General features: G+C 44.7%; 1 long non-coding RNA gene across 1 annotated transcript; it reads left to right on the top strand.

Annotated features, from left to right (window-relative positions):
• The first annotated feature begins 289 nt into the window (after positions 1–289).
• Positions 290–40,565, top strand: LOC135173970 (uncharacterized). The gene is made up of 3 exons (XR_010301619.1): positions 290–352; positions 37,562–37,661; positions 40,444–40,565. It is a non-coding gene; the product is annotated as an uncharacterized LOC135173970 (long non-coding RNA).
• Positions 40,566–70,618: the final 30,053 nt, after the last annotated feature.

Below are 70,618 nucleotides of genomic sequence, written 5' to 3' on the forward strand. Positions count from 1 at the left end.
GCAGGTAGTTACAATATCTCACAAATATATACAGCTGCATACAGAAATCACACAGAATGTTAGGGGCTGGAAGAGACCTTGAAAGATCATCAAGTCCAACTCCCCCTCCAGAGCAAGATCACCTGTACCAGATGACACTGGAACACCATATCTGCCCCTTTTCCCATTCCATTCCATCCCACCCCTTTTCCCCTCAAATCACAGAGCATTTGGGCTCCCCTGGAGTCTCCTCCCACCCCAGGTGTGGCCACTTTGAACTGCCTGCCCACTCCCCTTTTTAGTTCCCCCAGGAGGAGCAGAAGCCCCAAGCTGTGCCCATCTGGGCAGAGGGATCCTCCTCGTCTCATCACTGGTGAGTCCCTGGGCTGTGCACCATGTGAATGGGGGTGGGGGGAGACAAAGGCCGGGGGGCCTGGTGGCCCCCCGGTTAGGTAGGAGAGGGTTGGTGGCTACTCTAACTAATCCTCTGTGCATGCTGCCTGGGTCTCCTTAGTGAGGCTGAGCTCCTCTGTATGGTGTTTTAGCTGGTTGTGGGTCTTGCCCCAGGCTGTTAATGATCTGCATCCTATCTAAGATGTGTGTGGGAACAGAAGAGCACTGAGTGTGTGAGAGCCTATTGAGAAAGGGGTTACTGTGTGCCCTGAGATCTGCCAACCACCTACATCAGCTCCATGACCAGCAGGTGAACACCATCAGGCTCTTTTGGGAACGGGCTCATGCCTAAGAGACTTTCCTCCTGCCAGTGAAAGTCTCTGGCAGTCCAAGTTTCTCCCATGCTTGTTCTGTGTGTCATAGTTTGGAGATGGCTGTGTGATAAGAAGTGAGGAAGTGTTTGCCCAACTGTCCTTTCCTAGGCTGTCCAGGCTTCTGTTGGCTCAGTCCATGTGGGTGGGAGGTGACTAGGGAAAGGGCTGGCTGCAGCTGGAGTGCCCTATCGTGCCTGTGGCATGGCTTGCTCTGCTGTGCTCTTTCCATCACAGAATCAGCCAGGTTGGAAGAGACCTCCAACATCAGCCAGGCCAACCTAGCACCCAGCCCTAGCCACTCAACTAGACCATGGCACTAAGTGCCTCAGCCAGGCTTTGCTTGAACACCCCCAGGGATGGTGCCTCCACCACCTCCCTGGGCAGCCCATTCCAATGCCAATCACTCTCTCTGCCAACAACTTCCTCCTAACATCCAGCCTAGACCTCCCCCAGCACAACTTGAGACTGTGTCCCCTTGTTCTGTTGCTGGTTGTCTGGCAGAAGAGACCAACCCCCACCTGGCTACAACCTCCCTTCAGGTAGTTGCAGACAGCAATGAGGTCCCCCCTGAGCCTCCTCTTCTCCAGGCTGCACACCCCCAGCTCCCTCAGCCTCTCCTCATAGGCTTTGTGTTCCAGGCCCCTCACCAGCTTTGTTGCCCTTCTCTGGACACCTTCCAGCACCTCAACATCTCTCCTGGATTGAGGGGCCCAGAGCTGGACACAGTACATCCCTTGGGAGTGGCAGTGCACTTGCATGGTGTAAGGAGGTAGCACACACTTGGGCATGGACCCTCAGCAGCTACAAAATCCCAGTACATAGGCAAAGTTTGCTGCAGCTTTTCTGTTAAAAGCAATACAGAAGCACAACAGCTCTCCCAGAAACCTCAGTCCCCAGGAGGGGCTCCCAACCACCTTTCCACCTTCTCTCCACTCTTCTACCTTATCCCAGAGCATGCCTTATGGTCAAGATGAGGTTGGAGGATTGGCAAGGGGGGTTAGAAAGCAGAAGGATTAGTTACACAGAAGCAGCCCAGGGAGAAAGCACAGGCTCTGACAGAGACCCCCTCACACACAGACACTGTCTTACCTATGTTTTGTTCTTGTTTCTATACAGCTCAGCAAGCCTCTGAGTGAAGCAGACATCACCACTGTTTTCTTTTCAGAGCCTGCAATCTATTTTTTCTCATTAAAATGTTCCATCTAGCCTCAAACTGGCACAGTGAGACATCTGACTTGAATACTATTACCTCATTCCTCAACAGCACGCCAGAAGGACTGTTTCCAGCACTTTCACTGTCAATATACCAGAGCTTTGGGAGTCAGATTGACCCAAGTTATCTGCAGAACAGCAGGGCTTATCTATACTCAGAGCACTGGCTATGAAAATTCCCTTTTAGTGTGCTTGTCCATGTCCCACAGGTGCTATTTGCCTGCCTCTTGCTCAAGGGGCTGACAAGCCAGGCTTCAGTCAGCCACTAAGATGTCTAAAGGTGGGAAATTGTGGCTCTTGCCCAAACAAACCAATAAACTAAGTCACTGCATGCTAGGCCCATGAGACAATGTTGGTTTTCCTTTTGATGTGAGCTAGGTGGTCACAAATCAGTGCAGTGGCAGCTTGGTGTTAATCTGTGCCTGCTGGATGTGCACAAGGGGAGAGCAGTGGATATTGTCTACCTCAGCTTTAGCAAGGCTGAAGGCTTTTTATATAACATCCTTATAGGTAAGCTTAGGAAGTGTGAGTTGGGTGAGAAGGATTGGGAACTGGCTGAAGCTCAGAGGGTTATGATCAGTGGTGTAGAGTCTAGTTGGAGACCTGTGGTTGTTGGTGTTCTCTAGAGGTGAGTACTTGTTCAGTGTAGTCCTGAGTGACCTGGATGAAGGGAGGGAGTATACTCCCAGCAAGTTTCCTGATGATATAGAATTACAAGTGGCTGACACACCAGAAAGCTGTGATGTTATTCAGCAAGACTTGGGCAGGCTACAGAGGAATTTCATGAAGTTCAGCAAGGGCATGTGTAGGGTCTGGCACCTGGGAGGAGATAACTCCATACACCAATCCACATTAGGGGTTGACTTGCTAGAGAACAACTTTATGGAGAAGGACCTGGAAGTCCTGGTGGATAATGAGACAACCATTTTCAGTATTTCCATTTCTGAAAGCAAATCAGAAAGCAGAGGATATTTTTTGTCTGTTACAAACACTGGCTTGTGTTTTGAGTTTATTCCTGTTGTGCTCTGCACAAACCCTGTGAGGAGAGGGAGCTGGGGGTGTGCAGCCTGGAGAAGAGGAGGCTCAGGGGGGACCTCACTGCTGTCTACAGCTACCTGAAGGGAGGTTGTAGCCAGGTGGGGGGGTGGCCTCTTCTGCCAGGCAACCAGCAATAGAACAAGGGGACACAGTCTCAAGTTGTGCTGGGGGAGGTCTAGGCTGGATGTTAGGAGGAAGTTGTTGGCAGAGAGAGTGATTGGCATTGGAATGGGCTGCCCAGGGAGGTGGTGGAGTCACCATCCCTGGAGGTGTTCAAGCAAAGCCTGGATGAGGCACTTAGTGCCATGGTGTAGTTGAGTGGCTAGGGCTGGGTGCTAGGTTGGAGTGGATGATCTTGGAGGTCTCTTCCAACCTGTTTGATTCTATGAATGACAGCATCTGGTTGGTAGCTGTTGCTACAAGGTGAGAACCTCTTTTTTTCACCACCCTGCAGATTCTACCCCTTTGCAGGTGTTTTCAGTATAATGGGTTAGCTTTTCACCTGGCTTCTAACTGCCTTAATTTTAGCTTCAATTCGAGCTCTTGTTTCTTGCAAAGCTTCCTTTGGACTGTCTTGTGGAATTGGAAGACTGCAAGTCAGCTGGCACTGGCCTGGCTTTCTCTTATACTTGGTGGGCACACTCCCATTTCAAATAATCTATAGAGGTCTCTATGATGAACTCACAGTGCTGATCCAACCTGTTGCAACATTACAACCTACATTTCACAACAAGTAGTACTGTGTCTGCTCTCACTCTGAAAAACAAACCATACATAAGATAATGGCTTTCCTCGGTGCAGTATCATTACAAAGACAAAACCTTTGTTGTTATGAAGACCTTTTAGTTTCTCTAAGTGACCTCATAGGTACTTTGGGCTTTTCACTGTCATTTTCTGAACTGATGACAGAGGTGTGTGTTTTAACCACCCAAAACTCCTTGGCCTCTTTGTGGTGCATCACATCCTCCCTGTGTTTCCTTCCTGCCCTGTGTTGCACACAGAGCTCCCCTTTCAGTCAAAAGGCAGGCAGAGGCAAGAGAAATGACTTTGTTGGGCTTCTGTTTGACACATCTGGGAAACAGGCTACAAAACTGTGTACCTCATGAAGAAAGAAACATAGTTCTTTCTCGCCTACTTCACCAAAGAGGAAGCAGCCATCATCTCTTTAGGTTCCTCTTCTTTCTCATCCAGTAGAAACCAGTCTGATCTAGGGTAGGGTGTCCCTGCCCATGGCAAGGGGGTTGGAAATAGATGATCTTTATGGTCCCTTTCCAACCCTGACTGATTCTATGAGAAACCAGTGCACTAGTAAAAACCCTTCACTTCCCCTCATCTGGGGATTAAACTTCCTCCTCACTTGGAGAACATTAACAACCAGAAGCAGGAAGGGATGTACAGATGTGTAAGATTTTGGTTCTCCCTTAGATATCTTGTAGGCTTATATCTTTTCACATGGGATCCAGAAACAAACTTGCTGTTGGGACCCAGTTCCACCTAACCAGGAGAAAGGGTTCAGACTTCCCACTCATAGTAATTTTATTCTATTTTCTTCTAACCCAATATTATTTGCCATAGCACAGACAAAAGTTGATGGAATGGATAGCTAAGCCAACAGCTCTTCAGTCAGGAGGAAGTTCTTGACTGAGAGAGTGATTGGCTTTGGAATGGGCTGCCCAGGGAGGTGGTGGAAGCACTGTCCCTTGAGGTGTTCAAGAAAAGCCTGGATGAGGCACTTGGTGCCATGGTCTAGTTGACTGGCTAGGGTTAGTGGATAGGTTGGACTGGCTGATCTTGGAGGTCTCTTCCAACCGGGTTGATTCTATGATAAGTGGCAGTGAGCTACTCACAGTAATAATCACTGAATGTTGGATTGGGGAAACTGAGTGATGGCTGGATTGAAATCAGTCGTGCAGAGAAGGACCCAAGTGTGTTGCTAGATAAAGAGCTGGAGATGAGCTGGTGAGATGTGTTTGCCATCAGAAAGCCAGGCGTATCCTGGGCTGCATCTGAAGAAGTGTGACCAGCACATGGAAGTGATTCTGTCCTTCTCTGCTCTGGTGAGTTCCCACCTGGAGTGTTGTGTTCAGCTTTGGAGTTCTCAACACAAGAAAGACATGGAGCTGCTGGAGCAGGCTCAGAGGAGGGCCACAAAATTAGTCAGAGGACGAGAGAGGGGTTTTTTTTCTTATAAAGAAAGACTGAAATAGTTGAGGTTGTTCAGCCTGGAGGAGAAAAGGCTTCAGTAAAAACTCTTGCAGCTTTACAATGGGCTCATGGGAAAGATATCTGGGCCCCATCCTCTTTAACATCTTCATAGATGATCTGGATGAGGGCATTGAGTCAGTCATCAGCAAGTGTGCAGATGACACCAAGCTGGGGGCAGATGTGGCTGGGTTGGAGGGCAGAAGGGCTCTGCAGTGGGAGCTTGACTGCCTGGACAGATGGGCAGAGTCCAAGGGGATGGGGTTCAATAGCTCCAAGTGCTGGTGCTGCACTTTGGCCACAACAACCCCATGCAGAGATACAGGCTGGGGTCGGAGTGGCTGGAGAGCAGCCAGACAGAGAGGGATCTGGGGGTGCTGATTGATACCCACCTGAACATGAGCCAGCAGTGTGCCCAGGTGGCCAAGAGAGCCAGTGGCATCCTGGCCTGCATCAGGAATGGTGTGGTCAGCAGGAGCAGGGAGGTCATTCTGCCCCTGGACTCTGCACTGCTTAGACCACACCTTGAGTGCTGTGTTCAGTTCTGGGCCCCCCAGTTTAGGAGGGACATTGAGATGCTTGAGTGTGTCCAGAGAAGGGTGACGAGGCTGGGGAGAGGCCTTGAGCACAGCCCTACGAGGAGAGGCTGAGGGAGCTGGGATTGGTTAGCCTGGAGAAGAGGAGGCTCAGGGGAGATCTTATTGCTCATCCAGGCTTTTCTTGAAGACCCTGCTGTTAACCAGCACCTCCAGATCCCTTTCTGCAGGGCTGCTTTCTAGCTAGGTGATCAAGGTCAGATTTGCAGGACTTTGAGCGACCATATCATGTGAAAGATTGCTCTGCCCATGGCAGAGGCACTGGAAGTAGATGATCTTTAGAGGTTTATTCTGATCCAGACCCTTCTATGAATCTGGATCATCTCAACAAGCATGTAGCAACTGGTTTTATTAATTGCTGCACATTCTTGGGATCCAAAGCCTTAAATCCTTTCCCAAGGGCCAGCTTCTTTCCTGGCACCATGTTGGGTAGGCTTTTTCCTCTTTTTTTTATCTTTGCCTCTAGTTCTAGAGGCAGAAACGAGAAGCTAAGATATGAGCCTTGCTTTCTGATCTGCTCTTTGTTCTACCAAACCTGAAGGGAGGTTGTAGCCAGGTGGGGGGTGGCCTCTTCTGCCAGACAACCAGCAATAGAACACAGTCTCAAGTTGTGCAGGGGTAGGTATAGGCTGGATGTTAGGAAGAAGTTCTTCACAGAGAGAGTGATTGGCATTGGAATGGGCTGCCCAGAGAGGTGGTGGAGTCACCATCCCTGGGGGTGTTGAAGAGGAGACTGGATGAGGCACTCAGTGCCATGGTCTAATTGAGTGGCTAGGGCTGGGTGCTAGGTTGGCCTGGCTGATCTTGGAGGTCTCTTCCAACCTGCTTGATTCTATGAAAGCCATGAGCTTGTCTGCATTGCTGCTCTCCTAGTCCTCCTGGTCACTGACACTGCACAGTAAGGCCCATGAATGTTGGGTAAAAAGATGTGTCTCAAGGGTAGGAAGGACACAAATATAACTTTGTAGCTTCCCAAGTCATTGTTTTGTCTTAAGTGTCCTCTAAATGTAGCAATACCAGGGTAGGGTGCTGGCTACCTATGCCTAAGGGATGAACCTCTGGCAGTGCTGGTGGAGCAGCAGCTCCTGCCCTGCCCAAGGTGGGCTCTGGTGCCTATGAGCAGCTCAGCTGTTTGTCACTGTAGCCTCATCTGGCTGTGAGGTGGAAACCCCTCATTTTGGCCTTTGGAGACACCAGGCTAAAAGAGGGCATTTTCTCTCTGGCTCATCCTCCTCAGTCCGGGAAAAGGCATTCAGTCAGCCAGTTTGGGTCATGGAGTAAAGTTCTGGTAAAGTTTTTAATGAGTGAAAGAAAAAAAACACTTGACAAATTGCTGCTGCAAACATTTGGGCTGGCTCCCTTCCTGCTGAAGGCAGGAAGAAGCAAATCTTCCTCCCCCCTCCTTTCTATCATTAAGCTGCTGCCTGCAGACTTTAAGCTTTGGAGGGGAACTTTAAGCTTTGGAGGGGAATTTTAAGCTTTGGAGGGGAACTTTAAGTTTTGGAGGGGAAGGTGAAAAGTTTTGGAGGGGAAGGTGAAAAGTTTTGGAGGGGAAGGTGAAAAGTTTTGGAGGGGAAGGTGAAAAGTTTTGGAGGGGAAGGTGAAAAGTTTTGGAGGGGAAGGTGAAAAGTTTTGGAGGGGAAGGTGAAAAGTTTTGGAGGGGAAGGTGAAAAGTTTTGGAGGGGAAGGTGAAAAGTTTTGGAGGGGAAGGTGAAAAGTTTTGGAGGGGAAGGTGAAAAGTTTTGGAGGGGAAGGTGAAAAGTTTTGGAGGGGAAGGTGAAAAGTTTTGGAGGGGAAGGTGAAAAGTTTTGGAGGGGAAGGTGAAAAGTTTTGGAGGGGAAGGTGAAAAGTTTTGGAGGGGAAGGTGAAAAGTTTTGGAGGGGAAGGTGAAAAGTTTTGGAGGGGAAGGTGAAAAGTTTTGGAGGGGAAGGTGAAAAGTTTTGGAGGGGAAGGTGAAAAGTTTTGGAGGGGAAGGTGAAAAGTTTTGGAGGGGAAGGTGAAAAGTTTTGGAGGGGAAGTTGAAAAGTTTTGGAGGGGAAGGTGAAAAGTTTTGGAGGGGAAGGTGAAAAGTTTTGGAGGGGAAGTTGAAAAGTTTTGGAGGGGAAGTTGAAAAGTTTTGGAGGGGAAGTTGAAAAGTTTTGGAGGGGATGGTGAAAAGTTTTGGAGGGGAAGGTGAAAAGTTTTGGAGGGGAAGGTGAAAAGTTTTGGAGGGGAAGGTGAAAAGTTTTGGAGGGGAAGGTGAAAAGTTTTGGAGGGGAAGGTGAAAAGTTTTGGAGGGGAAGGTGAAAAGTTTTGGAGGGGAAGGTGAAAAGTTTTGGAGGGGAAGGTGAAAAGTTTTGGAGGGGAAGGTGAAAAGTTTTGGAGGGGAAGGTGAAAAGTTTTGGAGGGGAAGGTGAAAAGTTTTGGAGGGGAAGGTGAAAAGTTTTGGAGGGGAAGTTGAAAAGTTTTGGAGGGGAAGTTGAAAAGTTTTGGAGGGGAAGTTGAAAAGTTTTGGAGGGGAAGTTGAAAAGTTTTGGAGGGGAAGTTGAAAAGTTTTGGAGGGGAAGTTGAAAAGTTTTGGAGGGGAAGTTGAAAAGTTTTGGAGGGGAAGTTGAAAAGTTTTGGAGGGGAAGGTGAAAAGTTTTGGAGGGGAAGGTGAAAAGTTTTGGAGGGGAAGGTGAAAAGTTTTGGAGGGGAAGTTGAAAAGTTTTGGAGGGGAAGTTGAAAAGTTTTGGAGGGGAAGTTGAAAAGTTTTGGAGGGGAAGTTGAAAAGTTTTGGAGGGGAAGTTGAAAAGTTTTGGAGGGGAAGTTGAAAAGTTTTGGAGGGGAAGTTGAAAAGTTTTGGAGGGGAAGGTGAAAAGTTTTGGAGGGGAAGGTGAAAAGTTTTGGAGGGGAAGGTGAAAAGTTTTGGAGGGGAAGGTGAAAAGTTTTGGAGGGGAAGGTGAAAAGTTTTGGAGGGGAAGGTGAAAAGTTTTGGAGGGGAAGGTGAAAAGTTTTGGAGGGGAAGGTGAAAAGTTTTGGAGGGGAAGGTGAAAAGTTTTGGAGGGGAAGGTGAAAAGTTTCGGAGGGGAAGGTGAAAAGTTTCGGAGGGGAAGGTGAAAAGTTTCGGAGGGGAAGGTGAAAAGTTTCGGAGGGGAAGGTGAAAAGTTTCGGAGGGGAAGGTGAAAAGTTTCGGAGGGGAAGGTGAAAAGTTTCGGAGGGGAAGGTGAAAAGTTTCGGAGGGGAAGGTGAAAAGTTTCGGAGGGGAAGGTGAAAAGTTTCGGAGGGGAAGGTGAAAAGTTTCGGAGGGGAAGGTGAAAAGTTTCGGAGGGGAAGGTGAAAAGTTTCGGAGGGGAAGGTGAAAAGTTTCGGAGGGGAAGGTGAAAAGTTTCGGAGGGGAAGGTGAAAAGTTTCGGAGGGGAAGGTGAAAAGTTTCGGAGGGGAAGGTGAAAAGTTTCGGAGGGGAAGGTGAAAAGTTTCGGAGGGGAAGGTGAAAAGTTTCGGAGGGGAAGGTGAAAAGTTTCGGAGGGGAAGGTGAAAAGTTTCGGAGGGGAAGGTGAAAAGTTTCGGAGGGGAAGGTGAAAAGTTTCGGAGGGGAAGGTGAAAAGTTTCGGAGGGGAAGGTGAAAAGTTTCGGAGGGGAAGGTGAAAAGTTTCGGAGGGGAAGGTGAAAAGTTTCGGAGGGGAAGGTGAAAAGTTTCGGAGGGGAAGGTGAAAAGTTTCGGAGGGGAAGGTGAAAAGTTTCGGAGGGGAAGGTGAAAAGTTTCGGAGGGGAAGGTGAAAAGTTTCGGAGGGGAAGGTGAAAAGTTTCGGAGGGGAAGGTGAAAAGTTTCGGAGGGGAAGGTGAAAAGTTTCGGAGGGGAAGGTGAAAAGTTTCGGAGGGGAAGGTGAAAAGTTTCGGAGGGGAAGGTGAAAAGTTTCGGAGGGGAAGGTGAAAAGTTTCGGAGGGGAAGGTGAAAAGTTTCGGAGGGGAAGGTGAAAAGTTTCGGAGGGGAAGGTGAAAAGTTTCGGAGGGGAAGGTGAAAAGTTTCGGAGGGGAAGGTGAAAAGTTTCGGAGGGGAAGGTGAAAAGTTTCGGAGGGGAAGGTGAAAAGTTTCGGAGGGGAAGGTGAAAAGTTTCGGAGGGGAAGGTGAAAAGTTTCGGAGGGGAAGGTGAAAAGTTTCGGAGGGGAAGGTGAAAAGTTTCGGAGGGGAAGGTGAAAAGTTTCGGAGGGGAAGGTGAAAAGTTTCGGAGGGGAAGGTGAAAAGTTTCGGAGGGGAAGGTGAAAAGTTTCGGAGGGGAAGGTGAAAAGTTTCGGAGGGGAAGGTGAAAAGTTTCGGAGGGGAAGGTGAAAAGTTTCGGAGGGGAAGGTGAAAAGTTTCGGAGGGGAAGGTGAAAAGTTTCGGAGGGGAAGGTGAAAAGTTTCGGAGGGGAAGGTGAAAAGTTTCGGAGGGGAAGGTGAAAAGTTTCGGAGGGGAAGGTGAAAAGTTTCGGAGGGGAAGGTGAAAAGTTTCGGAGGGGAACGTGAAAAGTTTCGGAGGGGAACGTGAAAAGTTTCGGAGGGGAACGTGAAAAGTTTCGGAGGGGAACGTGAAAAGTTTCGGAGGGGAACGTGAAAAGTTTCGGAGGGGAACGTGAAAAGTTTCGGAGGGGAACGTGAAAAGTTTCGGAGGGGAACGTGAAAAGTTTCGGAGGGGAACGTGAAAAGTTTCGGAGGGGAACGTGAAAAGTTTCGGAGGGGAACGTGAAAAGTTTCGGAGGGGAACGTGAAAAGTTTCGGAGGGGAACGTGAAAAGTTTCGGAGGGGAACGTGAAAAGTTTCGGAGGGGAACGTGAAAAGTTTCGGAGGGGAACTTTAAGTTTTGGAGGGGAACTTTAAGTTTTGGAGGGGAACTTTAAGTTTTGGAGGGGAACTTTAAGTTTTGGAGGGGAACTTTAAGTTTTGGAGGGGAACTTTAAGTTTTGGAGGGGAACTTTAAGTTTTGGAGGGGAACTTTAAGTTTTGGAGGGGAACTTTAAGTTTTGGAGGGGAACTTTAAGTTTTGGAGGGGAACTTTAAGTTTTGGAGGGGAACTTTAAGTTTTGGAGGGGAACTTTAAGTTTTGGAGGGGAACTTTAAGTTTTGGAGGGGAACTTTAAGTTTTGGAGGGGAACTTTAAGTTTTGGAGGGGAACTTTAAGTTTTGGAGGGGAACTTTAAGTTTTGGAGGGGAACTTTAAGTTTTGGAGGGGAACTTTAAGTTTTGGAGGGGAACTTTAAGTTTTGGAGGGGAACTTTAAGTTTTGGAGGGGAACTTTAAGTTTTGGAGGGGAACTTTAAGTTTTGGAGGGGAACTTTAAGTTTTGGAGGGGAACTTTAAGTTTTGGAGGGGAACTTTAAGTTTTGGAGGGGAACTTTAAGTTTTGGAGGGGAACTTTAAGTTTTGGAGGGGAACTTTAAGTTTTGGAGGGGAACTTTAAGTTTTGGAGGGGAACTTTAAGTTTTGGAGGGGAACTTTAAGTTTTGGAGGGGAACTTTAAGTTTTGGAGGGGAACTTTAAGTTTTGGAGGGGAACTTTAAGTTTTGGAGGGGAACTTTAAGTTTTGGAGGGGAACTTTAAGTTTTGGAGGGGAACTTTAAGTTTTGGAGGGGAACTTTAAGTTTTGGAGGGGAACTTTAAGTTTTGGAGGGGAACTTTAAGTTTTGGAGGGGAACTTTAAGTTTTGGAGGGGAACTTTAAGTTTTGGAGGGGAACTTTAAGTTTTGGAGGGGAACTTAAGTTTTGGAGGGGAACTTTAAGTTTTGGAGGGGAACTTTAAGTTTTGGAGGGGAACTTTAAGTTTTGGAGGGGAACTTTAAGTTTTGGAGGGGAACTTTAAGTTTTGGAGGGGAACTTTAAGTTTTGGAGGGGAACTTTAAGTTTTGGAGGGGAACTTTAAGTTTTGGTGGGGAACTTTAAGTTTTGGAGGGGAACTTTAAGTTTTGGAGGGGAACTTTAAGTTTTGGAGGGGAACTTTAAGTTTTGGAGGGGAACTTTAAGTTTTGGAGGGGAACTTTAAGTTTTGGAGGGGAACTTTAAGTTTTGGAGGGGAACTTTAAGTTTTGGAGGGGAACTTTAAGTTTTGGAGGGGAACTTTAAGTTTTGGAGGGGAACTTTAAGTTTTGGAGGGGAACTTTAAGTTTTGGAGGGGAACTTTAAGTTTTGGAGGGGAACTTTAAGTTTTGGAGGGGAACTTTAAGTTTCGGAGGGGAACTTTAAAAGTTTCGGAGGGGAACTTTAAAAGTTTCGGAGGGGAACTTTAAAAGTTTCGGAGGGGAACTTTAAAAGTTTCGGAGGGGAACTTTAAAAGTTTCGGAGGGGAACTTTAAAAGTTTTGGAGGGAACTTTAAGTTTTGGAGGGGAACTTGAAAAGTTTCGGAGGGGAACTTGAAAAGTTTCGGAGGGGAACTTGAAAAGTTTCGGAGGGGAACTTTAAAAGTTTCGGAGGGGAACTTTAAAAGTTTCGGAGGGGAACTTTAAAAGTTTCGGAGGGGAACTTTAAAAGTTTCGGAGGGGAACTTTAAAAGTTTCGGAGGGGAACTTTAAAAGTTTCGGAGGGGAACTTTAAAAGTTTCGGAGGGGAACTTTAAAAGTTTCGGAGGGGAACTTTAAAAGTTTCGGAGGGGAACTTTAAAAGTTTCGGAGGGGAACTTTAAAAGTTTCGGAGGGGAACTTTAAAAGTTTCGGAGGGGAACTTTAAAAGTTTCGGAGGGGAACTTTAAAAGTTTCGGAGGGGAACTTTAAAAGTTTCGGAGGGGAACTTTAAAAGTTTCGGAGGGGAACTTTAAAAGTTTCGGAGGGGAACTTGAAAAGTTTCGGAGGGGAACTTGAAAAGTTTCGGAGGGGAACTTGAAAAGTTTCGGAGGGGAACTTGAAAAGTTTCGGAGGGGAACTTGAAAAGTTTCGGAGGGGAACTTGAAAAGTTTCGGAGGGGAACTTGAAAAGTTTCGGAGGGGAACTTTAAAAGTTTCGGAGGGGAACTTTAAAAGTTTCGGAGGGGAACTTTAAAAGTTTCGGAGGGGAACTTTAAAAGTTTCGGAGGGGAACTTTAAAAGTTTCGGAGGGGAACTTTAAAAGTTTCGGAGGGGAACTTTAAAAGTTTCGGAGGGGAACTTTAAAAGTTTCGGAGGGGAACTTTAAAAGTTTCGGAGGGGAACTTTAAAAGTTTCGGAGGGGAACTTTAAAAGTTTCGGAGGGGAACTTTAAAGTTTTGGAGGGGAACTTTAAGTTTTGGAGGGGAACTTTAAGTTTTGGAGGGGAACTTTAAGTTTTGGAGGGGAACTTCAAGTTTTGGAGGGGAACTTTAAGTTTTGGAGGGGAACTTTAAGTTTTGGAGGGGAACTTTAAGTTTTGGAGGGGAACTTCAAGTTTTGGAGGGGAACTTTAAGTTTTGGAGGGGAACTTCAAGTTTTGGAGGGGAACTTTAAGTTTTGGAGGGGAACTTTAAGATTTGGAGGGGAACTTTAAGTTTTGGAGGGGAACTTAAAGTTTTGGAGGGGAACTTTAAAGTTTTGGAGGGGAACTTTAAGTTTTGGAGGGGAACTTTAAGTTTTGGAGGGGAACTTCAAGTTTTGGAGGGGAACTTTAAGTTTTGGAGGGGAACTTTAAGTTTTGGAGGGGAACTTTAAGTTTTGGAGGGGAACTTTAAGTTTTGGAGGGGAACTTTAAGTTTTGGAGGGGAACTTTAAGTTTTGGAGGGGAACTTGATGTTTTGGAGGGGAACTTTAAGTTTTGGAGGGGAACTTCAAAGTTTTGGAGGGGAACTTTATGTTTTGGAGGGGAACTTTATGTTTTGGAGGGGAACTTCAAAGTTTTGGAGGGGAACTTTAAGTTTTGGAGGGGAACTTTATGTTTTGGAGGGGAACTTTATGTTTTGGAGGGGAACTTTATGTTTTGGAGGGGAACTTTAAGTTTTGGAGGGGAACTTTAAGTTTTGGAGGGGAACTTTAAGTTTTGGAGGGGAACTTTATGATTTGGAGGGGAACTTTATGATTTGGAGGGGAACTTCATGTTTTGGAGGGGAACTTTAAGTTTTGGAGGGGAACTTTAAGTTTTGGAGGGGAACTTCAAGTTTTGGAGGGGAAATTAAAGTTTTGGAGGGGAACTTGAAGTTTTGGAGGGGAACTTTAAAGTTTTGGAGGGAACTTTAAGTTTTGGAGGGGAACTTCAAGTTTTGGAGGGGAACTTTAAGTTTTGGAGGGGAACTTTAAGTTTTGGAGGGGAACTTTAAGTTTTGGAGGGGAACTTCAAGTTTTGGAGGGGAACTTCAAGTTTTGGAGGGGAACTTCAAGTTTTGGAGGGGAACTTCAAGTTTTGGAGGGGAACTTCAAGTTTTGGAGGGGAACTTTAAGTTTTGGAGGGGAACTTTAAGTTTTGGAGGGGAACTTTAAGTTTTGGAGGGGAACTTCAAAGTTTTGGAGGGGAACTTTAAGTTTTGGAGGGGAACTTTAAGTTTTGGAGGGGAACTTCAAAAGTTTTGGAGGGGAACTTTAAGTTTTGGAGGGGAACTTTAAGTTTTGGAGGGGAACTTTAAGTTTTGGAGGGGAACTTTAAGTTTTGGAGGGGAACTTTATGTTTTGGAGGGGAACTTTAAGTTTTGGAGGGGAACTTTAAGTTTTGGAGGGGAACTTTATGTTTTGGAGGGGAACTTCAAGTTTTGGAGGGGAACTTTAAGATTTGGAGGGGAACTTTAAGATTTGGAGGGGAACTTTAAGATTTGGAGGGGAACTTCAAGTTTTGGAGGGGAACTTCAAGTTTTGGAGGGGAACTTCAAGTTTTGGAGGGGAACTTTAAGTTTTGGAGGGGAACTTGAAGTTTTGGAGGGGAACTTTAAAGTTTTGGAGGGAACTTTAAGTTTTGGAGGGGAACTTTAAGTTTTGGAGGGGAACTTTAAGTTTTGGAGGGGAACTTTAAGTTTTGGAGGGGAACTTTAAAGTTTTGGAGGGGAACTTTAAATTTTGGAGGGGAACTTTAAGTTTTGGAGGGGAACTTTAAGTTTTGGAGGGGAACTTCAAGTTTTGGAGGGGAACTTTAAGTTTTGGAGGGGAACTTTAAGTTTTGGAGGGGAACTTTAAGTTTTGGAGGGGAACTTTAAGTTTTGGAGGGGAACTTTAAGTTTTGGAGGGGAACTTTAAGTTTTGGAGGGGAACTTTAAGTTTTGGAGGGGAACTTTAAAGTTTTGGAGGGAACTTCAAGTTTTGGAGGGGAACTTCAAGTTTTGGAGGGGAACTTCAAGTTTTGGAGGGGAACTTCAAGTTTTGGAGGGAACTTCAAGTTTTGGAGGGAACTTCAAGTTTTGGAGGGGAACTTCAAGTTTTGGAGGGGAACTTTAAGTTTTGGAGGGAACTTCAAGTTTTGGAGGGGAACTTTAAGTTTTGGAGGGGAACTTTAAGTTTTGGAGGGGAACTTCAAAGTTTTGGAGGGAACTTTAAGATTTGGAGGGGAACTTTAAGTTTTGGAGGGGAACTTCAAGTTTTGGAGGGGAACTTCAAGTTTTGGAGGGGAACTTCAAGTTTTGGAGGGGAACTTCAAGTTTTGGAGGGGAACTTTAAGTTTTGGAGGGGAACTTTAAGTTTTGGAGGGGAACTTGAAGTTTTGGAGGGGAACTTTAAGTTTTGGAGGGGAACTTTAAGTTTTGGAGGGGAACTTTAAGTTTTGGAGGGGAACTTTAAGTTTTGGAGGGGAACTTTAAGTTTTGGAGGGGAACTTTAAAGTTTTGGAGGGGAACTTCAAGTTTTGGAGGGGAACTTCAAGTTTTGGAGGGGAACTTCAAGTTTTGGAGGGGAACTTCAAGTTTTGGAGGGGAACTTCAAGTTTTGGAGGGGAACTTCAAGTTTTGGAGGGGAACTTCAAGTTTTGGAGGGGAACTTTAAGTTTTGGAGGGAACTTCAAGTTTTGGAGGGGAACTTTAAGTTTTGGAGGGGAACTTTAAGTTTTGGAGGGGAACTTCAAAATTTTGGAGGGGAACTTTAAGATTTGGAGGGGAACTTCAAGTTTTGGAGGGGAACTTCAAGTTTTGGAGGGGAACTTCAAGTTTTGGAGGGGAACTTCAAGTTTTGGAGGGGAACTTCAAGTTTTGGAGGGGAACTTTAAGTTTTGGAGGGGAACTTTAAGTTTTGGAGGGGAACTTTAAGTTTTGGAGGGGAACTTCAAAGTTTTGGAGGGGAACTTTAAGTTTTGGAGGGGAACTTTAAGTTTTGGAGGGGAACTTTAAGTTTTGGAGGGGAACTTTAAGTTTTGGAGGGGAACTTTAAGTTTTGGAGGGGAACTTTAAGTTTTGGAGGGGAACTTTAAGTTTTGGAGGGGAACTTTAAGTTTTGGAGGGGAACTTTAAGTTTTGGAGGGGAACTTTAAGTTTTGGAGGGGAACTTTAAGTTTTGGAGGGGAACTTTAAGTTTTGGAGGGGAACTTTAAGTTTTGGAGGGGAACTTTAAGTTTTGGAGGGGAACTTTAAGTTTTGGAGGGGAACTTTAAGTTTTGGAGGGGAACTTTAAGTTTTGGAGGGGAACTTCAAGTTTTGGAGGGGAACTTCAAGTTTTGGAGGGGAACTTAAAGTTTTGGAGGGGAACTTTAAGTTTTGGAGGGGAACTTTAAAGTTTTGGAGGGGAACTTTAAGTTTTGGAGGGGAACTTCAAGTTTTGGAGGGGAACTTCAAGTTTTGGAGGGGAACTTCAAGTTTTGGAGGGGAACTTTAAGTTTTGGAGGGGAACTTTAAGTTTTGGAGGGGAACTTTAAGTTTTGGAGGGGAACTTTAAGTTTTGGAGGGGAACTTTAAGTTTTGGAGGGGAACTTTAAGTTTTGGAGGGGAACTTCAAGATTTGGAGGGGAACTTTAAGTTTTGGAGGGGAACTTTAAGTTTTGGAGGGGAACTTTAAGTTTTGGAGGGGAACTTTAAGATTTGGAGGGGAACTTTAAGATTTGGAGGGGAACTTTAAGATTTGGAGGGGAACTTTAAGTTTTGGAGGGGAACTTGAAGTTTTGGAGGGGAACTTTAAGTTTTGGAGGGGAACTTTAAGTTTTGGAGGGGAACTTTAAGTTTTGGAGGGGAACTTTAAGTTTTGGAGGGGAACTTTAAGTTTTGGAGGGGAACTTGAAGTTTTGGAGGGGAACTTTAAGTTTTGGAGGGGAACTTTAAGTTTTGGAGGGGAACTTTAAGTTTTGGAGGGGAACTTTAAGTTTTGGAGGGGAACTTTAAGTTTTGGAGGGGAACTTTAAGTTTTGGAGGGGAACTTTAAGTTTTGGAGGGGAACTTTAAGTTTTGGAGGGGAACTTTAAGTTTTGGAGGGGAACTTTAAGTTTTGGAGGGGAACTTTAAGTTTTGGAGGGGAACTTTAAGTTTTGGAGGGGAACTTTAAGTTTTGGAGGGGAACTTTAAGTTTTGGAGGGGAACTTTAAGTTTTGGAGGGGAACTTTAAGTTTTGGAGGGGAACTTTAAGTTTTGGAGGGGAACTTTAAGTTTTGGAGGGGAACTTTAAGTTTTGGAGGGGAACTTTAAGTTTTGGAGGGGAACTTTAAGTTTTGGAGGGGAACTTTAAGTTTTGGAGGGGAACTTTAAGTTTTGGAGGGGAACTTTAAGTTTTGGAGGGGAACTTTAAGTTTTGGAGGGGAACTTTAAGTTTTGGAGGGGAACTTTAAGTTTTGGAGGGGAACTTTAAGTTTTGGAGGGGAACTTTAAGTTTTGGAGGGGAACTTTAAGTTTTGGAGGGGAACTTGAAGTTTTGGAGGGGAACTTTAAGTTTTGGAGGGGAACTTGAAGTTTTGGAGGGGAACTTGAAGTTTTGGAGGGGAACTTGAAGTTTTGGAGGGGAACTTGATGTTTTGGAGGGGAACTTGAAGTTTTGGAGGGGAACTTGAAGTTTTGGAGGGGAACTTTAAGTTTTGGAGGGGAACTTGAAGTTTTGGAGGGGAACTTGATGTTTTGGAGGGGAACTTGAAGTTTTGGAGGGGAACTTTAAGTTTTGGAGGGGAACTTTAAGTTTTGGAGGGGAACTTTAAGTTTTGGAGGGGAACTTTAAGTTTTGGAGGGGAACTTTAAGTTTTGGAGGGGAACTTTAAGTTTTGGAGGGGAACTTAAAAGTTTTGGAGGGGAACTTCAAAAGTTTTGGAGGGGAACTTCAAAAGTTTTGGAGGGGAACTTCAAAAGTTTTGGAGGGGAACTTCAAAAGTTTTGGAGGGGAACTTCAAAAGTTTTGGAGGGGAACTTCAAAAGTTTTGGAGGGGAACTTTAAGTTTTGGAGGGGAACTTTAAGTTTTGGAGGGGAACTTTAAGTTTTGGAGGGGAACTTCAAACTTTTGGAGGGGAACTTCAAACTTTTGGAGGGGAACTTTAAGTTTTGGAGGGGAACTTTAAGTTTTGGAGGGGAACTTCAAAGTTTTGGAGGGGAACTTTAAGTTTTGGAGGGGAACTTTAAGTTTTGGAGGGGAACTTTAAGTTTTGGAGGGGAACTTTAAGTTTTGGAGGGGAACTTTAAGTTTTGGAGGGGAACTTTATGTTTTGGAGGGGAACTTCAAAGTTTTGGAGGGGAACTTCAAAATTTTGGAGGGGAACATCAAAATTTTGGAGGGGAACTTCAAAATTTTGGAGGGGAACTTTAAAAGTTTTGGAGGGGAACTTTAAGTTTTGGAGGGGAACTTTAAGTTTTGGAGGGGAACTTTAAGTTTTGGAGGGGAACTTTAAGTTTTGGAGGGGAACTTTAAGTTTTGGAGGGGAACTTCAAGTTTTGGAGGGGAACTTTAAGTTTTGGAGGGGAACTTTAAGTTTTGGAGGGGAACTTTAAGATTTGGAGGGGAACTTTAAGTTTTGGAGGGGAACTTTAAGTTTTGGAGGGGAACTTCAAGTTTTGGAGGGGAACTTCAAGTTTTGGAGGGGAACTTTAAGTTTTGGAGGGGAACTTCAAGTTTTGGAGGGGAACTTCAAGTTTTGGAGGGGAACTTAAAGTTTTGGAGGGGAACTTTAAGTTTTGGAGGGGAACTTTAAAGTTTTGGAGGGAACTTTAAGTTTTGGAGGGGAACTTCAAGTTTTGGAGGGGAACTTCAAGTTTTGGAGGGGAACTTCAAGTTTTGGAGGGGAACTTTAAGTTTTGGAGGGGAACTTTAAGTTTTGGAGGGGAACTTTAAGTTTTGGAGGGGAACTTTAAGTTTTGGAGGGGAACTTTAAGTTTTGGAGGGGAACTTTAAGTTTTGGAGGGGAACTTTAAGTTTTGGAGGGGAACTTTAAGATTTGGAGGGGAACTTTAAGTTTTGGAGGGGAACTTCAAGTTTTGGAGGGGAACTTTAAGTTTTGGAGGGGAACTTTAAGTTTTGGAGGGGAACTTTAAGTTTTGGAGGGGAACTTTAAAGTTTTGGAGGGGAACTTTAAGTTTTGGAGGGGAACTTCAAGTTTTGGAGGGGAACTTCAAGTTTTGGAGGGGAACTTCAAGTTTTGGAGGGGAACTTTAAGTTTTGGAGGGGAACTTTAAAGTTTTGGAGGGGAACTTTAAGTTTTGGAGGGGAACTTTAAGTTTTGGAGGGGAACTTTAAGTTTTGGAGGGGAACTTCAAGTTTTGGAGGGGAACTTTAAGTTTTGGAGGGGAACTTTAAGTTTTGGAGGGGAACTTTAAGTTTTGGAGGGGAACTTTAAGTTTTGGAGGGGAACTTTAAGTTTTGGAGGGGAACTTTAAGTTTTGGAGGGGAACTTTAAGTTTTGGAGGGGAACTTTAAGTTTTGGAGGGGAACTTTAAGTTTTGGAGGGGAACTTTAAGTTTTGGAGGGGAACTTTAAGTTTTGGAGGGGAACTTTAAGTTTTGGAGGGGAACTTTAAGTTTTGGAGGGGAACTTTAAGTTTTGGAGGGGAACTTTAAGTTTTGGAGGGGAACTTTAAGTTTTGGAGGGGAACTTTAAGTTTTGGAGGGGAACTTTAAGTTTTGGAGGGGAACTTTAAGTTTTGGAGGGGAACTTTAAGTTTTGGAGGGGAACTTTAAGTTTTGGAGGGGAACTTTAAGTTTTGGAGGGGAACTTTAAGTTTTGGAGGGGAACTTTAAGTTTTGGAGGGGAACTTTAAGTTTTGGAGGGGAACTTTAAGTTTTGGAGGGGAACTTTAAGTTTTGGAGGGGAACTTTAAGTTTTGGAGGGGAACTTTAAGTTTTGGAGGGGAACTTTAAGTTTTGGAGGGGAACTTTAAGTTTTGGAGGGGAACTTTAAGTTTTGGAGGGGAACTTCAAGTTTTGGAGGGGAACTTCAAGTTTTGGAGGGGAACTTTAAAGTTTTGGAGGGGAACTTTAAGTTTTGGAGGGGAACTTTAAGTTTTGGAGGGGAACTTCAAGTTTTGGAGGGGAACTTTAAGTTTTGGAGGGGAACTTCAAGTTTTGGAGGGGAACTTTAAGTTTTGGAGGGGAACTTTAAGTTTTGGAGGGGAACTTCAAAGTTTTGGAGGGGAACTTCAAGTTTTGGAGGGGAACTTTAAGTTTTGGAGGGGAACTTTAAGTTTTGGAGGGGAACTTTAAGTTTTGGAGGGGAACTTTAAGTTTTGGAGGGGAACTTTAAGTTTTGGAGGGGAACTTTAAGTTTTGGAGGGGAACTTTAAGTTTTGGAGGGGAACTTTAAGTTTTGGAGGGGAACTTTAAGTTTTGGAGGGGAACTTTAAGTTTTGGAGGGGAACTTTAAGTTTTGGAGGGGAACTTTAAGTTTTGGAGGGGAACTTTAAGTTTTGGAGGGGAACTTTAAGTTTTGGAGGGGAACTTTAAGTTTTGGAGGGGAACTTTAAGTTTTGGAGGGGAACTTTAAGTTTTGGAGGGGAACTTTAAGTTTTGGAGGGGAACTTTAAGTTTTGGAGGGGAACTTTAAGTTTTGGAGGGGAACTTTAAGTTTTGGAGGGGAACTTTAAGTTTTGGAGGGGAACTTTAAGTTTTGGAGGGGAACTTTAAGTTTTGGAGGGGAACTTTAAGTTTTGGAGGGGAACTTTAAGTTTTGGAGGGGAACTTTAAGTTTTGGAGGGGAACTTTAAGTTTTGGAGGGGAACTTTAAGTTTTGGAGGGGAACTTTAAGATTTGGAGGGGAACTTTAAGTTTTGGAGGGGAACTTTAAGATTTGGAGGGGAACTTTAAGTTTTGGAGGGGAACTTTAAGTTTTGGAGGGGAACTTTAAGATTTGGAGGGGAACTTTAAGTTTTGGAGGGGAACTTTAAGTTTTGGAGGGGAACTTCAAGTTTTGGAGGGGAACTTCAAGTTTTGGAGGGGAACTTTAAGTTTTGGAGGGGAACTTTAAGTTTTGGAGGGGAACTTTAAGTTTTGGAGGGGAACTTTAAGTTTTGGAGGGGAACTTTAAGTTTTGGAGGGGAACTTCAAGATTTGGAGGGGAACTTCAAGTTTTGGAGGGGAACTTTAAGTTTTGGAGGGGAACTTTAAGTTTTGGAGGGGAACTTTAAGTTTTGGAGGGGAACTTTAAGATTTGGAGGGGAACTTCAAGTTTTGGAGGGGAACTTCAAGTTTTGGAGGGGAACTTCAAGTTTTGGAGGGGAACTTCAAGTTTTGGAGGGGAACTTTAAGTTTTGGAGGGGAACTTTAAGTTTTGGAGGGGAACTTTAAGTTTTGGAGGGGAACTTTAAGATTTGGAGGGGAACTTTAAGTTTTGGAGGGGAACTTTAAGTTTTGGAGGGGAACTTCAAGTTTTGGAGGGGAACTTTAAGTTTTGGAGGGGAACTTCAAAGTTTTGGAGGGGAACTTCAAAAGTTTTGGAGGGGAACTTCAAAAGTTTTGGAGGGGAACTTCAAAATTTTGGAGGGGAACTCTAAGTTTTGGAGGGGAACTTTAAGTTTTGGAGGGGAACTTTAAGTTTTGGAGGGGAACTTTAAGTTTTGGAGGGGAACTTTAAGTTTTGGAGGGGAACTTTAAGTTTTGGAGGGGAACTTCAAGTTTTGGAGGGGAACTTCAAGTTTTGGAGGGGAACTTTAAGTTTTGGAGGGGAACTTTAAGTTTTGGAGGGGAACTTAAAGTTTTGGAGGGGAACTTTAAGTTTTGGAGGGGAACTTTAAAGTTTTGGAGGGGAACTTTAAAGTTTTGGAGGGGAACTTTAAGTTTTGGAGGGGAACTTTTAAAGTTTTGGAGGGGAACTTTAAAAGTTTTGGAGGGGAACTTTAAGTTTTGGAGGGGAACTTTAAGTTTTGGAGGGGAACTTTAAAGTTTTGGAGGGAACTTTAAGTTTTGGAGGGGAACTTCAAGTTTTGGAGGGGAACTTTAAGTTTTGGAGGGGAACTTTAAGTTTTGGAGGGGAACTTTAAGTTTTGGAGGGGAACTTTAAGTTTTGGAGGGGAACTTTAAGTTTTGGAGGGGAACTTTAAGTTTTGGAGGGGAACTTTAAAGTTTTGGAGGGGAACTTCAAGTTTTGGAGGGGAACTTTAAGTTTTGGAGGGGAACTTCAAGTTTTGGAGGGGAACTTTAAGTTTTGGAGGGGAACTTCAAGTTTTGGAGGGGAACTTAAAGTTTTGGAGGGGAACTTTAAGTTTTGGAGGGGAACTTCAAGTTTTGGAGGGGAACTTTAAAGTTTTGGAGGGGAACTTTAAGTTTTGGAGGGGAACTTTAAGTTTTGGAGGGGAACTTTAAGTTTTGGAGGGGAACTTCAAGTTTTGGAGGGGAACTTTAAGTTTTGGAGGGGAACTTTAAGTTTTGGAGGGGAACTTAAAGTTTTGGAGGGGAACTTTAAGTTTTGGAGGGGAACTTTAAGTTTTGGAGGGGAACTTTAAGTTTTGGAGGGGAACTTTAAGTTTTGGAGGGGAACTTTAAGTTTTGGAGGGGAACTTTAAGTTTTGGAGGGGAACTTTAAGTTTTGGAGGGGAACTTTAAGTTTTGGAGGGGAACTTTAAGTTTTGGAGGGGAACTTTAAGTTTTGGAGGGGAACTTTAAGTTTTGGAGGGGAACTTTAAGTTTTGGAGGGGAACTTTAAGTTTTGGAGGGGAACTTTAAGTTTTGGAGGGGAACTTTAAGTTTTGGAGGGGAACTTTAAGTTTTGGAGGGGAACTTTAAGTTTTGGAGGGGAACTTTAAGTTTTGGAGGGGAACTTTAAGTTTTGGAGGGGAACTTTAAGTTTTGGAGGGGAACTTTAAGTTTTGGAGGGGAACTTTAAGTTTTGGAGGGGAACTTTAAGTTTTGGAGGGGAACTTTAAGTTTTGGAGGGGAACTTTAAGTTTTGGAGGAGGGGAACTTTAAGTTTTGGAGGGGAACTTTAAGTTTTGGAGGGGAACTTTAAGTTTTGGAGGGGAACTTTAAGTTTTGGAGGGGAACTTTAAGTTTTGGAGGGGAACTTTAAGTTTTGGAGGGGAACTTTAAGTTTTGGAGGGGAACTTTAAGTTTTGGAGGGGAACTTTAAGTTTTGGAGGGGAACTTTAAGTTTTGGAGGGGAACTTTAAGTTTTGGAGGGGAACTTTAAGTTTTGGAGGGGAACTTTAAGTTTTGGAGGGGAACTTTAAGTTTTGGAGGGGAACTTTAAGTTTTGGAGGGGAACTTTAAGTTTTGGAGGGGAACTTTAAGTTTTGGAGGGGAACTTTAAGTTTTGGAGGGGAACTTTAAGTTTTGGAGGGGAACTTTAAGTTTTGGAGGGGAACTTTAAGTTTTGGAGGGGAACTTTAAGTTTTGGAGGGGAACTTTAAGTTTTGGAGGGGAACTTTAAGTTTTGGAGGGGAACTTTAAGTTTTGGAGGGGAACTTTAAGTTTTGGAGGGGAACTTTAAGTTTTGGAGGGGAACTTTAAGTTTTGGAGGGGAACTTTAAGTTTTGGAGGGGAACTTTAAGTTTTGGAGGGGAACTTTAAGTTTTGGAGGGGAACTTTAAGTTTTGGAGGGGAACTTTAAGTTTTGGAGGGGAACTTTAAGTTTTGGAGGGGAACTTTAAGTTTTGGAGGGGAACTTTAAGTTTTGGAGGGGAACTTTAAGTTTTGGAGGGGAACTTTAAGTTTTGGAGGGGAACTTTAAGTTTTGGAGGGGAACTTTAAAAGTTTTGGAGGGAACTTTAAGTTTTGGAGGGGAACTTTAAGTTTTGGAGGGGAACTTTAAGTTTTGGAGGGGAACTTTAAGTTTTGGAGGGGAACTTTAAGTTTTGGAGGGGAACTTTAAGTTTTGGAGGGGAACTTTAAGTTTTGGAGGGGAACTTTAAGTTTTGGAGGGGAACTTTAAGTTTTGGAGGGGAACTTTAAGTTTTGGAGGGGAACTTTAAGTTTTGGAGGGGAACTTTAAGTTTTGGAGGGGAACTTTAAGTTTTGGAGGGGAACTTTAAGTTTTGGAGGGGAACTTTAAGTTTTGGAGGGGAACTTTAAGTTTTGGAGGGGAACTTTAAGTTTTGGAGGGGAACTTTAAGTTTTGGAGGGGAACTTTAAGTTTTGGAGGGGAACTTTAAGTTTTGGAGGGGAACTTTAAGTTTTGGAGGGGAACTTTAAGTTTTGGAGGGGAACTTTAAGTTTTGGAGGGGAACTTTAAGTTTTGGAGGGGAACTTTAAGTTTTGGAGGGGAACTTTAAGTTTTGGAGGGGAACTTTAAGTTTTGGAGGGGAACTTTAAGTTTTGGAGGGGAACTTTAAGTTTTGGAGGGGAACTTTAAGTTTTGGAGGGGAACTTTAAGTTTTGGAGGGGAACTTTAAGTTTTGGAGGGGAACTTTAAGTTTTGGAGGGGAACTTTAAGTTTTGGAGGGGAACTTTAAGTTTTGGAGGGGAACTTTAAGTTTTGGAGGGGAACTTTAAGTTTTGGAGGGGAACTTTAAGTTTTGGAGGGGAACTTTAAGTTTTGGAGGGGAACTTTAAGTTTTGGAGGGGAACTTTAAGTTTTGGAGGGGAACTTTAAGTTTTGGAGGGGAACTTTAAGTTTTGGAGGGGAACTTTAAGTTTTGGAGGGGAACTTTAAGTTTTGGAGGGGAACTTTAAGTTTTGGAGGGGAACTTTAAGTTTTGGAGGGGAACTTTAAGTTTTGGAGGGGAACTTTAAGTTTTGGAGGGGAACTTTAAGTTTTGGAGGGGAACTTTAAGTTTTGGAGGGGAACTTTAAGTTTTGGAGGGGAACTTTAAGTTTTGGAGGGGAACTTTAAGTTTTGGAGGGGAACTTTAAGTTTTGGAGGGGAACTTTAAGTTTTGGAGGGGAACTTTAAGTTTTGGAGGGGAACTTTAAGTTTTGGAGGGGAACTTTAAGTTTTGGAGGGGAACTTTAAGTTTTGGAGGGGAACTTTAAGTTTTGGAGGGGAACTTTAAGTTTTGGAGGGGAACTTTAAGTTTTGGAGGGGAACTTTAAGTTTTGGAGGGGAACTTTAAGTTTTGGAGGGGAACTTTAAGTTTTGGAGGGGAACTTTAAGTTTTGGAGGGGAACTTTAAGTTTTGGAGGGGAACTTTAAGTTTTGGAGGGGAACTTTAAGTTTTGGAGGGGAACTTTAAGTTTTGGAGGGGAACTTTAAGTTTTGGAGGGGAACTTTAAGTTTTGGAGGGGAACTTTAAGTTTTGGAGGGGAACTTTAAGTTTTGGAGGGGAACTTTAAGTTTTGGAGGGGAACTTTAAGTTTTGGAGGGGAACTTTAAGTTTTGGAGGGGAACTTTAAGTTTTGGAGGGGAACTTTAAGTTTTGGAGGGGAACTTTAAGTTTTGGAGGGGAACTTTAAGTTTTGGAGGGGAACTTTAAGTTTTGGAGGGGAACTTTAAGTTTTGGAGGGGAACTTTAAGTTTTGGAGGGGAACTTTAAGTTTTGGAGGGGAACTTTAAGTTTTGGAGGGGAACTTTAAGTTTTGGAGGGGAACTTTAAGTTTTGGAGGGGAACTTTAAGTTTTGGAGGGGAACTTTAAGTTTTGGAGGGGAACTTTAAGTTTTGGAGGGGAACTTTAAGTTTTGGAGGGGAACTTTAAGTTTTGGAGGGGAACTTTAAGTTTTGGAGGGGAACTTTAAGTTTTGGAGGGGAACTTTAAGTTTTGGAGGGGAACTTTAAGTTTTGGAGGGGAACTTTAAGTTTTGGAGGGGAACTTTAAGTTTTGGAGGGGAACTTTAAGTTTTGGAGGGGAACTTTAAGTTTTGGAGGGGAACTTTAAGTTTTGGAGGGGAACTTTAAGTTTTGGAGGGGAACTTTAAGTTTTGGAGGGGAACTTTAAGTTTTGGAGGGGAACTTTAAGTTTTGGAGGGGAACTTTAAGTTTTGGAGGGGAACTTTAAGTTTTGGAGGGGAACTTTAAGTTTTGGAGGGGAACTTTAAGTTTTGGAGGGGAACTTTAAGTTTTGGAGGGGAACTTTAAGTTTTGGAGGGGAACTTTAAGTTTTGGAGGGGAACTTTAAGTTTTGGAGGGGAACTTTAAGTTTTGGAGGGGAACTTTAAGTTTTGGAGGGGAACTTTAAGTTTTGGAGGGGAACTTTAAGTTTTGGAGGGGAACTTTAAGTTTTGGAGGGGAACTTTAAGTTTTGGAGGGGAACTTTAAGTTTTGGAGGGGAACTTTAAGTTTTGGAGGGGAACTTTAAGTTTTGGAGGGGAACTTTAAGTTTTGGAGGGGAACTTTAAGTTTTGGAGGGGAACTTTAAGTTTTGGAGGGGAACTTTAAGTTTTGGAGGGGAACTTTAAGTTTTGGAGGGGAACTTTAAGTTTTGGAGGGGAACTTTAAGTTTTGGAGGGGAACTTTAAGTTTTGGAGGGGAACTTTAAGTTTTGGAGGGGAACTTGAAGTTTTGGAGGGGAACTTTAAAAGTTTTGGAGGGGAACTTTAAGTTTTGGAGGGGAACTTGAAGTTTTGGAGGGGAACTTTAAAAGTTTTGGAGGGGAACTTTAAGTTTTGGAGGGGAACTTTAAGTTTTGGAGGGGAACTTTAAGTTTTGGAGGGGAACTTTAAAAGTTTTGGAGGGGAACTTTAAAAGTTTTGGAGGGGAACTTTAAGTTTTGGAGGGGAACTTTAAGTTTTGGAGGGGAACTTTAATGGGCAGCCCCTTCCAATGCCAATCACTCTCTCTGGCCAGAACTGTGAAATGCATTCTGATACAAGACACACTGACATAGATGGCATCTTCCCTTCAACATCCTTGCACTGCTTAAGCAATTCCTAACTTTAAAAATACATACATCAAATTGCTGATCCAGGGACAGGACAAGTCCCACACCACCTACTGATGAGTCACACTTCATCATTTCTAAAGGCTTTGAGCACACCAGCAGCTAACCACAGCTTGCCACCTTAGCTGAGAGCATTTTCAGTCATCTCCCCATGCCAACTTCAGAAGGTTTCAAATGCCACAAAGGGCTGATATTTGATACAGCAGAAGTGGAAGGGCAAAATCCAAGTCTTTGTTCACATCACACATCCTTACTTTATCTGCAGACAAATGGAAGAACTGGAGCTGCTTGAGAAGTAGTTTGCTGCTTAACTTCATGCTCCATGCTATTCTTGACCACTAAGTTCTGCTGAGAGTGGAATCAAGGCAATTCCTGCCAGTAATTTAAAGAAGCACTTTTAAATAAGACAATAGTGAGCAACCCACTGCCTATTAATTCATCAGAGTGAAAATACAGCACACAGTAGCCCACTTGTGGCTTTCTGCACTTCAGGGTTTTCTGATGTGCTCTGACATCTTGGTATGTGAGTGAGGGCTTCTGATACAAGTAAGTGCAATTTCTTAGGTTGATGTTAATCTCTTCTAAGAGAAGGTGGAGAAGAGTAGAAAAAATAACTTCATGAGCCCCAGTGGTCACTCTCCTGACTGAAGGAAATTCCTGGGTGAATACAGTAGTTATATCCTACACACTTTATTAAAGCTCTATTTTTGGTTATGAAAGAAGGCTTTTTCCCCCCCCCCTTCATCAAAACACAACCCTTGCCACTTCACTGTGGCAGATATTCCCTATTTATCTTTTATAACAGATCTTTTCTCAACCACAGCATCCCTTAGTCTCCACCCAAAATGACAACTCATGGTTCTAAATGTTTGAGTGTCAGTTTTTTTGCCCTGTGAAGGGAAATGTCTCTTTCCCCCCAAGCACCTCCATGTTGCCTGGTTAAAAAGCATTTCTAGCTGGAGGTGTTTAAGGCCAGGCTGGATGGGGCTCTGGCCAGCCTGATCTAGGGTAGAGTGTCCCTGCCCATGGCAGGGGGTTTGGAACAAGGTGATCCTTGTGGTCCCTTCCAACCCTGAGTGATTCTATGAACATCTGAGGGTTCTTCTGGCATGCAGGTGTTTTAAATAAACTGAAGTTGTCATTTAGGCCTCCTCAAACTTGTTGGGGGTTATACTGCTAACTCCTTCAGACATTCAGAGCCTTAAAATCTGGGATGCTGACAGCATAGGCTGAATGTTAGGAGGAAGTTGTTCCCAGAGAGAGTGATTGGCATTGGAATGGGCTGCCCAGGGAGGTGGTGGAGGCACCATCCCTGGAGGTGTTCAAGAAAGGGCTGCATGAGGCACTTAGTGCCATGGTCTGGTTGAGTGGTTAGGGCTGGGTGCTAGGTTGGCCTGGATGATCTTGGAGGTCTCTTCCAACCTGATTGATTCTATGAAAGGCATCCTGCTGTTGCTCTGCCTGCCTAGGCACTGCTTGGGAAACCCATCCAGGCAGGACCAGCCATCCCAGCAGCTCTCTAGGAAAGAAGATGTAGTTCATGACTAGTAATTAAGACTGTAAATCTGTCATTTCTTCCTGCATTGCTCTTCCACTCCACTGTCACTGCTTGGCTGCTGTGGCTGCTTGGTCCTGCCCCTACCAAATCCCTCTATTTGCTTCTTGACAGAGTTCCAGCTGCCTTCCCTCTCCTGTGCCAGCTGCCTTCTTGCTTCACAGATCCCCATGTCCCTAAACTAAGCTCTTTATTGCCCAGCTATCTGTCTATCCTTTCTCTGTTCCTCTTCCCTGCCACCCAGTTGACATCAAGTTAGAAGCCAGATGTGGTTTTCTGTTGGCTTTTTCCTCCCAGTAGAGAACACACATAGAAAAGGGCCAAGTGTCATCCTAACCAGCACAGTGGGGTATCTCAGGGGAAAAAAGCAGAGAGAGTAACCCCCCCTCAGACACAGCTCTTTCACTTACTCCTTCACAGCTTTGGGAAAGCAGGCAGTGCTCTGTCTCTGGACAGATTTCCCCCTACACTGAAAGCGATGGAAATTGTTGACTGTTGTGGATGAAAGTGAAGGGAAAAAAAAAGTCATGGGAGTATTTTTGGCTCTGAGACTGTTAAAGGCTCTTGGAAAACTCCCATGTGAACAAAGCTGCCAGAAAAAATTGCTGTGTGGCAGCTTCTGAGGTTCCAATTGTTGTTTCCATCCTGTGCTCCCAGGAGAAACAGAAGTCTTCAATAAAGATGGGAGGTAGTGGGTTAGGGTCTAGAGATCAGCAGCTAGAGATAAGGGAGGCACAAGCTCAAGTGACTCCTCTGTTTTAGTACAACCAGAACTGCTTGGAGAAGGAATGTGCTTCCCACAACAGCTCTGCAGCTGCCTGCCCTCTCCTTTCCCAGATGCAGGAAATCAGTTAGAATCATAGAATCAATCAGGTTGGAAGAGACCTCCTCCAAGATCATCCAGTCCAACCTAGCACCAGCCATAGCACCCAGCCCTAGCCACTCAAACAGACCATGGCACTAAGTGCCTCACCCAGGCTTTGCTTGAACAGCTCCAGAGAAAACAAAGATTTCAAATGATGACTCCCAAAAGGATCAAATAAGGAGATGAATCAAATGATGACTCCCAAAAGGATCAAATAAGGAGATGAATCAAAGGATGAACCCCAAAAGGATCAAATAAGCAGATGAATCAAAGGATGCATCCTAAAAGGATCAAATAAGCAGATGAATCAAAGGGTGAACCCCAAAAGGACCAAATAAGCAGATGAATCAAAGGGTGAACCCCAAAAAGATCAAATAAGCAGATGAATCAAAAGATGCATCCTAAAAGGATCAAATAAGGAGATGAATCAAAGGATGCATCCTAAAAGGATCAAATAAGCAGATGAATCAAAGGGTGAACCCCAAAAGGACCAAACAAGCAGATGAATCAAAGGATGAACCCCAAAAAGATCAAATAAGCAGATGAATCTAATGATGAACCCCAAAAGGATCAAATAAGCAGATGAATCAAAGGATGAACCCCAAAAAGATAAATAAGCAGATGAATCAAAGGGTGAACCCCAAAAGGATCAAATAAGCAGATGAATCTAATGATGAACCCCAAAGGGATCAAATAAGCAGATGAATCAAAGGGTGAACCCCAAAAGGATCAAATAAGCAGATTAATCAAATGATGAACCCCAAAAGGACCAAATAAGCAGATGAATCAAAGGGTGAACCCCAAAAGGTCCAAATAAGCAGATGAATCAAAGGGTGAACCCCAAAAGGTCCAAATAAGCAGATGAATCAAAAGATGCATCCTAAAAGGATCAAATAAGCAGATGAATCAAATGATGTATGCCAAAAGGATCAAATAAGCAGAACTCAAATGGAGAACTATTGCAAACTTTGTCTTCTTGGTTTGTTTTTAAGGCTACCATTATTCTAGAGTCTTGCCTGATGGATTCTTGATTGCTTGAGGTTACCAGTAGTGTTATTTCAGCAAAGGACACCCAGCACAGGGCAGGCTTTTTTGTACAGCCACATGTTGCTGGCTAGGTGGAATATCAGAGAAGGAGAGAACAACTCAAGCTCCTGCACAAGGCATACACAAGGGAGTGAAACAATGGAAGAAAATGCCACTGGTAGCTGGTAAGACAAGCTTCCTGGCAGCAAGAGCTGTTATTTTGTTGTTCTTCTGTCTGACATTAGCAGTGAGATGAACTGGGTGATCTAGGAGTGTTTTGTTATCTCTTACTTCTAGGAACCCAGGAGCCACAAGGCCACTTGGCCCAAATCTATGAACAGCTTCTCAAAACAAGCAGTTGAAACACGAATGTGCATCCAAAGGGAGCTTGGGCAAAGATGGCTTGGATTTTTTTTTTCCCTCTCTTTTTGCTTACTGGTCAAAATACAAACATTTGAACAAATGAATAATAACTAGGCATTAATTTAGACCTTTCATATGTGACAGTGTTAATGTTTTATACACTAACCCCCCCCTTTTAAGTCACTCAAAAACTCCACACGTTTCTCTGTAGCTTTTGGAAGAAAGATGCCATTTAGAAAAGCCAACCATAGCTACCACCACCACCACCAAAAACAAACAAACAGCAAAAAACCCCACAAAAAACCATGCTGGAGTTTTGAAAGTGAAAAAAGAATGATCTGAGTTTCTGTCAGTTCTTTGTCATTTTCCCCAGAGGTCATTACTTTTTCAGCTGCAGCTTAAACTAATGAAGAGGTTTGGCTGCATATTTGAAAAGAGCCAAGCAGATTCTTAGACATGAGCCAGATGTGTAAATGTGCCTAAATGGAGCATTATCTGTGCAGGGGTCTGCACTTTGGCCACAACAACCCCAAGCAGCGCTACAGGCTGGGGACAGAGTGGCTGGAGAGCAGCCAGGAGGAAAGGGACCTGGGGGTGATGATAGAGAGTAGGCTGAAGATGAGGCAGCAGTGTGCCCAGGTGGCCAAGAGAGCCAATGGCATCCTGGCCTGCATCAGGAACAGTGTGGCCAGTAGGACAAGGGAGGTTATTCTGCCCCTGGACTGAGCACTGCTCAGGCCACACCTTGAGTGCTGTGTCCAGTTCTGGGCTCCTCAATTCAAGAGAGATGTTGAGGTGCTGGAAGGTGTCCAGAGAAGGGCAACAAAGCTGGTGAGGGGCCTGGAACACAAAGCCTATGAGGAGAGGCTGAGGGAGCTGGGGGTGTTTAGCCTGGAGAAGAGGAGGCTCAGGGGGGACCTCATTGCTGTCTACAACTACCTGAAGGGAGGTTGTGGCCAGGTGGGGTTGGTCTCTTCTGCCAGGCAACCAGCAATAGAACAAGGGGACACAGTCTCAAGTTGTGCTGGGGTAAGTCTAGGCTGGATGTTAGGAGGAAGTTGTTGTCAGAGAGAGTGATTGGCATTGGAATGGGCTGCCCAGGGAGGTGGTGGAGTCACCGTCCCTGGAGGTGTTCAAGCAAAGCCTGGCTGAGGCACTTAGTGCCTTGGTCTAGTTGAGTGGCTAGGGCTGGGTGATAGATTAGACTGGATGATCTTGGAGGTCTCTTCCAACTTGGTTGATTCTATGATTCCTCTTGTAGCTGTAGTGTGTGTTGCATTTGTCTCTATTTTCTTTGGCTCAAGAAAGGGATAATGCTGGGCAGTTGTTTTCCTTTCTTATGATAGTTGCTGTGAAATCTTTGGAGCTTAGCCTGTTTTGTCATAGTACTTCTCATTTTGATGACAGATTTGAGTCTCTTGAGCATTTGCCTTTAGTCTTGGGTGGCTGGTTTTGCATTTTTCTTTTTGCATTTAATACTTTTCTATCTGACTGTTTGGTTTCTGTGGTGCTTTTATACCTAGCAAACGTAGTAGTTTTGCACATGTGTGCAGAATGACTTAGCTTTACCCTTGTAGGTGTTTGTCTAAGTTTCATATTTGGTATGTGTGCCAGTTTGAAGCAGGGTAGAATGTTTTGGTGAGAAGAACTGGATCATAGGCTGTGAAAGGAAAACAATGGTGATGTCTGCTCCCCTCAGTCTTGCTGGAGAAGAAAGGAAAACATCAGATAACACTCTTACCATTTTTTGTCTCACTCTGCCTTGGGCTGCTGACTGAACTGCATCTCCCTAACCTCACCTTCCATTGGGACTAACCCACTTTCTCTTCATAACCTCTTGGCTGAACCTCTATTCTTCTTTAGGACTGGGGTAAGGTTGAGAGGAGCAGGGGGAAGGTGCAGGGGTGGTTGAGAGCCCCTCCTGGGGACTCAGGTTTCTGGGAGTGGAGTCACCATCCCTGGAGCTGTTCAAGGCAGGACTGGACGTGGCACTTGGTGCCATGGTCTGGCCTTGAGCTCTGTGGTAAAGGGTTGGACTTGATGATCTGTGAGGTCTCTTCCAATCCTAATAATACTGTGATACTGTGTTTCTGCATTACCTTTTACCTTGTCCATTTCTGTCTATAACTGTATCTACTGTAAATATCTGCTTGTCTATTGTGCTAGCTGTAAATAAATAGCTTCATTTATATTCTCAGAGCTGACTGAGCCTAGTCTGGGTAACTTCTAAAGTGAGGGGGGGAGGGGTACACCCAAACCATCCCAGTATGTCTAGGAAATTCAAAGCATGCCAATTATCCAGGCTCTCCTATTGCATCGCTCAGCCATGCTCCTGCTGAGTACTGTCTGAGCCTCATTGCACGGGGAGTATGCTGCCAGGGGAGTGCTGTATGGAAAAGACACAGTGTGGCCAGTAGGACAAGGGAGGTTATTCTGCCCCTGGACTCAGCACTGGGCAGGCCACACCTTGAGTGCTGTGTCCAGTTCTGGGCCCCTCAATTCAAGAAAGATGTTGAGGTGCTGGAACCTGTCCAGAGAAGGGTGACAAAGCTGGTGAGGGGCCTGGAACACAAAGCCTATGAGGAGAGGCTGAGGGAGCTGGGGGTGTGCAGCCTGGAGAAGAGGAGGCTCAGGGGGGACCTCATTGCTGTCTACAACTACCTGAAGGGAGGTTGTAGCCAGCTGGGGGTTGGTCTCTTCTCCCAGGCAACCAGCAGTAGAACAAGGGGACACAGTCTCAAGTTGCGCCAGGGTAGGTATAGGCTGGATGTTAGGAAGAAGTTCTTCACAGAGAGAGTGATTGGCATTGGAATGGGCTGCCCAGGGAGGTGGTGGAGGCACCATCCTTGGGGGTCTTCAAGCAAAGCCTGGCTGAGGCACTTAGTGCCATGGTCTGGTTGAGTGGCTAGGGCTGGGTGCTAGGTTGGCCTGGATGATCTTGGAGGTCTCTTCCAACCTGCTTTATTCTATTCTATTCTACTATGACACCTATCATTTGGCAGAGGAAAGCACATGCTACATCACATGGGCTGGGGTAATTGCAGTGTCTCTGGAGCTGTAGGCGTTCAGGATGGCCAGAAGCAGAATTTGTGTGCAGCGCTGCAGAGTGAAGCACTCTGTGCCATCTACAAATTTAGAATTGCTTTTTTTCCTTCTTGTTTTTTTTTTTCAAATTGAAACCCAAGAGCAGAATATTGTTTCCTGCATTTGGGGCCCAATCCCCCAAACTTATCTGTGAACCATTCCACAGGCTTGGAAAACTGCTGTGTTTTCTGCCCTTTCTGCTTTGCTTTGTATCGTTTAAGATTCATGTAGTAAATACCAAAATACAGCTTGCACAGACTGTGCCTGTGTAGTTAAAGTAATTACAGGCTGAGGCTGACTGCTTTTGTGGCCTCTGGGCTAGTTTAGGGCTTCCACACATGCAGTCACCTGGTTCACACATGCACAGGCAATTTTGTTAAATCAGCCATGCAATTTCACTTGGGATTTTAACACTCAGCTGGAAAAGCCTTGGAGATTTTTGCTGTGGCTCTAAAAGGATCAGCAGGACAGTTTAGTGCATTTAACACTTGTCCTTATGTACACTGGCAAACTTTGTCTTTAGGCTTCTACCCAGAAAGTGCTGGGTTCCAACAGGATCTTACCTTACTAGTGGTGTGCCCCAAGGATCAGTGCTGGGCACAGTCCTGTTCAACATCTTTATTGATGATCTGGACGAGGGGATTGAGTCCAGCATCAGTAAGTTTGCAGATGGCACCAATCTAGGAGCAGCTGTGGATCTATTGGAAGGTAGGAGAGCCCTGCAGAGGGACCTGGCCAGGCTGGATGGGTGGGCAGAGGCCAATGGGATGAGATTGAACAAGGCCAAGGGCAGGGTTCTGCACTTTGGCCACAACAACCCCAAGCAGTGCTACAGGCTGGGGTCAGAGTGGCTGGAGAGCAGCCAGGAGGAAAGGGACCTGGGGGTGATGATAGAGAGTAGGCTGAAGATGAGGCAGCAGTGTGCCCAGGTGGCCAAGAGAGCCAATGGCATCCTGGCCTGCATCAGGAGCAGTGTGGCCAGTAGGACAAGGGAGGTTATTCTGCCCCTGGACTCAGCACTGGGCAGGCCACACGTTGAGTGCTGTGTCCAGTTCTGGGCTCCTCAATTCAAGAGAGATGTTGAGGTGCTGGGAGGTGTCCAGAGAAGGGCAACAAAGCTGGTGAGGGGCCTGGAACACAAAGCCTATGAGGAGAGGCTGAGGGAGCTGGGGGTGTTTAGCCTGGAGAAGAGGAGGCTCAGGGGGGACCTCATTGCTGTCTACAACTACCTGAAGGGAGGTTGTGGCCAGGTGGGGGTTGGCCTCTTCTCCCAGACAATCAGCAACAGAACAAGGGGACACAGTCTCAAGTTGTGGCAGGGGAGGTCTAGGCTGGATGTTAGGAGGAAGTTGTTGTCAGAGAGAGTGATTGGCATTGGAATGGGCTGCCCAGGGAGGTGGTGGAGTCACTGTCCCTGGAGGTATTGAAGCAAAGCCTGGCTGAGGCACTCAGTGCCATGGTCTAGTTGAGTGGCTAGGGCTGGGTGCTAGGTTGGACTGGATGATCTTGGAGGTCTCTTCCAACCTGCTTGATTCTGTGATTCTATGATTCTATACACTTGGCATGTCCTGGAGCAATGACTGGGATCAGTCAGTCGGCTCTGTCTGCACACCTCTCTCCATCATCTGGCTCACACATAACTCTGTAGCTTTTGGCAGTGTGAACTGTTCCTGTTTTGGAGTTACATGATTATATCACCAATCTGAATGCCACAAGTACATGGTTCGCTGCCTCTCCTCTTTGGAATAACCTCATGCTTCCTACCAAAATTAGGCAGTTGATGTTGGGCTCAAAAAATCTCTATTTTTTAAAAGAACTTAAACATTGTGGAGAGCTCTGCATATATTCTTTCTACCACTGATTAATCCCTTCCATTTGGTGCAATTTGGCAGGAGAAGCTATCCAAGAAAAGAATCAAATGCTTGTCAGGCAAGGAGGCTGATAGAGGGGAGGCTCCTACCTGAGAGGAAATCACCTCCTCAAACCTCATCTGAATTCTGGAATAGGATAACAGAAGGGGAGAGATAAAATGGTGAGAATTAGAAATGGCTGCATTCCTTCTGGCACCTGTCTGCAACTACCTGAGGGGAGGTTGTGGCCAGGAGGAGGTTGCTCTCTTCTCTCAGGTGGCCAGCACCAGAACAAGAGGACACAGCCTCAGGCTGTGCCAGGGGAGATTTAGGCTGGAGGTGAGGAGAAAGTTCTTCACTGAGAGAGTCATTGGACACTGGAATGGGCTGCCCGGGGAGGTGGTGGAGTCGCCGTCCCTGGAGCTGTTCAAGGCAGGATTGGACGTGGCACTTGGTGCCATGGTCTGGCCTTGAGCTCTGTGGTAAAGGGTTGGACTTGATGATCTGTGAGGTCTCTTCCAACCTTGGTGATACTGTGTGATACTGTGATCTGGAAAGGGGATGCAGAATTGGAGTATGTCCCAAAGACTTTCAAAATAAGTATATTTTGTGGTAGCCAAGGTCATAGAGAAAAGCAAATCTGAAGCTTCACAGCCATTTCTGAGAGCTTAGTTTCCAGAAAGATGAGTTGCTTCTGTGCTGCCAAAAGGTTTCTTGTTTTGAAGACATAGAATCATAGAATCAACCAGGTTGGAAGAGAGGTCCAAGATCATCCCGTCCAACCTATCCCCCAGCCCTATCCATCCATTCATCATTTCTCTTGTCCTGTATTGGCTTTACATGGCAAGGTTTTGGTAGCAGAGGAGCTACAGGGGTGACAATCTGCCAGAAACTTACTCAGTCTGATGGAGCCATCCAGCTCCAAGATGGACTTGTTGCTAGCCAAGGCAGAGCTCCTCAGCTACAGCTATAGCATCTCTGTGGTATCATATTTAAGAAAGGGGGAGAAAGTGCTGGGCAACAGCAGCTGGAAGAGAGGAGTGAGAATGTGTGAGGGAAATGACTCTGCAGACATCAGGGCCAGTGAAGAGGGTGATGAGGTGATCCAGGTGCTGAAGCAATGATTCCTCTGCAGGCTGTGTTGAAGACCATGCTGAGCCAGGCTGTTGTACTGCAGCCAATGGAGGTTTGTGGTGGAACAGATATCCACAGTATCACAGTATCACCAGGGTTGGAAGAGACCTCACAGATCATCAAGTCCAACCCTTTACCACAGAGCTCAAGGCCAGACCATGGCACCAAGTGCCACGTCCAATCCTGCCTTGAACAGCTCCAGGGACGGCGACTCCACCACCTCCCCGGGCAGCCCATTCCAGTGTCCAATGACTCTCTCAGTGAAGAACTTTCTCCTCACCTCCAGCCTAAATTTCCCCTGGCGCAGCCTGAGAGTCCTTGGAGGGCCCCATGCTGGAGGATGTTGATGTCTGTAAAAGGCTGACCCTCTGTGAAGCCCCTGCCAGAGCAGGCTCCTAGCAGGACCTGAGGACTCATGGAGAAAGGAGTCTATGTTGGAATGTTTGCTGGCAGGAAGTATGACCCTGCAGAGGACTGATGCTGGAGCAATTCATGAGGGATTGCAGTGTGTCAGAAGGACTCAGGTTTGAGAAGTTGGTGGAGGACTGTCTCCCATGAGAGGACCCCACACTGGAGCAGAGGAAAAGTGTGATGAGTCCTCCCCCTGAGAAGCAAAGAGTGGTGGAGACAATGTGTGATGAACTGACCACAATCCCCATTCCTCAGCCCTTTGTGCCACTGTGGGAGTGGAGGTAGAGAAAATAAAGATTGAAGTTGAGACAGAGAAGAATGGCAGAAAGGTGGTTTAAATTTTCATTTTTATTTCTCCTTATCCTCCTCTGATCTGATTGCTAATAAATGAAGCTCATTTCCCCAAGTGAAGTTTGATTTGCCTGTGGTGGTAGTTGGTGAATGATCTCTCTCTGCCCTTATCCCAATCTGTGAGACTTGTAGATTTTTTTCTTCCCTTTCCAGCTGAAGAGGGGAGTGATAGAGAGCAGCTTTCGTGGGCATGTGGCATCCAGGCAGAGCCAAGCCAGGACATTCCATCAGACATGGAGGTGTTTCCCAGCAGGTACACCTTCCCTTACCTTTGAACTCCCTTATCTTTCTTGCCAAAGCCATTTGGAGCAGATGCAGGAGTGAAGGCTGTATCCTCATGGCTTGGATGAACACACTGTCTCCTGGATAAAGCACTGGTTGGACAGGAGGGCCCAGAGAGTGGGAGCCAGTGCAGTTAAACCCAGCTGGCAGCTGGGGACCAGTGGTGTTCCTCAGGGATCTGTGTTGGGACCACTTCTTTTTAATATCTTTATTGATGACCTTGATTCAGGCATAGAGAGTGTCAGCAGTGAGTCTGCAGGTGACACCAACTTAGGTGGCAGTGCTGATTTGAGTGAGGGTAGAGAGGCTCTTCAGAGGGACTTGGATAGGCTAAATCAATGAGCCAACATTAATGGGATGAGTCAGGCCAAGTGCCAGGTCCTGCACTTGGGTCACAACCACCACAAGCAACACTACAGGCTTGGGGCAGTGTGGCTGGAGAGCTGCCTGGCAGAAAGGGATCTGGGGGCTGTAACGGACAGGCAGCTGAATATGAGCCAGCACTGTGGCATCCTGGCTTGGATTAAAAATGCTGTGGCTAGCAGGAGTAGGGAGGTGATTTCCCCCTTGTACTTGGCTTTGCTGAGGCCACAGCTCAAGCCCTGTGTTCAGTTTTGGGCACAGTACTTAGACCACACCTTGAGTACTGTGTTCAGTTCTGGGCCCCCCAGTTTAGGAGGGACATTGAGATGCTTGAGTGTGTCCAGAGAAGGGCAACGAGGCTGGGGAGAGGCCTTGAGCACAGCCCTACGAGGAGAGGCTGAGGGAGCTGGGATTGGTTAGCCTGGAGAAGAGGAGGCTCAGGGGTGACCTCATTGCTGTCTACAACTACCTGAGGGGAGGTTGTGGCCAGGAGGAGGTTGGTCTCTTCTCTCAGGTGGCCAGCACCAGAACAAGAGGACACAGCCTCAAGCTATGCCAGAGGAAATTTAGGCTGGAGGTGAGGAGAAAGTTCTTCCCTGAGAGAGTCATTGGACACTGGAATGGGCTGCCCGGGGAGGTGGTGGAGTCGCCGTCCCTGGAGCTGTTCAAGGCAGGATTGGACGTGGCACTTGGTGCCATGGTCTGGCCTTGAGCTCTGTGGTAAAGGGTTGGACTTGATGATCTGTGAGGTCTCTTCCAACCTTGGTGATACTGTGATACTGTAATGCAAGAGGGATGTGGAGGTGCTGGAATGAGGGCAGAGAAGGACTAGATGAGGCACTTAGTGCCATGCTCTAGTTGAGTGGCTAGGGCTGGGTGCTAGGTTGGACTGGATGATCTTGGAGGTCTCTTCCAACCTGCTTGATTCTAAATTCTAAATAAATTTCAGAGGAAGAAAGACATTTCAGATTTTCAAATGGCCTCTTCAGGGACATGCTTGCAATTTTACTTAACTCATGGATATGTTTATTAAGACAGAACAACATTCCTTAGGTATACTACTTCTCTGGCCATAAAGATTAAAAACAGACTAAAGGAGATAATTGTTTTATTTTCCTTTTCAAGTGAAAGATTTGCAGAGTGAGGTTGGAAAATTGTGTGTAGGCTGATGTTTTATGTTGTAGCTGGTTATTACTTAGTGAGTCACACTAAAGTTTCCAGAGCTTGCCACACCTTAAGGTTAAACTGCTTCAAACCAGGCAGCAAATTATCTGCAGAGGTGCTTAGATTTTTCTTTTAATGTAAAAAAGATGTTTTTAAACACTGTGTAAAACTTTGCTGAGGATACTCAAGTCCTGTTTCCTCTGAAAGCCTTCTCTTCTCACCTTCTGCTGCCTCTGAGAGGGAGTATGACTAGGAAAAGTACTTAATTGAGATAGTTGCCAGTATTTCCTAGGAAGAACTGAAATGTCTCTATTCACATGAAAGAAAATAGCTAGCCCATTGCATGGCTGCAGCTTAAAGCTCTTTTAGGGTCTTTTGAAAGACATGTCACAAATCTTCAGTGTGTCCATCATAGTCCAGAGAAGTGAAACAGGAGAAATGGATCAATGAGGAGAGAATCATAGAATCAACCAGGTTGGAAGAGACCTACAAGATCATCCAGTCCAACCTAGCACCCAGCCCTAGCCACTCAACCAGACCATGGCACTAAGTGCCTCATCCATTCTTTTCTTGAACACCTCCAGGGATGGTGACTCCACCACCTCCCTGGGCAGCCCATTCCAATGCCAATCACTCTCTCTGCCAACAACTTCCTCCTAACATCCTAGCTGTAGACTCTGTAATCCAGGGTCTAAACATTGACCTCCCAGGCACAAGTCAAGCCACTTGAGTGAAAATGAGCTACCCAGCACCAGCTGCCAAGTCAGGAGGGCTGCCTAGCTGGCCAGGCACGAGTTTCTATTTTAGGGAGAGCAGAATAGCTCTCCAGATCCCTCTGTGTATATTGCCTAGTCTTCACCATCTGTAACAGAAGTTCAGGCACCTGGGTGACATGAAGACACTCACATTTAGAAAGTATATTTAGGTGTGTACAGTCTGGACCTGAATATCAAATGTTTGTGGCTTAGGGATTCAGCTGGCTAAAGATAGATGCCCTGTGGTGTCTGAGACATCCAAGTGGGGCTGAGAGGTAAGACACAAAGCCTAGGGGGAAGCCATGGACCAAGAGATGGAGCCCAGGCAAGGCTCTGCAGGGAACCTCAAGTGCCTCTAAATACCTGTGTGTGGGCAGCAGGCTTTAGTGATAATTCACATTTAGGGATGCCTTCTAATCGTGTTCCTTCTTTTTGGTCCTGCGGTGGCTTCTTTTCTTTTTTCATCTCCAGTTTTCCATGTGAAGTGTACCTGTTGGTGCAGTCAGGAATTCAGTGTGACCAACTACAAAGAGGAAGCTAAAAAATCTTATTTTTTTTTTAACCTGCTGTACATTTATTAGAGGCTCCACGAATTGATGATTCACGCTCCTCAAAATAGAAGAACCTCTCCTTGGCCTTCTTGCTTGTCTATCCCAGGTAAATCCAGAGAGAAAAGGACAGCAGAGGTATGATAAGTCTATAAAGAGAAGTTGCTCTGTAATATAGACTGAACCATAATTATTTACTCAGTTTGTTGTTTTAAAGCAGTTTTCTGAGGCAGCTGCATCATGGCTGGCCATGGGACCGGTTTCGGTAAGCAGGCTGACCATGGCAGGAGAAACCTCTCCAGCCACCTGACGTAAGCCAACACATTAAGCAAATAAACAAATGTGGAACTTTCCCCCCCACAAAGGCCTTTCCTCTGGGGCCCCTGCAGCTGGGGATGGAGAAGATGTTTAATGGCAATGCGACAACTACTCCGATGGCTTCTGCTCTGCTGTGCGCTCCAGCTGCGCCCTAGATGATTATCCACACTGTGGGAGCAGTGGAACAGACAGGGTCTGATAATCTGTGGTCACTTCAGACATGCCAGGAGGGTTAGACAAAGACAGGGTGAGGGGGGGGGTGGTGGTGGGATGATGAGCTCTTAACACATAAGAACACCTGTAAATATCTTGCTTTGCTCGGGAAAGATGGAGCTTTTCTTTCCATGCTTTAAAAACTGCCTTAGGTGAAGCCACATCTATGGTGAGCTGCTGCAGAAAGAAGCAGAAAGCAAAGTTTAATAAACTGCTACAGGGCTTAGAGTATATTCTGATACTGATGGTGGAAAGAGTGATACAGTTTGGTGAGAGACTGAGATACTATCATAGAATCATAATCATAGAATCATAGAATCAACCAGGTTGGAAGAGACCTCCAAGATCATCCACTCCAACCTAGCACCCAGCCCTAGCCACTCAACCAGACCATGGCACTAAGTGTCTCAGCCAGGCTTTGCTTGAACACCTCCAGGGACGGTGCCTCCACCACCTCCCTGGGCAGCCCATTCCAATGCCAATCACTCTCTCTGCCAACAACTTCCTCCTCACATCCAGCCTAGACCTTCCCTGGCACAACTTGAGACTGTGTCCCCTTGTTCTATTACTGATTGCCTGGGAGAAGAAGTATTAGCTTGATCCATCGACATCACACAGAGGTTTACTGCTGTGAACAAGGGTTGAAAACAGAAAAATATCCAGATGAATGTTATTTTGCAGCTCAGAATGAAATATCCTTTGCAGTCTGTGTGCCAGTTCTAAAGTTAATGATTGGTTACCAGGAAGCAGCAGCTAAGTTTTCAAGCTTGTAAAATAAACCCCAGCACACCACGGGCCAGCTAATTGAAACGACGAAGGTAAAACCTTGCGTATCTCTACAATCAGAGAGGTTAGACAACGAGTGGGTCTAAAAACAGCTTGTTCCACGATGCATGCCAGATTCTGTTGCAGTTTGGAGAAGCAATTATGTAAATATAGATTTGCAAACAGTTTCACAAAGTGACAAAAACAGTGTTAATGACCAAAACCGTTAGCGATCTGTCTAGGCAACCGCGGAGTGATGGAATCATGGTCATGTTAAAAACTAAAGCCTGGTGTAACCCTTGGAGGTATTTTTTTTTCCTCAGGAACATTATCTTTCCTTGTATCTATGACTTAGCCCTCAAGAGCATCTGGATTTATTTAATGTTCTTAAATCCAGGCCCAGGAAAATGACGCACATGCAGGCAGTCAAAGGGATGTGTTTATTTGCCTTGACAGAAGGGAAATGTTGCCTTCACATTGCCTTCGTAGTATGTTCATACTTTGTAGAGTATTGCCTTCATAGAGCATACAACCATAGAGTCAACCAGGTTGGAAGAGACCTCCAAGATCATCCACTCCAACCTAGCACCCAGCCCTAGCCACTCAACCAGACCATGGCACTAAGTGCCTCAGCCAGGCTTTGCTTGAACACCTCCAGGCACAGTGCTTCCACCACCTCCCTGGGCAGCCCATTCCAATGCCAATCACTCTCTCTGCCAACAACTTCCTCCTAACATCCAGCCTAGACCTTCCCTGGCACAACTTGAGACTGTGTCCCCTTGTTGTATTGCTGGTTGCCTGGGAGAAGAGACCACCCCCCACCTGGCTACAGCCTCCCTTCAGGTAGTTGTAGACAGCAATGAGGTCCCCCCTGAGCCTCCTCTTCTCCAGGCTAAACAACCCCAGCATCATCACAGACCCAAGAAAGAGTTCTTTTACTTTCTTTTTTCTTTTTTTTTTTTTTTTTTGGACAGAACAAAACCTCAGTCTGCTTCTTTTTCACAGTATCCCAGTATCATCAGGGTTGGAAGAGACCTCACAGATCATCAAGTCCAACCCTTTACCACAGAGCTCAAGGCCAGACCATGGCACCAAGTGCCACGTCCAGTCCTGCCTTGAACAGCTCCAGGGACGGCGACTCCACCACCTCCCCGGGCAGCCCATTCCAGTGTCCAATGACTCTCTCAGTGAAGAACTTTCTCCTCACCTCCAGCCTAAATCTCCCCTGGTGCAGCCTGAGGCTGTGTCCTCTTGTTCTGGTGCTGGCCACCTGAGAGAAGAGAGCAACCTCCTCCTGGCCACAACCACCCCTCAGGTAGTTGTAGACAGCAATAAGGTCTCCCCTGAGCCTCCTCTTCTCCAGGCTAACCAATCCCAGCTCCCTCAGCCTCTCCTCGTAGGGCTGTGCTCAAGGCCTCTCACCAATGAAAAAGCAATGGTGAAAGTAACTGTTTCACGGTTTCAACTTCCACAGAGTTTCTCACATTACATTGTACATTGCAATATAATAAAATCCTTCTTTCATCTTCATTTGATTATTTATCTGGCTGCCTGTAAGCTCAGCAGTTCAGTAATACAATTTTAAAAGGCTCATTTCTCAAGAAGGTAATCAATGTCTCCATTTTACTTATTGGCTACTACAGTATTGTAAGCATAATTGATAAATAGTAAGAGACAGAGTACATCCTCCTGGGTCTAAATACTGGTATCCAGTTACCCTACTTTGCCTAGATTATGGCTAGGCATGTCACAGAAGACTGACTAAAAGCATTCTTTGGAAGAGCTGTAGAAGTTCACATCAAGTTTAGAAAAGGTTCTGGATGCAGTTAACCATAAATAATGGTTATTTTGTAATACTCAGAAACATCTTATTTCCATGGATAAATTACTACTTTCTCTTTCTCTGGTGAAAATTTAAATAGCAGCTTCAAACAAAAGCTGCTTCTATTCCTGCCACAAGGTTATACAACACAGTGTTGATACAGTGTTGAAGGAGCTGACTTACTGCTTAAAATATGGATGCTGCATGTGACTTAAATGATATGAATTACATGCTGAAGTCATTATTGAGTTGTTACCCAGGCAAAACATGGTGTTGGTGCCTCAAGAAATATTTCAGGACTCAACACTGTGATTCTTAAGAGATGTTTTGCCAGAGATTTTACTTAAAAATTGCTGCTGAATTAATGTCTCACTCTTTAAATATTTAGCTGGGAGCTTAGGGTTGTTTAGCCATATATTTGCTAACCAAACAGCAAATTTACAAGGGGCAGACCATATCACCTATATCCTCCCTCCCCTATTAAATAAACTTGGAGTCAGAACTTATAACTGCCCTTCTAAAACTCTGGGCAACCCATTATAGTTGCTTTAGAGTGAAGTGTTGATGAAAATATAGGTCTGTGAAGAAAAGTAATCTTCTAACCAATTCTGATTTTGGACTGGATGATCTTGGAGGTCTCTTCCAACCTGGTCGATTCTATGGTCTAGATGACTGGATAGGGCTGGGTGCTAGGTTGGACTGGATGATCCTGGAGGTCTCTTCCAACCTGGTCGATTCTATGGTCTAGATGACTGGCTAGGGCTGGGTGCTAGGTTGGAGTGGATGATCTTGGAGGTCTCTTCCAACCTGGTTGATTCTATGATTCTATGATCTTCAAGAAAGGTGAAAAAAAATAAAGTCCTTTTTTTTAATCAGAAAATATATTCTGTAAAAATATTCAAACCAACCTCACAGAGCATTTAGCAACACTTCTATTTCTGTTGTATTAAGAAGTAGTTTCGCTTCCACAGGAGTGGAAATTCAGGCGCAGCAAGGCACTGAGTCTAGTCCATAATACTGAGCTCCTGCTTTTAATTTGCTGCATTTAGTGGCTGAAGTTTCAATGACAAGATACTTTGAAGATTTCCAAGTCAGCTAGTCAAATGAAAAGCCCAGGGAAACTCCAACAGCCTGGACATTTCTATGATTGATGATCCACAATTAATGAATCAACTAGTAAAGAGTGTAACCCAACCAACTACATATGCTCTAGCATAGTGTTACTCTGGTAGATTCTAGGATGCACATCTGAAACACATATTAACCCCTGCCTCTGTTTAAAGGCTGCAACATCTGTACACACACCACAGACACAGCTTTCTATGGAACATGTGACAGTAACTTTAGAGGATTGGGCTCTTACCTTGTGTCTACATACATCCAGTTCCCATAAGGATCAGGTTAATGGGATTCCCAATCTCTAATTATAAAAATAACAGTAAGAAAACATCTCTCTATTTTGAGACTAGTAATAGGAGGAGGCAACTTTTAAACTGTACTGTTCAGCGTCCAAGAGAGCAGTGGGTCTGGACCAAAAAGAAGTAATTCAGCAGAAAGGCTCTTGCTGATTTCAAGGCTTTAAACCAAGGAATGATATCTAAGATGGTCTGTGCCTCCTGCTCAAATATGAGAAGCACAACACGAAGGGAGGGAGGTTTTAGTCCTCTCTTTCCTAGTGTTTGTGATGACTCAGATACAGCAGACTGCTAGGAAATTGTACTCACACCACAAAGACAACACTCAGTGCAACTCTGTAGTCACCAAAGAGAGAGGCTAAATTCAATTGCAAAGTTTGGCACAGAGTCACAGTCTGTAGCTGTTGGAATATTAATTTGTTTAACCCATTGCTTTTTAATATTAAGCTTCTCTAGGGGCTGGAAAAAATAAGATGTTTCAAAGATTTATTTAATGCAGAATTCTGTGGACTAGCATCTTACATAGCACCCATTGTTTCCTAAAGCCCATGAAGCAAATCACACAAACGCATCTGGCATCATACCGCTACCAAACATCTCCACATCAAGCACACTTAGCAAGCATCAGAGGTAAGAAACTGCCTCTTACAATTGCCTAGCACAGGAATTATCTTTCTTTTAAATCTTGACTTTCAATCTCTTTGGGTCCTGTTACTCAAAAACTGCTGCATGTTATCTGCCTTCAGCGCTTCTGTTGCCCGTCACTTCAGTATCCGCATCTCCTCCAACGGATGCTCTACAAATCTTTGCACATATGAAACCTTTCATTTAGTCGAGTGACCTCAGCTTTTGGGCTGTGTGCAGCCCTGTGGATTTCTTAAAAAAAAAACCCAAAATACAACAGCCCAACAACCAGCTTTTAATAGCTGTTTGATATTCACAACATGCACTTCGGCTGCGTCATGCTGCGTTAAAAGGCATTTCTCGCTCCGTCTGACTTTGTGCTGCCCCAAGGTAGCAAAGTGCTGCGGTCTCAAAGCTCGAAAGGAAGCTCCCAGTGGGGCTTTTTTTATGTGAACTCAGCCAACCAACAACTCCATGACTCCAGCAGATGTTTTTGGCCTTCAGACCAACGGGTGAATGCATCCATATTCCCTCACTCAGTCAGCTCGCTGGCCGAAGCCAGCATGGTTACACCTGGATCCCTGCCAAGGACAATTAGGAACGAAGCGCCGACCCAGTGAGGTTTTCCAGCATGTACCAAGGAGATTGCATTTGAGGGCAAAGGGTCCATGCTATATAAATGCCATAGAGCCTGTACCAGTGTTCTTGGCTCCCTGTTGTGCTTTCTTTGATTGCAGGTTTTAAGTCATGTCGTGTCTTTCCAGATGCATTATTTAGGTCCGCTTGTGTCGTTGTGCAATTTGCGGCAGAGCGAGGGGTCTGCTGGAAAGCAGCCTTTGGTTAAAGTGGCCAAGCCCAGCAGCAAAATATTAGTAATAGAGAAATCTGCTACTCTAAGTGAAATTTGATTTAAACTCAGATGGCAGAAAGCTTTCAAATAATTTTTTTTCCATTAAGCTGGTGACATTCAAAAGAGATTGACTAAAACTGTACCTAGTTTAATTTTGTTCACTTTTCTTTCTTGTCTCTTCTCTTCTTTCTCCCTTTTCTCTTTTTCCCTCTCCCTCAGCCCCTTCCCTTTCATTACACTTCGTGATAAGAGTGAGGATACAAGCTCTGGCTTGATGCAGTGACACCCAAGCACTCTCAGATGGGTGGAAACACTTGGTGGCTACTCACCCCTGTGGCAGTGGTTCAAGTCACTTTATTTCAGCCAGTGTGGGTAGGAGGCTGTGTCTGCTTCTGAGTCTAGACTTGGATACCATGAGTTATACACACATCAGCTGGAGTAAAACCATGCCTTCACCCCTTCCAGAAACTGAAGCTAACACAGCTGATCCATGGTGTAATTCAGTGCCATAGTCTATAATCCCACAGTTCATCATTTCCAACATAGTTTAGCTGCATTTGCTTTTGTTTTACTTGGTTAAAAAGAAAAAGGAGGCTTTCTGCTTCATATCCATTCTGTCTTGCAATCAGTGGAAGCATTTAATCAGGACCATCCTGAATCTAAAGAACTGTAGGTTCCAGAAGTGCATCCTCCATGACACATTCTAAACCAGAGCTTTTTCTCTCCCATCCCAACTAATTCTGGGGTAAATATCCAATTCTACATGTGCATAAATTCCAGGAGTCTGGAAGCAAATATGTACATGAGGCCAGATAATAGGTGGTGGTGCATGGTAGCTAGCCTTGGTTTTAATATTTGCTTTACTATATCCAAACTGATTTAACTCATTGTACAACTTAAATTTTGATGTTCCCTAAAAGGCTTTGGTTTTCCCCTTAGGTGTTGTCACAAAAATTAGGAAGGTGAAATCAATTTGTGAAGTTACAGGAGTGGCAAATGATCATTGCATGATCACAACAGTGTTTTTTTTCACTTGGATGACCATTAATTTGCACAAACTATCATCTTTGTGATCATCCTGCTGGGAGCATTACATACTATATGCTGAAATTTACCCCACTCCTCTGTGTGACCACAAAAGGAATCCCCAGGGCCATACTTAATTTCACAGTCAAATGCACTGCTTGAAACCAATGAGTATCCTATAGTTTGGATCTCCTCTGGGGCCAGTACTCTGCAGCTAATTTAGCTGTTTTGCTCTGTACATGAATCTCAGCAAGAAGACTGGGGGTTGGACAAGGATTAGGGGGAAATATATGTGCAAATTGAAAAAGAAAAGGAAAGACAAAATGAAAAGGAAAGAGAAAAAAGAAAAAGAAAGAAAATGAAAAAAGAAAAAGACAAAGAAAGAAAAAAGAAAAAGAAAAAGAAAGAAAAAAGAAAAAGAAAAAGAAAGAAAAAAGAAAAAGAAGAAAAAGAGAAAAAGAAAGAGCAAAAGAAAGAGGAGAAAAGAAAAAAGAGTGTGATGGTTTGGGAGTTACCCACCCCCTCACTCTTATGAAATCACCCAGACTAGACTCAGCTGAGCTGGAAATTAGAATGGAGCTTTAGATCTACAACTTATTAGTACAATATACAAGCAGCTATTAACAATATATGCAGCCATGTCCAGAAATAGACAAGTTAAAAACATAATATAGAAGCACAACAGCTCTCCCAGAAACCAGAGTCCCCAGGTGGGGCTCTCAATCACCCTTTCACCTCCCTTCCACTCCTCTACCTTATCCCAGACTTTGCATTGTGTTCAAGGTGAGTTTGGAGAATTGGCCAGGGGGGTTAGGAAACAGATGGATTAGTTACACAGCAGATTAGAGAGAGAAGTGCATGCAGCCAGAGAGAGCAACTGGGTTATCTATGTCTATGCTCTTGTTTTTATACATCTCAGCAAGCCTATGAGTGAAGTAGACATCCCCATTTTTTTCCTTCTCACAGCCTATCATCTAATTCCTCTCACTAAAATATCCCAGGTAGGCTCAAACTAGCACAAAGAGAAAAAGAAAAAGAAAGATAAAAAGACAAAGAAAGAGACAAAGAGACAAAGAAAAAGAGAAAAATAAAGAGCAAAAGAAAAAGAGAAAAAGAAAAAGAAAGATAAAAAGAAAAAGATAAAGAAAAAGAAAGATAAAGAGAAAAATATAAAGAGAAAAAGAAAGATAAAGAGAAAAAGATAAAGAGAAAAAGAAAGATAAGGAGAAAAAGAAAAAGAAAGAGAAAAGGGAAGAGAAAGAGAAAAAGGAAGATAAAGAAAAAATAAAGAGAAAAAGAAAGATAAAGAGAAAAATAACAATAAAAAAAAGATAAAGAGAAAAAGAAAGATAAGGAGAAAAAGAAAAAGAAAGAGAAAAGGGAAGATAAAGAGAAAAAGGAAGATAAAGAAAAGATAAAGAGAAAAAGAAAGATAAGGAGAAAAAGAAAAAGAAAGAGAAGAATAAAAAGAAAAAGGAAGACAAAAAGAAAAAGGAAGATAAAAAGAAAAAGGAAGATAAAAAGAAAAAGGAAGACAAAGAAAAGTAAAGAGAAAAAAAGATAAAGAGAAAAATAAAAATAAAAAGAAAATGGTAAAAAGAAAAAGATAAGGAGAAGAAGAAGACAAAGCAGAACTCTGAACATTTTTTGAACAAGATGTAATCAGTTGCTATAATTCTGTACTGTTTGTTTGACTTTGGTTTTTTTTCAGTGTGGTTACTGCTACTTCATCCTTGAAATGTTTCCAAGAGCAATGAGGGATTGATCCACCACTGCGTCTGACTCTTCTGCTCTGCCACTAAAAGAGAGATGTTATCTGCACGCAGCCTGTGAACGAAAATGAAGAGCAGCAGCAACTGATGAGTGTAATTGTTCTGTGAATGGAGGGCTTCTGCAAGAAAAGCTTCTTGCTGCTAGGTAAAACTAGTGCATTATCTGTGTTCAGTATCAATATTTCAGTGTCATCCCTGCTCAACTGTGATGGCATTTTCAATGGCTTTAATATAGAAGGCTGATCAGGAGTTATTCTTGAACTGATATGCCTGCACATCAAGCATCAAGTCCACTGGTGAGCCAAAGCTGATGCCAGCTCAACCCAAGGGACACAGAGGATTTTAAGTGACTGTGCTCCTATGTTGGAGAAATTCTTGTTAGCAGAGCACACAAGAATTGACAAACAATGAGCAACGTGTGCTGGGAATGTCCCTGAATCCATCTTGGGAGTTTAGATAGCAGCCACAGGGTAGCTTCCCCCCACATGCAGCTGCAGGGGGTGGAGTGCAGCTGCAGGTGGGCAGAGTTTAGCCAGCCCCAGAGGCTGACCCTCAGATTGTTATGGTCTGCTGACCTATTGATGCCTTACAAGTAACTCTGGACCCTCTGACTGTAACCAATCTTGGTGGAGCAGCCTCTTGCTAGAAGTGCATATAAGTCACTGTATCATGGAAATAAAGTGGGTTTGACCATCTAACCATGTTGGTGACCAAAGAGTCATCTTCCCATAGCGCTCCACTGAAAGTGTTTTCCAACACTCCTATGCTCTCAGAGGTGGGCAGGTACAAGCTGTGATCCCTGATGTGAGCTGGATTCTCTCCATAGGTAATTTAACTCTAGCCCTGCCTGCAATAAGCAGCACGGGCGAATCCCCCGCCCCACAGAATTAAGGGCAGAGTTCACAGACAGGATCTTTGAGTAAAAACTTGGGAAAAAAACTAACCCTGCCAAAAGTTCCCTGGGAGCCATTTAAGTATAGTTGTATGCAAGGTTAAATTCATTTTCCCTTCAGAAAATGTCTGAACACACTGCAGAGGTAGATCAGTTACTGATAGCTGTCCTTGGTGTGTAGCAAGAAAAGCCTGGATGAGGGACTCAGTGCCATGGTCTAGTTGACTGGATAGGTTGAACTGGATGATCTTGGAGGTCTCTTCCAACCTGTCTGATTCTATGATGATTCTCATTCTGACATATAACCACTCACAAATCCATGTTATGAAGGTGGACGTTGTTAAACTGACAGCTTTGAGATGGGGTCAGTTCCCTGGCACAGGGGGAGAGGGCATCTCTCAAGGGTTTTGCTCTCTAGCAAATACTGGTCAACTCACATATGCTACAAGGGTCACCCAGGCCAGATTTTAGGTGAGCATGCTTACTCCTCAGGACAGCACCAAGAGAGTAAAGTTAGGTGAGTAAATGGCTTGCTTATGGTCATTTTACAGTATCACAGCATCACCAAGGTTGGAAGAGACCTCACAGATCATCAAGTCCAACCCTTTACCACAGAGCTCAAGGCCAGACCATGGCACCAAGTGCCACGTCCAATCCTGCCTTGAACAGCTCCAGGGACGGCGACTCCACCACCTCCCCGGGCAGCCCATTCCAGTGTCCAATGACTCTCTCAGTGAGGCTTTCTCAGCTGTATTGTCTCACATTTCTCTCTGATTGTTTGCAAGCAGGCAATTTTAACAAGCACCCAGTCAAGTGAATCTACTGCAGAGAGTGGTGCTCTCCTCTCCATGCCTCCATATTGTGTCTTGCCACACAAGAACAAACAGTCCAGACATTTTGAAACAGGCTGTGGTCATTCGAGCTAGATTTCTGGCTTGGACATAAACAATTGGGAACAAAGGAAGTTAGAAGTGGAAGAGTATTGGAGTCTCTGAGTAGAGAGGTGAACATTCCAGGGATAGGCCATAAAATGGCAACAATGGATAAGTTAATATCCCAGTATCACAGTATCACCAAGGTTGGAAGAGACCTCACAGATCATCAAGTCCAACCCTTTACCACAGAGCTCAAGGCTAGACCATGGCACCAAGTGCCACGTCCAATCCTGCCTTGAACAGCTCCAGGGACGGCGACTCCACCACCTCCCCGGGCAGCCCATTCCAGTCTGTAAAAAAAATAAGCTAAGCTGACAGAGGTGAGAAAGGCAAAGAAACAGAAGGAAAACAGGACTGCCCAGACTCACAGCTCGCTTGCTGTGCAATCTAACATTCAAGATGACTGCAAATAGACCATTCCATCTTCCTGTTACCATCTCCATCCTTTTCCTCTCCATTTGCCTCCCTTCTCCCCCATATCCACCTCCTTCTTTCCTGCACAATGCATTTTCCCCTTTCCCCCCCCCCCAAACTCATAACACCTGGGTTCTGTTGGAGTCTCCTCCCACCCCAGGTGTCACCACTTTGCCCTCCCTGTCCACTCCCCTTTTCAATCTGGATTCTATTGCAGTCTCCTCCCACCCCAGGTGTCACCACTTTGCCCTCCCTGTCCACTCCCCTTTTCAATCTGGATTCCATTGCAGTCTCCTCCCACCCCAGGTGTCACCACTTACCCCCCACCCACCCACTCCCCTTTATAAGTGGCCCCAGGAAAGGCAAGCCCCAAGCTTGCCCATTGTGGGCAGAAGGATCCTCCTCGGATCGTCACCGGTGAGTGCTCTGTGGTGCATCACTGGGTGAATGGTGGAGGGGATTCAAAGGCCGGGGGGCCTGGTGTGGCCCCCCGGCTAGGTAGGGCTAGGCCTGACAACTGCTCTGATGTTGCTCTGACATTGCTCACGGGTGCTGGGTAGGCTTCCTTAGACTGAGTTTCTCTGTGTTGAGTTGCTTCTTTCAGCTCACCGAGGATGACCTGGAGTACTCAGCTGAACCTATAGAAGATCATGGAGGAACACATCCAAGCAAGTCTTGAATATCTGCAGAGGAGACTCCACAACCCCCCAGGGCAGCCTGTTCCAGTGTTCTGTCACCCTCACAGTCAAAAAATTCTCCTTTGTGTTTATTTGAAACTTCCTATGCCTCAGCTTCCAGCCACTGCCCCTTGTCCTGTCATCAGGCATTGCCAAGAAGAGCCTGGCTCCATAGGATCAACCAGGTTGGAAGAGACCTCCAAGATCATCTACTCCAACCTAGCACCCAGACCTAGCTACTCAACCAGACCATGGCACTAAGAGCCTCAGCCAGGCTTTTGTTGAACATCTCCAGGGATGGTGACTCCACCACCTCCCTGGGCAGCCCATTCCAATGCCAATCACTCTCTCTGCCAACAACTTCCTCCTAACATCCAGCCTAGACCTCCCCTGGCACAACTTGAGACTTCCATAATTGGCTCCATTAGAAACCATGTCAATTTTGCCATGATTTCTTCATGTTTCAGCATCATGGAAGAGCTTCCTTTTGTAACCATGGTAGAAATCAGTGTAATGAGAGGTGAAATGCTGATCTGCCTAAAATCCAGAGCTATTCCACTTTGAAATGATGATTTACTTTTTTTCCTTCAAAACTAATGATTTTGCTATTAGGAAAAAAAACCACATATTTTTATATGGACATTTACATGGTGTTTTGAGTAGTTTTTCACAGAATCACTGAATTTCTTAGATGGGAACAGCCCTTCAAGCTCATTGAGTCCAATCATTAGTTTCACACTGATGAGTCCTCGGCTAACCCAAATCCCTCAGCACAACATCTAATCACTATGATTTTGATGGACAGTATCTGAAATCCAGCAAATAACAAGAAGTTTATGCCCACTGCCAGGTCTTTATGCCTTTACTAGCTTGACTAGAATTTTCAAGACACAGATTTTCTCATCAAAGCAGATTTCTGCTTGTTGTGCATTAGAATCATCATCATAGAATCAACCAGGTTGGAAGAGACCTCCAACCTAGCACCCAGCCCCACCCACTCAACTAGACCATGGCGCTAATTGTCTCAGCCAGGGTTTGCTTGAACACCTCCAGGCATGGCAACTCCACCACCTCCCTGGGCAGCCCATTCCAGTGCCAATCACTCTCTCTGCCAACAACTTCCTCCTAACATCCAGTCTAGACTTCCCCCAGCACAACTTGAGACTGTGTCCCCTTGTTCTGTTGCTGGTTGCCTGGCAGAAGAGACCAACCCCCACCCGGCTACAACCTCCCTTCAGGTAGTTGTAGACAGCAAGGAGGTCCCCCCTGAGCCTCCTCTTCTCCAGGCTGCACACCCCCAGCTCCCTCAGCCTCTCCTCATAGGCTTTGTGTTCCAGGCCCACATTGTTAAGTCTGTGCAAAAAGTGATCAACAACAATTAACAAACCTGATCTTAAAATAGCAAAAGGTAATTATGCAAATCAGCAAAAAAAAAAGCTTATACAAATGTTGGGTAGGTGCAGCTTGGGAAGAAAAGCTTTGACTTTGTTATTTCTTTTTTGTCTCATGCCTTAAAATACAAGCCCTTGCTCCTACGTTGATGGGAAAAGTCAAAACATAGGCTTTTCAGCTAACAAAAAAACCCCAACATGCAAAGCATAATGTTATTGCAAGTGTAAAACTAAATGGAACTTTTCCATGAGCCATATTCAGAGCGGTGTCGATGGCCACAAGGCCAGCTCCAGCTTGCTTCTGGGAGCATTGGAGCCCACATGGGCCATAATCCAAACACCGTAGAAACACAATACAACAGTGTTTTCCCCTCCTGATGCTTTTCATGAAACCACCAGAAGTTATGCATGGGGATCACAATGCATTAGTCTAGCTCAGAAAATTATACTTGGGAAAACAGCTGGGAAAAGTGTTCCGTGCCCTGTGCTTCACGCAACTACTTGACACTTGAAGAGGCATAGTTATCTGTGCTAAGTGTCAGGAGTTCCAGGACACACTGAGAAAGAAGTGACTTTCTGATGGGTTGTTAGGGCAGGGAGAAGAGGAAGAGTTTTTGGTACCTTGGCAAATAATGGTTCTGTAATTAAGCATCTTTGGTACCTTGGCAAATAATGCTTCTGTAATTCAGCATCTTGGGTACCTTGGCAAATAATGGTTCTGTAATTAAGCATCTTGGGTACCTTGGCAAATAATGCTTCTGTAATTAAGCATCTTTGGTACCATGGCAAATAATGCTTCTGTAATTAAGCATCTTGGGTACCTTGGCAAATAATGCTTCTGTAATTAAGCATCTTGGGTACCTTGGCAAATAATGCTTCTGTAATTAAGCATCTTTGGTACCTTGGCAAATAATGCTTCTGTAATTAAGCATCTTGGGTACCTTGGCAAATAATGCTTCTGTAATTAAGCATCTTTGGTACCTTGGCAAATAATGCTTCTGTAATTAAGCATCTTGGGTGCCTTGGCAAATAATGCTTCTGTAATTCAGCATCTTGGGTACCTTGGCAAATAATGCTTCTCTAATTAAGCATCTTGGGTACCTTGGCAAATAATGCTTCTGTAATTAAGCATCTTGGGTACCTTGGCAAATAATGCTTCTGTAATTAAGCATCTTGGGTACCGTGGCAAATAATGGTTCTGTAATTAAGCATCTTTGGTACTTTGGCAAATAATGCTTCTGTAATTAAGCATCTTTGGTACCTTGGCAAATAATGCTTCTGTAATTAAGCATCTTGGGTAACATGGCAAATAATGCTTCTGTAATTAAGCATCTTGGGTACCTTGGCAAATAATGCTTCTGTAATTAAGCATCTTGGGTACCTTGGCAAATAATGCTTCTGTAATTAAGCATCTTGGGTACCATGGCAAATAATGCTTCTGTAATTAAGCATCTTTGGTACCTTGGCAAATAATGCTTCTGTAATTCAGCATCTTGGGTGCCTTGGCAAATAATGCTTCTGTAATTAAGCATCTTTGGTACCTTGGCAAATAATGCTTCTGTAATTAAGCATCTTTGGTACCTTGGCAAATAATGCTCCTGCAATTAAGCATCTCAAACTTCATTCAAGTGACTATGGGAAAATGACAATTCCTAACCAATCTAACTGTTCTCATTCTGAATTTAGCTCCTGTGGGCTTTCAGAATCACAGAATATTAGAAGTTAGAAGGAACCTCCAGAGCTCATTGAGACCTGTATCAATTAAAAGAAATACTTAACAGCTTTAAAATGTTGAAACTCTGCTGAAACAGCACCAAATAGGGAAAGTTTGAGCCTCTTGGATTCAGTGGTTATCAAACTGCACTATCTAATAAGCACTGACTGACAGTGCCTCAGCCTTTCATCTGCAGGCAGAGTGCTCCTGTTCTCACCTGAGATCCTGTGGAGCAGGGCAGAAAGCAGCAAAAAGGTCTGTTTGGTCCATAACATCGCCACTGGTGGTGTTCATCAGCAAGCCAGGCAAAACATGGGCTTGGCTTTCAACTTCTCAGATGTGTTGACAGAGCTGACAGCTAAGAGTACTCTCTTTTCTTAGCCTGTGAGATGAATGTTTTACCTGGAATCACTGAGTCACAACAAATAGGGCAAAACCACTCCCAGGCCATTTCCCAGAGTAGAGTGGTCATTTAATAATAGCATGTTCATACAATATTTGTTTCCACTGTCCATGTTAGGGCCTCAAAGTGCTTTGCAAACATTAATAAAACTATTTGTAATCCTTTCTAGCTAAGCAATAGATTTCCACTTAGTTGACCAGAGCCACAAAGAGACTGTTAATCGTTTTTAGCTGCTACATGCAGGACTTCTAGGCTGTGGGTTTCAATGCCTTCTAAAAATCTCTACATTATCATTAAGCACAGTTTACAGATGGAGAAATAAAGCTTTGAAAAGCACCAGGAGGGACTAATGGCCTGTGATTAGCCTGTATCTGTATTTGCAAGATACCAAAGATACTGAATTACAGAACCATTATTTGCCAAGGTACCAAAGATGCTTAATTACAGAACCATTATTTGCCAAGGCACCCAAGATGCTTAATTACAGAAGCATTATTTGCCAAGGTACCCAAGATGCTTAATTACAGAAGCATTATTTGCCAAGGTACCCAAGATGCTGAATTACAGAAGCATTATTAGCCAAGGTACCCAAGATGCTGAATTACAGAAGCATTATTTGCCAAGGCACCAAAGATGCTGAATTACAGAACCATTATTTGCCAAGGCACCAAAGATGCTTAATTACAGAACCATTATTTGCCGAGGTACCAAAGATACTTAATTACAGAAGCATTATTTGCTAAGGTACCAAAGATGTTTAATTACAGAAGCATTATTTACCAAGGTACCAAAGATGCTTAATTACAGAAGCATTATTTACCAAGGCACCCAAGATGCTTAATTACAGAAGCATTATTTACCAAGGTACCAAAGATGCTTAATTACAGAAGCATTATTTGCCAAGGTACCCAAGATGCTTAATGACAGAACCATTATTTGCCAAGGTACCCAAGATGCTGAATTACAGAAGCATTATTTGCCAAGGTACCAAAGATACTTAATTACAGAATCATTATTTGCCAAGGTACCAAAGATGCTTAATTACAGAAGCATTATTTGCCAAGGTACCAAAGATGCTTAATTACAGAACCATTATTTGCCAAGGCACCCAAGATGCTTAATTACAGAAGCATTATTTGCCAAGGTACCCAAGATGCTTAATTACAGAAGCATTATTTGCCAAGGTACCCAAGATGCTTAATTACAGAAGCATTATTTGCCAAGGTACCCAAGATGCTGAATTACAGAAGCATTATTTGCCAAGGCACCAAAGATGCTTAATTACAGAACCATTATTTGCCAAGGCACCAAAGATGCTTAATTACAGAACCATTATTTGCCGAGGTACCAAAGATACTTAATTACAGAAGCATTATTTGCTAAGGTACCAAAGATGTTTAATTACAGAAGCATTATTTACCAAGGTACCAAAGATGCTTAATTACAGAAGCATTATTTACCAAGGCACCCAAGATGCTTAATTACAGAAGCATTATTTGCCAAGGTACCAAAGATGCTGAATTACAGAACCATTATTTGCCAAGGTACCAAAGATACTTAATTATAGAATCATTATTTGCCAAGGTACCAAAGATGTTTAATTACAGAACCATTATTTGCTGAGGTACCAAAGATGCCTGAATTATAGCAGTTGCTCATATCACCTGATGACAGCTCCCCAGCAGAGAAGGGAGATCAGAAAAAGGAGAGAAGAGCCACAGGTTGAAATGAAAGCAGATCTAATGAAATGGACAAATCAATACCAATGTTAATACAGAATATATAAAGTTAGACTCAGCCCAGCAGAAGTGCAAGAGTCTCAATATCCAGGAAAGCAGCCTCAAAGAGGGGAAGAGGCAAAAGAAGCATCAGTGAGAAGCTCAAGCACCAGATTCCCTTCCCCTCAGCAAACTTCCCCATTCATACTGGATATGACGTTCGTGGTATGGCATACACCTGTGAGCCCATTCAGGTCAGCTATCCTGGATAACACAGAACTGCTAATAGCCTGCAGCTGGCCATGGCTGGCCTGTGATTCTGTCCCAGGAAGCCCAGCACATGGACAAATAACTAACCTGTTGCCATACTAACTGCCATCCCCCTCCATATGTCCAATGCCTATATTCTATCACATGCACCACGTAAAGTGTTTGCACCAGCCACGGGGAATTTCTGGGGCACTGGGAAGAACTGGAGGGCCAAAGGAGGAGAAGCAGCTGTCCTGTGGTCAGATCAGTGTGCTTTTCTAGCTGCTTCCAAGAACTTTTTCAGTGAGCACATCCCAAACTGTAAAGCTTCATGTATGCCCACAAGACGGGCAGTTGCCCACATTCACATTGCAGCAATAGCACCCAGGCATTGAGTATTTATGCTCTGGGTCCTGAGGTACTTAGAAAGCACTACAGCAATTACTTCAAGGTTGATTTACTTGATTTACATATGCATATATATATTTTTACAAATAAATACATGCCTACAATGTGACCTTGCAGCCATATGCATTCTTTTTCTGTATCCAGAGACTTGGGAGAAAGATTGCCTTGTGGACACAGGGAGCTTCTTCCATCTTCCTACTTTTTTTGGCTAAGGGCTGAATATCTTCTCCTTGATGGTGGCCCACAGAGCTGGTTTAGGGACCTGTAGCATACACCACAAGCCTAAGTATAGCCCTAAAAATGGTGGAGGGCAGGTGTGACAGCACTGTTCTTAGATTGAGGGATTGCAAGCAGGGGACTTTGGTCACCAAAGTTTTTACCTCAGGCATTGAGTCAGAGGCAAAGTCACTCATCACAAAGTGACACACACTTTATTCCCGGCAAGAGGTGAGAAACCTTGTTGTCCTGGACAATGCCATTGCTATTCCAGGCTGTGGGCAACAAGTGGGTTTTTGAGCCAATGGTCTTAGTTCTTTGTATTGGTCTAGACATCACCTGAAGCACCAGAGATGTGCTGGGTGCTGCACTTTGGCCACAGCAACCCCATGCAGAGATACAGGCTGGGGTCGGAGTGGCTGAGAGCAGCCAGACAGAGAGGGATCTGGGGGTGCTGATTGATACCTGCCTGAACATGAGCCAGCAGTGTGCCCAGGTGGCCAAGAGAGCCAGTGGCATCCTGGCCTGCATCAGGAATGGTGTGGTCAGCAGGAGCAGGGAGGTCATTCTGCCCCTGTACTCTGCACTGGTTAGACCTCACCTTGAGTACTGTGTTCAGTTCTGGGCCCCCCAGTGTAGGAGGGACATTGAGATGCTTGAGCATGTCCAGAGAAGGGCGACGAGGCTGGAGAGAGGCCTTGAGCACAGCCCTATGAGGAGAGGCTGAGGGAGCTGGGATTGGTTAGCCTGGAGAAGAGGAGGCTCAGGGGTGACCTTATTGCTGTCTGCAACTACCTGAGGGGAGGTTGTGGCCAGGAGGAGGTTGCTCTCTTCTCTCAGGTGGCCAGCACCAGAACAAGAGGACACAGCCTCAAGCTGTGCCAGGGGAAATTTAGGCTGGAGGTGAGGAGAAAGTTCTTCCCTGAGAGAGTCATTGGACACTGGAATGGGCTGCCCGGGGAGGTGGTGGAGTCGCCGTCCCTGGAGCTGTTCAAGGCAGGATTGGACGTGGCACTTGGTGCCATGGTCTGGCCTTGAGCTCTGTGGTAAAGGGTTGGACTTGATGATCTGTGAGCTCTCTTCCAACCTTGGTGATACTGTGATACTGTGAGATGGATCTCTCTCCATTTTGAATTGCTCTCAGCCCATGTCTTGCAGCTGTGGAAACAGGAGCTGCATGGCAGCTTCTCGGCTTCCAGTGATCTAGGGCTGAAGCTGCTCTTTGAGTCCCTGGGCAGAAGTGGCCAGCAGCTGCAAGGTGCTGGATGGAACTCTGCTTCTTGCCAGTTCTAACCTAGAGCTCATTCGGGCAGCTTCAAACAGCAGCTGCAGAGGACTGGGGTAGCTTTAAACTTCCTCCCATGGTATTTTGTCTGGGTTACTCTCATGGTGGCCCTTAACGTACTGCAAAGCCAAAAATACATGGTAGATAAGAAATCTGTCCTTGATGGCTTTGCTAAAGATAGCACTGCTAATGATGCCAAACCAAAGCCATTTAGGGCAGTTCAAGTTCCCAGCTGTTCTGCTTTGGGTTTTTCTGTTCAGTTTAAGGGGCATTTCTGTGATATGTTACTAAATTATCCAACTGTTCTTTAACTACCATATGCTGAAGTGGGTTCCCACTGATGCTCTTTCTTGCCACACTTTTATCTGCATCACTCTGGATGCACATTGTCAGGACTTCTTGGAGAAAAGAAACTCTAGTGTGGACATGCAGCTGACTTTCTTGATATTTCATTCTTTGCTATCTCTAACAGCACTGATATGTAGGTGTGCTCTGATCCTTTTACACTGACACTTCTGAAGTGTTTCTCTAGATTCCTTAGATAACAGGAGCCTGCCAAGCAGAGTTTTCCTTCTTTCTCTCATTTTATGTTTTACAGAAACGATTTTCATAAAGGGAGGCTGTATTAGCATCTGTCTCTGTTCTGGAGAGTCATGTTAAGTAGTCTTGAGAATGATTAAAGAATCATAGAATCAAGCAGGTTGGAAGAGACCTCCAAGATCATCCACTCCAACCTAGCACCCAGCCCTAGCCACTCAACCAGACCATGGCACTAAGTGCCTCAGCCAGGCTTTGCTTGAACACCTCCAGGGATGGTGCCTCCACCACCTCCCTGGGCAGCCTATTCCAATGCCAATCACTCTCTCTGCCAACAACTTCCTCCTAACATCCAGCCTATACCTCCCCTGGCACAACTTGAGACTGTGTCCCCTTGTTCTATTGCTGGTTGCCTCGGAGAAGAGATCAACCCCCACCTGCATCTTGGTCTCTTGTTTTTTCCCTTGGAGTATTTCAAATGATGCTGTCACATTGCTGTTGTCTAAAGCAGAGTTCAAGAAGAGGGCTTCAATTAACACTTGTCAGAAAGAGCTGTTCGGTTTGGCTCCAAGATATCTTCACAGAATTACCCCTCTACCATGAGCCAAGGAGGCCACACATTTTAAAACCAGTGACTGGATTTTAGAATCACAGAATCAACCAGGTGGGAAGAGACCTCCAAGACCATCCAGTCCAACCTAGCACCCAGCCCTAGCCACTCAACTAGACCATGGCACTAAGTGCCTTATCCAGTCTTTTCTTGAACACCTCCAGGGATGGCAGCTCATGTTCTATGAAAGCAGCCTCAGGACTGTGCAGAGAAACACAGAGTCCCTGTACTGGGAAGTTCACATCACACACTTAAATCTCTAGCCAAAAAAAACCACAGAGAGAACCCTGGAGGTGTTCAAGCAAAGCCTGGCTGAGGCACTTAGTGCCATGGTCTAGTTGAGTGGCTAGGGTTGGACTGGATGATCTTGGAGGTCTCTTCCAACCTGCTTGATTCTATGATTCTGTGGTCTAGTTGAGTGGCTAGGGCTGGGTGCTAGGTTGGACTGGATGATCTTGGAGGTCTCTTCCAACCTGCTTGATTCTATGATTCTATGGTCTAGATGACTGGCTAGGGCTAGGTGCTAGGTTGGACTGGCTGATCTTGGAGGTCTCTTCCAACTTGCTTGATTCTATGATATATCAAAGCTACACAGAGCAGTTGATAGAAGTCTGTCCTACTTTCAATTCAGCCCCATTAATTGCATTTTTAGGTTCATACACCCAAAGATCACAAGTGTAAACAGAGAAATGGTGATGGAGGTGGTCTGCCGGTAGTATCTTCCCGGACCCATTTCATTCCTGCCTTTTGAAGCCCTTAAAGGAGGACTCGCACTTTGCTATGACCACACGAGATGGCAGTGCTGAGCTCATTAACAACCTACAGCAGGGGAAAAAAAAAACATTGTTTTGCTGTACAGTGAAAATGAAATGGAGAAAAATGTATTATCAGGCAGAGCAGCAGTGGGTTCTTAACCCTTTCTGCCCATCCCACACTGAGCGCGTACAGGAATGCGTCAGTAAAACCCACAGCCCTGAAGGACAGCCAAATCCTGCTTTGTGAGCTGGAGGTGGAGAAGCGTTTTGCTTAGCTAGCTGATCTTCAGAGCAGTGAGAGAAAGTGAAAACGACACCTGCATTTGTCTCGATTTGTGATTTGCACTGATATCCATTTCTCGCCTGTGCCCGAGGCTTAGAGCTTCCAGGATTACACAGCCCCAAACTGCAACAGCTTTGTTTCTTTTCCCAAACCCTCTGTAAGGTAACAAATAGATGGATTTAGCCTCCTTTGTGCTTCTCTTTCTTGTTCTTACTGACCATACAGTAACTGCACAGATCTCCTGCACCATTGCAATGCAGCATGGCAATGCAGTGTTATTAAAGAGACTGGGGGTTTTTTTATCCCTTAATGAATTTCCCCCCTGAGTGCACAACATTTCTAGTTAGGACACCTTCATTATTTAGCCTGGGAGCAGTTCACAGCATGACAAGTTAGCTGTCTAAATATACATAGGATGAATTCTCCTTGTTTAAAGCAGCATTTCATAGATTCAGGTAACTGCTGAGAAAATAAAACCCAATTCAAGCACCTGGGCACCCAGGTCTCAATATCCCTTCTCTCAGGTGGCCAGCACCAGAACAAGAGGACACAGCCTCAAGCTGTGCCAGGGGAAATTTAGGCTTGAGGTGAGGAGAAAGTTCTTCACTGAGAGAGTCATTGGACACTGGAATGGGCTGCCCGGGGAGGTGGTGGAGTCGCCATCCCTGGAGCTGTTCAAGGCAGGATTGGACGTGGCACTTGGTGCCATGGTCTGGCCTTGAGCTCTGTGGTAAAGGGTTGGACTTGGTGATCTGTGAGGTCTCTTCCAATCTTGGTGATACTGTGATACTACTGTGATCTAAAGAACAACACTGTTTGAAAACCTACTTTTCTACTTCTTAGGTTCAGTCTGTGGCAAGCAGAGGAGCAGGGAAGCCAACAACTCTTCTGCCTGAAAGGACACAGGTTCACCCCAGCCTGGTTGAAACTACACTGTCCTATGAAACTGCATCTTTCACCATACCTCATCTCCTGCATGTGGTGCATCCATGACTCGGTCAGATGGGCCAGTCCCTTACTTGTAGGTCAGACTCAGTGCAAAGCCACCAAGGGAGCATAGCAGCCTCTTCTGAAGAGAATGAAGCCACCAAGGGACCACAGCAGCCTCTTCTGAAGAGAAGAAGCCACCAAGGGACCATATCAGCCTCTTCTGAAGAGAATGAAGGCATCAAGGGACCACAGCAGCCTATTCTGAAGAGAATGAAGGCACCAAGGGACCACAGCAACCTCTTCTGAAGAGAATGAAGGCACCAAGGGACCACAACAGCCTCTTCTGAAGAGAATGGGACAGTATTTTGTGGGAAAAAAAACCCAACAGAAAAGAGCAATTTACAATGGTTGCAGGTACTCTACAGATTTCTGCCTGGGGGAAAAAAAGGCGATAAAAATGCACGGCAAGATCCCAGAAGGGACTGCAGTGCCCTGAGTGACCACATCCAGGTCACTCAGGGGACCAGGCATTCCTGGGCCCTCAAGATTCTTCCAGAAACACAAACCATTTAGCAGTGTAATGATGACTTCCCTTACAAGGAAACACAGTTCTGAGAAGTGGGAAAACATCTTTCCCCAGTATCACTCACAGCAGTGTCTACCTAGAAATGAGGTGCAACGCTTTTAGTGGTGCTCTTCACGTGGCAAGGAGCTACTGCCCCAGAAGACATCATCTCTTCCCAGCCTTTGTCTCCTGGCAGCAAGACAGCCATTTCAGCCTGCAGGGGGACAGAGTAGCCAGCCCTCCTTGTGGGTAGGGTCTGCAGTTGCCCTCATCCCTGCAGCATGAAGATGCCCTCTCTGACTGTGGCAGCCTCTGCTTAGAGCCAGGGCAAGGTTGGCACAGGCTGATCCAGATTCCTGGTTGCCAGTCTCTCCAAATTATTTATCTTCTGTGCTTTGCAGCAATCCCCAGCTTTCTGCAGGTGCAGAGCCTCAAATGTGCTGTTCCTCTTTGCTGCACAACGTTGTGCAAACAGGAGTAGGCAGACACCGGTGTGATACCCTGGGAGCTGGATTGAGATCTAAACCGTTGCATCTTCCAGTGATTAAAATAATCACAAGTAATGCAGCCAGAGTAACAGGAAAATCTTTGTTTGTCCTTCTTATTTCTGCTGTGCTGATGAAAAGAGTTAAAATAAAAATATAGCATATAAATATTGTTGTAAGACCTACCAGAGCTGTAACTTGTTCTTAACTTATATTAAATGCATTTTTCTCACACTAAATATAGATCTGTTGATCTGCATTCAGGAGCTATCATCCTATTCCACTTCACCAAAAAGAAAAGAAACACAGGAAAAATACAAAGAGAATCAAATAGTCAAAAAAGCCAATGACATCCTGGTTGTTAGTGGCCAGCAGGTGATTATCTTCCTGTACTCAGCACTGGTGAGGCAGCATCTCAAGTGTCATTTTCAGTTCTGGTCTCCTCAGTATAGAATCATAGAATCAACCAGGTTGGAAGAGACCTCCAAGATCATCCAGTCCAACCTAGCACTCAGCCCTAGCCACTCAACTAGACCATGGCACTAAGTACCTCAGCCAGGCTTTCCTTGAACACCTCCAGGGATGGTGACTCCACCACCTCCCTGGGCAGCCCATTCCAATGCCAATCACTTTCTCTGACAACAACTTCCTTCTAACATCCAGCCTAGACTTCTCCCAGCACAACTTGAGACTGTGTCCCCTTGTTCTGTTGCTGGTTGTCTGGGAGAAGAGTACAACCCCCACCTGGCTACAACCTCCCTTCAGGTAGTTGTAGACAGCAATGAGGTCCCCCCTGAGCCTCCTCTTCTCCAGGCTAAACACCCCCAGCTCCCTCAGCCTCTCCTCTTAGGGTTTGTGTTCCAGGCCCCTCACCAGCTTTGTTGCCCTTCTCTGGACACCTTCCAGCACCTCAACATCTCTCTTGGATTGAGGAAGGACATTGAGGTGCTGGAGCATGTCCAGAGGACAATGAGGCTCATAAAGGGCCTGGAGCACATGGCCTATGAGGAGCATCTGAGAGACCTGAGGTTATTCAGTCTGGAGAAGAGGAGACTCTCTACAATGACCTGAAGGGAGGTTGGGATGAGGATGGGGCCAGCCTCTTCTTCTTGGTGGCAAGTGACAGGACTAGAGGAAATGGTTTCAAGCTGCATCAGGGGAAGTTTAGACTGGACATTAGGAAACACTTCTTCAGTGAAAGGGTTATCAAACATTGGAATGGTCTGCCCAGGGCAGTGATGGAATCATCATCCCTCGAGGTGTTTAAGCACCGTGTCCACCTGGTGCTTAGCGACATGGTTTAGCATTGACCCTTCAGCGCTGGGTCAAGAATTGGACTGGATGATCTTTGCAGTTTCTCCCAACCAGATGTACTCTGTGATTCTGTGAAATTAGCTGGCATGCATAGCAGGGCACCAGCAAAGTAGTAACAGATTCTGAAACCGAAAAGACAGCGGTTCCAAAGTCAGCACCTGCTGCTTTGATTTTGTTATGATTGGTTTTGCTCATACTTCCATTTCTCACCCTTTGTGGAAGCAGATGTTGCCATTTAGGAATGTCTCTAGTTAACAAGACTGCTTGTAATCAATCACAGCAGTTCTCCAACAGATTTATTCCTTAGGGCAAGGCATGCCTTTGCACAGAAAATCCACTGCGCGCAGGGGCTGAGCTGAACGGCTGTAACGTGGTTCTTCAACCCTTCCAGCAATAACTGCAAATGACATAGTTAATACAGTTCCTCATTAAGGGAATGCAATGGCTGATTAACACTTCACTCCTCCACATCTGAGACCAAGACATCCCCATTCCCACAGGACATCAGGATATTTTATTGTATCCTTGTCAAAACCGCGCAGGCAGAAGGTAATATGGCTGTTCTCCCACGGGCTACTCGGCTGTGCTGGCAATGTTTTTACAAGAGAAGCTGTGCTAGGATGACTCAGTCTGCAGTATTTGTCTGCTCCTCTTCTTGTGGGATTAGGCTGCTCATTTTTGTGAGGCCAAAGTGAGCTGGAGTACTCACTGTTTACAAACACCGCATCACATCGGTGCTGGAGCAAACGGAAGCAGAGCTTGGGGGAGTTCACAATGTCAATCACTGTCGTGGGATTTTAGGATTACTTGAATGGGTTGCAGACAAAGATGCTGAGTCTGTCTGGAAAATCCTTGACCACATGGATGAAATGAAACCTGGAGAATTGCTTGTGGTTCTTACCATAGTAGCTAAGGGTGACACGAAATTAATTGCTTAAAAATAGTTGCTGTTCAGGCATGTTATTCGTCAGACTGGATTCAAGGACAGATAATGTACTCTGAGGTGGTGATGCAGGTGTGTGCCTTGCTCTAAGCCTTCTCCCATAGCCATAGCTCTTATGCTATTGTTTTGTATTAGCTGAAGCTCATGTAAGCTGAAGATGATGTGGTCTAGCTCATTTTCCTCTCTTCTTGAATGCCTATTCCCATCCTTTCCCAGTGCAGGTACCGCATGTGAACATGTGGCAAAGTCAGTCCAGAAAGCTGATAAAGCCAAAACCTGACCCACTGAAAAAAAAAACCCATTTGTCTCAGCTGGATATATTTCATGAACCAACACACTCTGATCACAGGTATCACAGCCCAGGACACAGCTGGTCCCACAACATAACCCCCAAAATGAGGTGGAAAGGAAACTGCCCATGAGTGCATGCGATGGAATATGCTGACTTATTCCTGTTATGATTTAAGCTGTGTTTAGTGGGAACTTTCTTGGGCAGTTTCCTTCCTAATTTTCTCTCCCACAGAGTCCTGGAAAGGTTCAGTGTAAGAGAATGGGAAGGTAACTTCCTTGGGCAGTTTCCTTCCTAATTTTCTCTCCCACAGAGTCCTGGAAAGGTTCAGTGTAAGAGAATGGGAAGGTAATTTCCTTGGGCAGTTTCCTTCCTAATTTTCTCTCCCATAGAGTCCTGGAAAGGTTCAGTGTAAGAGAATGGGAAGGTAACTTCCTTGGGCAGTTTTTTTCCTAATGTTCTCTCCCATAGAGCCCTGGAAGGGTTTAGTGTAAGGGAATGGGAAGGTAACTTCCTTGGGCAGTTTCCTTCCTAATTTTCTCTCCCATAGAGTCCTGGAAAGACATGGTTAACTTCTGCTGGTGCTAAACCCTGTACAAGGTGTTACTGCACAGCTTGCTCCTTCACAGAGAGAGTGATTTGCCATTGGAATGGGCTGCCCAGGGAGGTGGTGTAATCACTGTCCCTGGAGGTGTTCAAGGAAAGCCTGGCTGAGGCATTTAGTGCCATGGTCTAGTTGAGTGGCTAGGGCTGGGTGCTAGGTTGGCCTGGATGATCTTGGAGGTCTCTTCCAACCTGCTTGATTCTATGAGTCTATGATTCTAAGCAGCAGCACAAGTCACAAGCATGGCTATGCAAGACTTTACCCACCTCTGGCCCATTTGTATCAAGGCTATTTGCCTTTGGGGTGATGGGACCATAATGACACTGGCCAGGTTCTAGTCGTAGCTTCCTACTCCCAAACCTTAGTTTTTCCTGCTTTGCTGAAAGACTTAATGTGGAAGTAAATCTGTGGTCATCCTAAATGGGAGCACAAAACCAAGCAAATAAAAAACCTGAATGAATGCAAGGACACATGAGACAGTAATAAGTTGCTTCTTTAGGCATTGCTAACTTTTTATATCAAATGGATTTCTATTTACTGAAGCCTTTTTTCTCTTCATGTAACTGTTCTCTGTATGGTGGTAGTAAATATCCTCTTTTCCTATTGCTCCCAACTTTTCACAACCACACTTCTGCTCTTTTGTTCATATATTTTTTTTTCCAAATGTCATTTTATTTAAGGCAATATTGCTCACCCTAAACCTAAAGTTAAAAAATTCAAATGCTCTAAGCCAGTTTGCTTTACTTCAGCAGAAATTAACATGGTCTCAATCATAGGACAAGAAGTAGCTCTTCCCTGCAGTGGTGGTATCAGTATCACCAAGGTTGGAAGAGACCTCATAGATCATCAAGTCCAACCCTTTACCACAGAGCTCAAGGCTAGACCATGGCACCAAGTGCCACGTCCAATCCTGCCTTGAACACCTCCAGGGATGGCGACTCCACCACCTCCCTGGGCAGCCCATTCCAATGCCAAATCACTCTCAATCACTGGAACAGGCTTCTCAGGGAAGTGTTCATGGCACCAAACCTGTCAGAGCTCAAGGACTGTCTGGATGATGCTCTTAGTCATATGCTTTTTAGTTAGGTATTCCCATGAGGAGCAGGCAATTGGACTTGAAGACCCCTATGGGTCACTTCCAGCTTGAGATGTTCTGCGACTCTATGATTCTATGAGCCTTTGTTCAAGCTTTGTGGACAAAGCTGGAAAGTAGGTAAAAACAGACCACCCAGTCCAATTTTAAATAACTAAATAATAGCCAGGTATTATATTTATGGTGAAAAAAAATCATCTTCCTCTCCAGCAACAGCTCAAGATAAAGAAGTCTGCCAGGACTGCTGAGCTAGCTCAGCATTTTCTCTGTTTAAAGGGTGCATTCCCTTCCCCTTCCCTACATTTTGTTACCTGACAACTTTACAGCCTCAGCCTTGGATAAAAAAAGTCAGACCTTGTCCTTTTCTAGCTTATGCATTCCCATCAAGACTCGAGGATTGCATGCCTGGGACTTGGCAATAACAGTATCCAGCAAGAGAAGAAGCAGTAAAATTATTATGTGTGTCAATAAAGTCAGCAAGTAAGGCTTGGAACACACACATGGAGTACAACTGCTGAGTAAGGGAGAGTGAGTTTTCCAATTATAACAACACATTAACATGTGGGTCAGAGGTTGGAATATTAAAAAGCAGTTAACAGGTCTCTTGAGAAGCACAAGTAATGCACAGCAGCTCTGCATACTTTCAGAGAGTGGAAAAAGCCACAACATTATCCCTTAAAACCAAACACTTACGTGCAGAGCTCAATTAGTAAAAGCTGGTCAGGAGCTGAAATGTTAGTTCTGCTGAGAGATGTCCTGCCCAGGAGCATGAGTAACAGCACTGTGATTTTCCTCCAAGACCCATAGGTGCACTGCAGGGCAAGGAACCTGCTGAAGGCTTAAAAAAAGCTGTCACAAAGCCATCATCTGTAAAAAAAAAGGCTGATGTCACCTTTGAGCATAGACAAATGGCCTTTCTCATGACTGGCCCTGGATTTTTTATTGCTGCATTGATTGAAGTATCAATACTTTGGTCTTGATAATCTTGAAATCAATTTCAAGCATGTTTTGCACCTCCAGTTAGACTGTTTAAAAAGAGAGTTCCACTCCCATTTAGTTATTAAAATCAAGTAGCTCTTACACAATTCATTATTCCAAGTGACAGACAGACAGGTGGCCTGAGTGCCATTGAGAAGTGCAGCATGTGTCCTTCACAGGATCACAGGATTTTAGGGGTTGGAATGGACCTCTGGACATCTTTGAGTCCAATCCCAACCTCTACCTGAAGAGTTCTTATCAAGTATATTTCCCAACATGAATCATTTAGTCTAAGAAGGAACAGGAGCTGTCAAAAGCACACCTGGCTCCATGCATGACCTGAGCTCAGGTTTCACATCTATCTCTAAGCCCCATGCTATGGACAGGTCTCCAGCCAGCTTCTCTGCCCTGTGTTGTTTATGAGTTGGACACTTGCCCTATGAGACATATACTGATGGACCAAGGTAAGTATGGAAGTCCATCACTGTTTCCAGCTTACCTGATCTGATCTACACATAGAAGAGAGACCCAAAATTTTCTGTTGTGCTCTGGAATTGTACTGCACCTATGCTTAGCCTGCAGTTAGGCACATGTGTGAAGTGACAGTATTCCTTGCTGTTCCCTAGTTTTGAGGAGAAACTAAGTCTCTGTTATATTATATTTACTTGGTTAGTGTTATCTGATAACTGCATCCAAGCCACTAGAGAAGAGGCTTTAGCTTGTCTGTAAACCCCATGGCTTTCATGGTTTTGTTGCAATGATTTCATGCTCTGAATTTAAATAAACTTAGGGAAAAGAGGCTGTTCTAGAGCCCACCCAAAAAATGAGTGGTCTTCCTGGTGCTCTTATCAGGCAATATGAGGGGACTGACCTCATTGATGTCTACAACTACCTGAAGGGAGGTTGTAGCCAAGTGGGGGTTGGGCTCGTCTGCCAGGCAACCAGCAACAGAACAAGGGGACACAGTCTCAAGTTGTGCCAGGGGAAATCTAGGCTGGATGTTAGGAGGAAGTTGTTGGCAGAGAGAGTGATTGGCATTGGAATGGGCTGCCCAGGGAGGTGGTGGAGGCACCATCCCTGGGGGTGTTCAAGCAAAGCCTGGCTGAGGCACTTAGTGCCGTGGTCTGGTTGAGTGGCTAGGGCTGGGTGCTAGGTTGGAGTGGATGATCTTGGAGGTCTCTTCCAACCTGCTTGATTCTATGATTCTATGACTGCAAAGCCTGCATCTGACCAAACCAGCATGTAACCAGAGTTTCTGCACACACACTGCGCCAAGCAAACAAACACTAAGCATTTTTTACAGCCAATATGCTCCATCATCTACATGATAAGAACCAAAGGTTTCCTTTTAGCCCTCAAACAAAGGCTCTTCTCTGGTGAAATCATGACAGTTGTTTCTGCTAAGCAAAGTACTGCCTGGTGCTGTCTGAGATAAAGCTCTGTGTGCTGGAAGGAAAATCTCGGTCACTCTGTGGCTGTGTCATTCTTGCTCCGGCTGGAAGCTGTTTTGATGGGTAACATCTGTTATTTTCATTGAAATCTGAAAGACCTGTCTACAAGTTTTGGGTGTTTTTTTTTCCTTCCTCGTTATAGGATGTGAGGGAG

This window comes from Pogoniulus pusillus, chromosome 3 (genome assembly GCF_015220805.1).
Source record: "Pogoniulus pusillus isolate bPogPus1 chromosome 3, bPogPus1.pri, whole genome shotgun sequence".
NCBI lineage: Eukaryota > Metazoa > Chordata > Aves > Piciformes > Lybiidae > Pogoniulus > Pogoniulus pusillus.